This window comes from Myiozetetes cayanensis, unplaced genomic scaffold (assembly GCF_022539395.1).
Source record: "Myiozetetes cayanensis isolate MyiCay16 unplaced genomic scaffold, myiCay2020 scf16, whole genome shotgun sequence".
NCBI lineage: Eukaryota > Metazoa > Chordata > Aves > Passeriformes > Tyrannidae > Myiozetetes > Myiozetetes cayanensis.
In genome coordinates, this window is record NW_026087270.1 from 4413714 (window position 1) to 4485802 (window position 72089).

The 72089-nt window shown below is 42.6% G+C and overlaps 2 protein-coding genes across 2 annotated transcripts; one reads left to right on the forward strand and one right to left on the reverse strand.

Annotated features, from left to right (window-relative positions):
• Positions 1–23492: 23492 nt before the first annotated feature.
• On the reverse strand, positions 23493–35545 carry CCNE1 (cyclin E1). Its single transcript, XM_050311500.1, has 11 exons — positions 35406–35545; positions 35239–35329; positions 35015–35083; positions 28835–28977; positions 28622–28757; positions 27672–27818; positions 26780–26875; positions 26292–26426; positions 26099–26210; positions 25856–26013; positions 23493–24995 (listed from the first exon to the last, which is right to left on the reverse strand). The coding sequence occupies exons 1-11, from the start codon at positions 35417–35419 to the stop codon at positions 24873–24875; spliced, it is 1224 nt and encodes a 407-aa protein (XP_050167457.1). The 5' UTR covers positions 35420–35545; the 3' UTR covers positions 23493–24872.
• Positions 35546–35992: 447 nt separating this feature from the next.
• LOC126637741 (uncharacterized protein F13E9.13, mitochondrial-like) lies at positions 35993–55428 on the forward strand. The gene is made up of 7 exons (XM_050311177.1): positions 35993–36025; positions 36124–36199; positions 37359–37441; positions 43033–43213; positions 47570–47720; positions 49394–49521; positions 54568–55428. Exons 1-7 carry the CDS (start codon positions 36017–36019, stop codon positions 54756–54758), a joined length of 819 nt encoding a protein of 272 aa, XP_050167134.1. The 5' UTR covers positions 35993–36016; the 3' UTR covers positions 54759–55428.
• The last annotated feature ends 16661 nt before the right edge of the window (positions 55429–72089 follow it).

Here is a 72089-nt window from a genome sequence, read left to right on the forward strand (position 1 = left end):
TCCCAAAAGGGCAGGTGGATGGAGGTTGAAGGGAGTGGGTTCCTTCCCAGGGCTCTCTCACTCTCTTGCCCATGGCAGGGAGGCTTGGACTCAGCACCAGCTGCACAGATAGTCTGCCCTGGTGCCTTTTACGTGTCTCAGCAGTTTCAATACTCACTTTATTCATCAACCTTTAAAGGACATTCTAACACCATGAAAGCAACTAATTTTTTAAACTGTATTTTACGAAAAATTAATTGTTAGATAGAAAGACAGTTGCTGTTTACTCTCTGTGGAAAGCAGGCTGAGTTACTTTACATATCAGGAAAGTCAAGGCAAAATACCTCTGAAAATTACCCTTTTCTGATCTCTCTTAGCAGCAAAACACATTTGAAGGGCTTTGAATTTGTTACAACTACTTTACACCAACACTGTTTTTAATTATCTACTGTAGGCTGGGAGAGCCGTCTCAGCTTCCTGGACCAACTGTCCAAGTAAGGGACACTTTGGGCTGGAGTGTGGTTGGAGCCATCCATCACCTTGTTTCAACTTACCCCAACACCAATGAAATAGTGTGAAAATTTTACATTCCAGTTGTGTCTTTCCAGGAACATGCTGACTTTCACCCCAGAAGTGTGTTTCTGTCAAACCCATCCCCACTGCGCACTGAGCCGTGGGCTGCTCGGTAGTAACGGGGGGAACCACCCTTTCATCTGCAATGAAATCCATCCTCCCCGTTTTTAACATCCAAGTAATAAAATTCACACAGCTAAGTGAAAGATGTTGTTAATTATTTTATGGACTCGTTGCCAATTCATTCTCTCCCGTGTTATACTGAGGTCAGTTGAGTGCTGCAGCTAGTTCCCTGCTTTCCCAGCAGCACCACATGTGCAATGCACAGAAAAATGGGCAAGAAGGTGTATTGCTTTAAGTCAAACAAGATAAGGCGTGTTTGCCAGTTGATTACTAAACCTAGGAAAGATCAAACGGCTCCAGTGGAGGAGAACTGGGTACAGCAGCTCATAGCAAGTACTGTGGCTAATTCCAGACCAAAGGGGAAGCAGGATAAGAGGAAATTTATGAGTAAGCTCTTGAAGTAATGAAACGAAAGTAATGCTGATTGGCCTCATTTGCAGCAGTTCAAAAGCTGATCAGCATCACTGAAGTAGTGAAGGATCAACTGACAATCATTTCCGCAGTGAGGAGAGTGGAGCTGACCCGCAGAACACCGCGCGGGGGGTCCGGGCATGGGGGCCGCAGCTGCCGGATCCCATGTTCCCTCCCAGCATTGCCTGGACATCCTGCTGGCCCTGCTGGGGCAGCAGCCCAGCTTCCTTGGGAAACAGGGTACAGGGTGGTGAGTGATGACCAGAGCAGCTCACCAGCTCTTTTTTTGCCTCTGTAAAAAGGGGGCACGAAGCTGGAGGGCGGGCGAGTGCCCAGGGATACCTGCCAGGAGATGAGCACCGTGCATGGAAAGCACTGCCCGAGGGCAAAGAGGAACCTGTGGCCAGACTTGCTTCACAGGGATGGGATGTTGGCTGAGATCCCACCAAGTGCTCACCCTGTCCTTGGAGGTCGAGGGGCCACCTGCTGTGGCAGCCCAAGGGGAGCATGGCCCCTGCAGCACATGTTTGCCCAGTGTGGTCAGGGCTGTGCACAACCAATAAATCAGCATGGAAGCCAGTGAATCTTCAACTACCCTAAAGCCTATTTTTGGGATTGAGGACATTTCTCCCCAACAATTTGCAGTGTGCTCACCCAGAAATGGGGCAGGGAGGAAGAGCAGCACATTTGTTTCTAATATACCTTTGCTTCAAGACTGAGTTTGACCCATGTCCGGGTCAGAGTTGTGTGGGAATACATTATTTGTGAACATGGAGCCATCTGGAAAACATGTGATTCCACTGAATCTGGACAAAACCATCTGCCTATAGGTTGCACTGACGCACTGATGGAACATGCAGTTTATGGAAATGTTTGTCTCTTCCTGGCTGATGTACTGTGTTATGACTAATTTTTGTAGGCCACATTGCATTAAGTCAGGATGTGCAGTGAAAACAACATGCCTGATAAAATCTTATGTGAAACAATGAAATGTAATATATACATTTTGAGACCATGGAGGGGGAAAAAAAAAATGGCCTTTTCCATCTACACATTTATTTAAGTCCTTATGCAAGCAGAAAATCGCTGACTATAAACAAATAAGTCCAAAAACATTGTGTTTCCAGTAGTAGTTCACGTACCTGAGAGGAAAAGAAAAGATGAACCCCAGTTGAGCCAAATGGTTTTGAGCTTTGTATTTTGAGACTGCCCACAGTGGTTTAGTTTAGTCACTGTAATGGGGAGAATCCTAATCCACAGCTGCATCAGCTATTCTAAGGGACGCAGTGGTTGTGTTGCTTTCACGCCAAACTTCATTCACGTGGAGAACAAAATCACAGAAGAGACCAGGAGTTCCCTGGTGTCCGTGCGGAGGCCCCGGGTGAGGATCTCAGGGCCGGGCAATTTCCTGCACCAGAAACTTGTGCTTTTGGGGTGGTGGGGACGGAACGGTGAGGATGCAGGCGGGAGTGTGCGGGTACCGCGGGGAGGATGCGGGTGCCGCGGGGAGGACGCGGGGCTCGGCGGGGCCCGGCGCGGCCCACGAGGTGGCAGCAGACCCTTTGGAATGCGGCGGCGGGGCCGGCGGCGGGCGGGGGCTCTGCCGGGACAGCCCGGCCCCCGCTGCGCCGAGAGCCGCCGGGCTCCGCGGGACGAGCCTCCTCCCGGTGGGTTTCACGGTGCGGCGGGACCGGCGGGGTCCTCTGGCAGCGCTGGGCGGTGCGGGAGCAGCCCCAGGAGGCACCTGGGGCGGCAGGGAGCATCCCCAGGTGGTACTGGGAGATGCGGGAACACCCCCAGGCGGTACTTGGGGCGGTGCGGGAACAATTCCCAGGCAGTAGCGGAGCATCCCTAGGCGGTACCTGGGGCGGTGCGGAGACATCCCCAGGCTGTCCCTGGGGCTCGCTGCTCGCTGCGAGGCTGCTCAGCGCTGCCAGGGCTCAAGCCCCCTCTGCTCCTTCTCGTTGTTGAGATCTTTTAAACGTCACAACAGGAGAAAATTGTACCTGGAATACCTTTGCTTCCCGAGAACAAACCCTCGGGGTAGCGGGGACGGGGCGCAGCCTGAGAGGCTCTCGGGGTGGTGGGGCGCTGGGGCTTACATGGTCCCTCACCCACCCCATGTGCCACAGGCAGAAAGAGATTCCTCTTCTCCTCTCTTATTTGCCAGCTGGGGTAAAATTAAGGCATTTCCCACGAGGTGCGTCCAGGGACCAACCCATCACAGTTGCAGTAGGCATCCTCCTCTGGGTGCCGTGTCCTCAGGCGCCACAGACAGGGGGACATGGGGCTGTGACGGCCCGAACAGGCAGGAGGGCCCAGCCCTGGCTGGGACAAGTGGGACTGCCTTTGGCTGCAGCTATAAGGCACAATCAGCAATGCCAGAGAGGGCACCATCAAAATTCAGCGGCTGGTACCCATCAGCGGGGACCTGCGGGGTGATGGCAGATGGAGGAAGGAGTTTTTCCTTATAAACCGAGAATGCAGACGTGGAATCGCCGTCCACACTGATTTTACCTCCAAAAGCGCTCACGTGCTGATAGAGACTGGTACACATCTCCTCAATTAAGCAGTCAAGACATGCTGAATAATAAATGAGCACAGACAGGCCTGGGCTGCAGCTGGGACCGAGTCCCCGGGTAGCTGCGGCGACGGCAGCAGGCACACGCTGCGCTGGCAGAGCGCTCCCAGCCCCCGGCTTTGCCAGGGAAGTTCGTCTCTGAAGAGCCAGTGCCTTCTCCCTCATTTATCCCACCTTGCCTTCCCACCCAACCCAAAGACCCAAGCATCCCAGCATTCCCATCCCTCCCCTCTCTGCTCAGAGCAGCCACTTCCCCGGCCACCTTTGCATCTCCGACAGACATTGCCCGCTTTAAATGAGCTGGGGAGGCTACATGTACATACATGAGATAAAGTAAAGGCTAATTAAAAGATATGACCTACGTCAAGCAAGACCATCAAGTGGCTGTTACATTAAATGAGGTGGATGTCCTGCATCTTGTTCAGTTTTAGCATTTATTTTTGGGCAAAGCATGGGCACAGTGGCATTTTACCTCCCCCCCGCCCCACACCTTGGGTGGCAATATAACTTTGTTTAAAAGACTGTAAGGAGCAGAGAAGTGAAAGGAATGAATCTCAGGTTATTGCTTGAGTGGGCAGGAGAACATGAAAATTCAAAACATCCCAGCAGCCTATAGATGTAGGCAAACTCCTGGCTGTTCAGGCAAATGATTGTTCAATAAATGCAAATGGACAAAGCAAAGCATCACTGAACTTGAGAGATAAAGGTCCCCTAACAATAGAAGCTTTTTACAGCATTGAGTCCAATTTTTTTTCCTGTTTATATAAGTAAAACCCAATTTGAGCAACTGGAGCATCAGCTCTTTACAGTGAAAGATGATTTGTCTGGAGCAGCCAATAAGATCATGTAAGAACTCCTAAAGAAAGCCCAAAATATGTATCCTCATTTCATTAATAAATGGCTTGAATCCAAGCATAAAAACGATGTGACTTTAATGGTTTCTCCAACTGGTAGCCACATTCCTTGTTAGCAAGAGATCCCATGTGGGAACATTAAAGTGAGACATCCCCACACAGGCTGGGAGTGATGAAACACGACCCAGTAGCTTCAGCATGCATCAGAGGTTGGAGCTTGGTAATAAAATATTCAAATAAGCAATTCAGCCCTAAATGATTCTGTACCTGCTGGGTATCCAGATTCTGAAACTGGGATTTAAATATCTTTATATTTCTAAGTGCCAAGTTTCTGCAAGTAAATATGAAATCAAATGTCAAAAGCTGATAATTATGACCTGGCTGTACTTCATGTCAAACTGGATAATTTCAACCTGTATTTTGGCTTAGTCCAGGAAAAACATCAAAATCTAGCATCTCTTTGTGAATAAATCTTTGTGAAGTTGGCATGCCACAGGTAGGAGAAGGGTCACATGGTATGGTATGTTCTCATTTTTTGCTTCAGTAGATTCATTTTTTATTGAATAGCAGAGTAAATATTTAAGCAAAACTAGTGTAAACTGCTGGCAGGTATGCCATGCTAAGTAGCAATCATTTACTTTTAAATAATTAAAAGTCAATATACAAGCATAGCATTCTTGTTGCAGTGCGGCACACGGTACCACTGCTCTGCCTACATGTCACTTCAGAGCTTGATTTACTAACAAAGCATTTAGTTCAGCTCATTTGGGGAAAAAAAAGAGAAAAAATAAAAAAAAAGAGAGGTTTTTAAAAACCCACCCTCGGTGTTGTATATGATTGCAGGTATTTTGGCTACACAAACCCCAGCTATCTATGAGTAAGGCTGAATCTGCATCACTTGTGGGGCTGGTAAGGACAGCCCTGATTTCCTTTGCATTATGCATAGTGGAAGTGTCAGGATGGCTCTGATGGCGTTTAATTAAATATTTGGCAGTGTTTAATTAATTAAATATTTAAACATTAAATACTAAATAGGATGTGATATCTGCTTAGTGGACATTATGTCTCAATAGCCATTAGTCATTAAATAGGACTCAAATTGGCCCTAGAAGACTCCCCTTAGCTAAGCAAGGTCTTAAGTACATGCACTTTTGGATCTTCATTAATAAGTAATAGAGGCCAATTCAGACTATGTAGCAACACAGAGATCCCTATTAACAGAAATGTTAACGTCTCTGTTTGAGACCAGGCTCTCCAGTCTAGACAGCAGATGAGATGCTCAGAGAGGAGGGGTGGGATGTGGCTCCTCTGGCGATGTACGGGATTGTGGCCAGGGCGGGAAGGCAGCAACACGAGAAAGCCCCACTCTGGCTGTGGGATGCCTGCTGGCACCTTTGCAGGGAAGGACAAGGGTGTTGCCTGTGGTCTAGCAGCACCACAATGTCTATATGGGACTGTTTGGGGTTAACTTGAGGGGATTTTAAATCAATTACATGGTTTAGTGTTCGCACACACTTATGCTCGCTGCAAGAGCCCTGCTCGCCCAGGGAGCCATGTACAGCCACCTCCATGTAAATGAGAATCAGGCTCCACACAGCCACCTTCTGCCAGATTCCCACGGGCGTTCCCCGCGGGCTGATCCAGCCAAACATTACCACATGCCAGCACTCAAACCCACGCTCTTCCCAGAGCATCCAGAGCAGCTCACACGCTGGAAACCAAGCGCATGCACAAGTGCCTGGTGAAGCATGGTCTATAAAAGTGAGGGGGACTGATGTTTTAAAGATTTTTCTGTAGTATATTTGTAGCAGGGAAACAACATTTTAGAGGCCCTTGTGGTTTTGAATTTGCTGTTTCATTATTCCCTAGACAACCACCAGTGGCAAACACTTCATACTTTTCACCTCAGTGGTATTTTTGGTAAGATTTATCATTTTTACCATTAAATCCAGTATGCATTCAAGCACACATTCACAGTATCTTTCAACACTGGGCTGCTCAGCAGGGGTTTTGTAGCCCAAGCAGGTGGGGCAAAACGGGATTTTGGCTCCCTAAGGATGTCAAGCAATCCCAGCACCCACCCTGCCAGCAACCTGGGGCTTTTCAGGAAGTCATTGTAACTTAAAGCAACTCTGAGATAATTTTAAATGATGCTAAAGTCAAATTAAAACCCAGCCAGGGGATCTCTAACCAGCTCAAGGATCCTTTTCTTTGGGGATTTGTGGTAAGATGCCACGTGCCATCAGTGGGACTTGTGGAAGGGCAGTGGTGGGCAGCCAGCAGGACCACTGCCACGGCCCCTGTGTGATCCTGCCCCTGTGCTTCTCCCGGGCTTCAACATTCATAGATCTTCCGTGCCTCCCAGGCTGCATACACGCCAGTAATCAGATTGTGCTTCTGCCTAGTAGTTTTTACTTGAAATATCATTGAGTTAGCTCTTGAGGGATTTGTGTCTGGTGACATATATATTGGTACTGAAGTCAGAGGTCGCCTATTGCAAAGATCATCTTGATAGGATGATTATGAGAAAAGCCATGCTGGTTAGAAGACCCTCTAACTAGATTTGGTCTCCTTCTTTCAGCGTCACATTAGCGAGTCCTGCTTTCCCTCTCAGTTTTAGTGATCCAATCTTTCTTCTTCTGAATTTCTCCCTTGGGAGCTTTCTACACAGACATTTTAATATATCACACTATTCTCTGCAGAAATCATTTGCTCAATGAAGAGACTGGATTTTTTTTAATTGCAATATTAGCAGTGTTCAACAGCAGCCACAATGCCCACACCTATGCCTGGCACAGGCTGGGAAGGGCTGGTCCTGGATCAAAGCCATCTCAGCAGTGACTCAGTCCTTTCACCTTCAAGTTTCCACTGTGCACAGCTCCCAGGGCAGCTGGGACCAGCTTCGGAGGGCACGATGTGGCTGCTGGGAGCAGCACTCTGCAGAAGACATTCCTCCACCATTTTGCTCCATGCAAACTCCAGCTGCACCTCCTGTAGGTTTTAAGAATTTGTCAGTGATGGGATAGGCACAATAAAGCAAGCACCCTATCAAATATTAAGCAGCACAGTCAGATGCTGAAGTGCCAGCTAGCTAACTGCCAAACACAGGTCTATTTTTCAGTTTCAACTTGATGCACAGTGTCAAGTTGTCAGAAGACACCGTCTGCAGAACACAAAACAAGGATCAGTGCCACGCTTCCTAACATTTCAGACAGCCTGCTCAGCATCCTCTGCCCACACCACCTTCCCAGGTGACATGAGGTGAGCCCACAGGAGCTGCAGGTGGGCTGCACTGCTCCTCACACTCACTGCTCTCCCAGTTATTGCTTCTGGTAGCTTTGCATGCTTGTTGCGTGCTGTTAAAAGGCTTTTCATTTCCTGACAATTTATAAATATGTATTGGGCCTGAAGGATGAGGGTAAAGCAACTGCTGTTTCTTTTTTTAAAGAAAATTAAACATGACAAACTTAGTTATTCATGCAAACCATCCGCCTGTTATCTCTGATTATGCAGGATCCAAATGGTGAAGCTGAGTGAATGAGTGCATTCATCAAAGTAAACTGTCAGAGGCAGGAACACCGGGTTTAACCTACCCCTACCTGTTCTCTTTTGTACTTGTGTTTCATCATCTTCAACAGGCAGTGCAGTTGCCTGGTACCAGGAGCACCTATTTCATTACTGTCTCTCTATTTAAGGGGTTAATTAGCCTCCAGAAAACAGAAGAAACCCTGCATGTAGCGCTCTCATGCTTTAAAACATTGCTTCACCGGGATATTTTAAGCTCGTGGGCCAGACCATATGGTATTTCAGGAACAGAAGCTGGAAGCACAGTGCACATGTGTCCCTGCACACACCCAGCGCCCAAGGAGGTGCGGGCTCTCGTTAAGCCTTGGCACGCAGGCACGTGTACGTATGCGTGGGAGAAGTGGAAGTAGAAATCAACTTCACACGCTGGAAAGCGACAGATTGATTTCCACCCATCCACCAACCTGCCCCGCAGCAACACAGAAAACCTGGGATACGTAAACATGAGAAAACAAGAAAGATTGTATCACACTGTCTGAAATCTGTGGCAAGCGCCACGGTTCGCTTGTCTGTGTTAATCCAGAGACGCTGCTTCAGACATCAGTTCTTATTCTCTAGAACACCTTTTACGTATCTTATGAGGAAGATCCCCTTTACCTGGCTTGGGAGGAGGCTCCTGTGCTTGGGGACACATCCCTTCCTGAGGGGCACACTGTGCAAAATCTGCAAGTTAATTATTTACAAGTTGCCCTTTCTTCTTCGCCAAAAACATTACCATTGCATTGAATGGTATCTCCTGTTTGGATGATGCCCAGGAAACCACTGAGGCCCCACCCCATCCTGCACCTTCCTTCACTGTCAATCCACTCACTTTGGTGCAAACTAGGGACCAGAATTTTAAGCTTTTGGTGGCACTGATGGCAACCTCCAGCCCTGTGGCGCTGTGCTGTGCCAGGGGGATCAAACTGGCCAGGGATTTTCAGGGCGAGGTGGAGGGCAAGGAGGACTTCTTGCAACTTGCAATACCTTCCGTGGTACAATATAATGCTCTAGCACCAGGAAAAAGCCACAGCACTCTCCCAGCGTGATTTACACTCTCTTTGAGTCAGTGTGACAGCAGGACTACTTAACGCTACCCTCCGCCCCCACTGTTACAGAGTTATGACTTTAAACGCTGAATATGAATCAAAAATTTCCTTTCCATTCAAGTCCTCCTTCTGCCCTTCTTATCTGACTCATTTCCAGGCTGCCCACTGACCTTCATGCTAATTGATCATTACTAATAGATAAGGGTAATGCAGCTTTTGAACTGTGCTTACTTTGTGCTCTGTACTTCTTGACTGGCATGGGCTGCATTTTTTTGCCTGGTGGACTCAGATCATCTGAAATTAAATCTGAAACCAGTGGACAATACCCTGCACACTGGAATGAGCTGCCATGCTGCTACAGGCATTGCCTGAAGTGACTGGAAAAGCCCAGTTCCATCTGAGGGGGGCATTTGTAGGAGGGTGGGTGACACGGGCTCTTCTCTAACATGCCCTGGGTGTCACTGAGCCCTCTTACACCACCACATCTCCCAGGAAGGTGTCTGGATTCACTGCTTGGAGTCACTGGTTGCACTTCCCCGGAGCCTGAGGTGCTTCACAGGTGTTAGCTCAGGAAGCCGCGCAACACCCTGCGTATCCATCGAGCTGAGAGATATCCGCCTTTGGATACAGTGAACTGCAGAGGATTTAAGTGACTTGTCAGGAGTTATCGGGAGAGCCCGAGGCACAGCTCAGAACACAGTTGCTGCCCGTGGCCTCCTCTGTAGCTATCAGATAATGCCAGCCCTCTGCGATGCACTAATACTGAGGAGCACATTTCATACACAAATGGATTATTACTGGAATCCCATAGATAAAGCCATTCATCTTCTGAGGCCCTTGGGAGTCTGAGCAGTTAATACACATCACAGCAGAGTGATATATAAAGCGTGCAACACAAAGACACAGTGAGAGGCATGTGTAGGAGCGTTGAAAGGGAGAGAAGGACCGGAGCAGGGAAGCAAATCTGCGTGAGAGACACAGATGTACACCCAAGTTCACCAAACAAACCGGATCTTCAAGCACTTTCAGGTGAGGTCTTCAAAAAATACCAACATGAGATAAAAACTTCAAACTCCAACTTTTTAGCCCAATTTCCTTGGGAAGGCTGTCAACAACTCACCAGTAATCAGTCCCTGTTCTCAGACTTGCACGTGCATGGGAGCAGTTGCAGGTGGAAGCAGGTGCTGGTGACACACGTGGCCAGCCTGCCTACCCCAGGTGTTTGTACATCTGCCCCTTTATCCAAACACAGTGACAAAAGTAAGAGCAGAAATCCCAGTGCCCCATTTTCACCAGCTTACACCCTGGTGATGAGCACTCTAAGAACCCATTTCAGGCAGAATAGAAAATTAATGAGGGAATAAAAGAGGTTGAGTCACACATCTCACATCTCAAATATGCCTTGCACAAATCGGCCGTGATGAATTGTTGTATGAAGTCTGGGCAAGGCTCCTCGCTGGTCAGAATACAGATAAAGCATGTGTGGGCTTCTCACATGTTAAACAGAGCTCATTAAGGGAAAGATGCTGTTTATCCTTTTAATTCTGACCACATCATTCACTCGTCATCTTATTGAGACCCTATTTTTCCCCAGACTGGCAGGTGATATGATTGCATTGGCCTCGATACAATCACAGCTCACACTCTGCTCGACAATCCAGCAGCAGTGACCAGAGCTTTTGTGCTGGTGCAGCTGGGAGAGCCGAGTGCCTGCGCACGGACATCCCTCCCCAGCAGAACCCGCGGCCGGCATAAAAACAAAACCAGGCAACTTTCAGGCCATGAATATACATCTCGTTCAAAGCAGAAAAGGAGACTCTCCAGCAGCAATGCCAAACATGCAGATTAATGACAATGCTTTCCCTGTGAAAATGGCCTTGCTGAGTCCAAACACGTTCTCCCGAGATGCCAGATTTTGTAAGTTAGTAAAAATGTTGAGCTGTCTGTTTGCTTTAAACAATTATGTCAGCTCTGCAAGAAAAAATATGTTCCCTCGCCTGACCTCCTCATGCTGTTAGGTAGGGCAGTTTTTGGCTGGCTCTTGCTTTAACACAGACATTAGGGGACAGCTGGAGAGTTTCCTTGGGAAAAGCAGAGCAGAGCCAGTGAGGGGAGAGGTGGAAGGACCAGCAGCACCACTGGGCTCTTGCAGCAATGTGTGTTACCACCTGCTGCATCACAGCAAAGACCTAATACCCCAACAGAGGTACAAACCCTGGTCAGTGTGGGTTTACATCTTCACTACCAAGTAAAAACAGACCTGTTTTCAGAAGGCATCCCTTTAAATGGAAGATGCCTGGTGCCACACTTTATGAGAAATATAGCCCTAGATACAAGACAAAGGAGGTTATTGTTGCTGCTCCCACCTCTCTCCCCAAAAGGGGAGCTAGAGAGATTAAGGAAGAGAGAAAGTGAGATTACATGAGCACAAAGTCAACCTTCTCCACAGCAGCAGGTCAGAGGCTGGGCCAGGCAGTCTCTGCACTGGAAGAGCCTTTCAGTGCCTGGCACTGGGCTGCTGAGCAGAAAACACTGTCAATGGCCAGGGCAGAGCAGCAATATTTACATCAGAGCTAATGGAGGCAAGCACCCATCTCTGTTTTATGATTTACACCAAACACAGCATAGTGAAGCTCAGCCAGAGGAGCCCTCCCTCCACCACTTTTCCAAAGGATGCTCAGCCGTATCCAGGGGAGCTACACCAGCATCCCATACCAATGGGACCAGGCTAGAGCCAGCCTTTAGGGTGTCTTCTCATATAAGCAAACACTTGAAACGTCCCCCATTCCATAAAATGAATCACACAAACGTAGCTTACCCTAGGGCTGATACCTGATGTGAGACCACACGAGGCTCCCAGTCTGGAAGACACACAGGAACACTGCTGGGACAAACCTGGGCTAGATGGCAACAGCCTTGAGTCAGCTGCAGCGGAAATAAAGCTAGAGGGCAACCTAGTGAACAGTGCTCACACAGACATATCCCAAATATTTCATCACTGTTATCTCCAGGGCACATCTAGGCAGCCTTCTGGTGTGCAGAAGATCAGGTTTGGGAAAGCCAAAAAAAGCCAGAAAGGTACTGGGTGTTGTGCTGAAATGGTTGATTTCAGCACAAGCCAATTCTGAACAAACAGGGGGGAAAAACACCAAGAAAAATCAACTGTTTTTCAGTTTTGCACTGCATTGGAGGGACTGAGATGGCTCATCTGGGAGTCCCTGGGCCACACAGCTCCTGGACACTCTGGCATCTCAGCCTGCTCTGAAGGTCTCTGCTCACACAGAGCTCTCTGTCCTGGGCACAGAACCTCCTGCACCTTTCAACTACTAATCCATAAAAGTAGCTCCTCAGGATGCAGCTGCATGTAAAGCCAACAGCCATCCCAGCTCAAACACAGTGAAAAAGTGTGTGCATGAAATACACAGAGGTTATAAAAGGTATTTCCCAGGTTATAATCATGTGAAGAGAGAATCTGTACAACAAATCCAAAAGCCATGACACTTCTGACACTGATGTTTCCACTTCCGAGCTGGCAGCAGGTGAGGACAACATGGTTTGCTCTTTCCAATATTCAGAGACAGTTTAGCATCAAAAAAATCTTTCAGAGTGATCGTAGTCCAGGAGAATACATCTAATTCCCTCTAAAATAATTTGGAGCTTCACTGGGTAGAAAATTGCTATTTCTGCTCCAATGCCAGAGAATTCCATTTTTAATTATAGAAATTTCTGTTATGCACAATTATAATATTCTTTCCTATTCTCCCTCACTCTTAGCTCGAACACACTATTAGCTTTTTAAAGTGCTGCTATGCATTGGGCAGACACAGGTCACTCCTGCTGCAGAGGAATTCCAATGTTCCTGCACCCTGAATCAACTCAGACCAAATAACAGAGGATGAAGCATCTTTTCTGTATACTGCAGGACAAATTATTCTAACAGTCAATAACGGTTTGGATGCAACCTTCAGTCAGGTGAAATTAGATCACAAAAATGTTAAATACCTTCTCCAGAGCACAGATACATGGACTGATACCTTGTGGAGGGAATGTGAGCTAAAGAACAAACTCGGTGAGCAGGCTGAGAAAAGCCACACAAGAATACACAGCAGAAGTTGGTGAAAAATAATAACCCTTTGCTACTGCCTGTATTTGCAGCATCAGGAAAAAAAGGGATAAATTCTCACATCCCAGACCAATAAACACAAAATTGTCTTTGCACAATAATTAATCATAATATAGAATGAATCAGCTGTACCAAAAAAAAAAACCCAAAACCTGTTTCTGAGGAGCTCTTGGGGCAGCAGCTGGAGGCTTGCAGCTCAAACCTGTCCCAGTCAGATGAAATCAAAAGACTCCAAACACACAGGAGTGTGTCCAGACCCACATCCCAAGGATTAGTGTTTGAAAAGGTACAAAGATGATGAATCAGTTGCCTTAATCTGCGGCTGCATTAAACTGACTGTCTCTGTACATTTTAGTACCTGCTTTCTCAGTTTCTGCGGGAATTTAGTACCCTTGCTGATCAGAATCGATAACTTTAATTGGTAGTTTGGAGTTAGGTGCAAGGAGCATTGACACTGATGAAAATTAGTTGCTTAATTCACCAGCCACACAGGGGAGCACGCTGGGGAAGGCGGTGGGAGAGCCAGGGAAGGCGGCTGCTCTCCAAGCCCCATTCCTCAGGTGTGTAGGGATTGGACAGGACAGTGCTAATGCAGCCAGGCAGCAGGAGGGTGTGCAGGCAGCTGGCTCAGCGTGCCCAGAAGCCCAGGCAGTGGCCACATCACTGTGTGAGTGGACACAAGGGCACAGAGCAACCAGGTACAAGTGCCAAGGAGAGCAATGCCCCTCCTGCTGCCCAGGGAGCTCAGAGCACATGGCCTGTGCCTGAGGACCTGAGGGAGGTGGGCTCCCAGTGTCACCCAGCACAGCCAGGCTGCTCTGTAGCACCAAGGGTTTACATGCATCAAGCTCCTTGAGGAGGAAACTTCTCCTTGTTACTGATCAAGCACAAACCAGAGTTCCACAGGCAGAAGAGGAGGCAGTGCCTGCACACAGGGAGCCTGGAAGAGAGCTCCCAGCTGCCAGGACACCCATTCCATCATGTCAGGGATCCACCTCTGGCATCTGTTCTATCAACAGGCTCTGCTCATCAGACTGAAGAGGCATCGACCCACCCAGCATCTTCCAATTAAGCTCTTTTGGTACAGATCAAAATTAAAACACAGCTACCTTGCAGGCACATTTGAAGCCCTTACTAGCCAGCAACGAAAGGGTCCAGGCTGGCCCTGTTCCCTTTGAAGTGTGCCTGCTGGCTGTAGGTTTCTATAGTGCTTGCTCGCAATTACAGCACTTTTCAACTTCTCTCTCTTTTTTTTCTTTAATTTAAATAGATTGAGAGGAATTAAAAAACCCTCATCAATCAGATTTATCAAATAAAACTGTAGAGGTAGGGCCAGCTGCAGCTACACATGTCAAAGTCAGCTGCAGATCTGAAAGGAAAGGCTGTAATTCATAGGGTGCTCAGCTTTTTGAGGGTTTAGCAGCAAAGCTAATCCCATTGCTATATTCCTAAAGCTACAGAGATGCCTGGCTCTGAGCTAGGCAAGGATTGGTCCCTGCATACACAGGTCTGGACTCTGCCCCCTGTGAATGGGGGTGTCTGTGCTGTGCTTGCTGCCTGGGCATGCTCTTCACATTCTGCTGCAGTGTCTCGGGGCTCGGGAAGGACTCAAGAGTCTTTTGCTTTCTTTCCTTGTCCTTACATGTGTGTGGCTGAACAACCTGGATACATCCTCTGAGGCAATATACACAGTTTACTCTGGTTGTAAGAGTTTGAGTGAAAGGGAAAAGAGTAATGACAAAACTTCCCATTGATTAACAGGGTCAGTATTTCACCAGCCTTTGCGAACTTTGGCTCACCGAGGCCAAAGAAATCCAAAAGCAGGTAACATCCCCACATCCCTGCACAAGGGTCTTAAAGCATGGGTGAGAGCAGTCTTGAAGGGGCACAAGCTGAAAATGATGATGAGGACTAGATATCTTGGGAATGGAGAAAGTCAGAGGTGGAGCAGTCTTCACCCCTTCTGTGAAAAACTGCTGCTGTTACCACGTAACCTCCCAAATGCCACCATTCTGGGACACAAGTGATGCAACGATTCTTCTGCAGGCCCTGCTGACCACTGCTGTTTGCAAAGTCCCTGATCACAAGCCTCCTTTTGTCCTGTCAAAGTGTCAGGGGAGCACTCAGAAACCTCAGTGTCCTCTCCTCTCCCTCTCCTTCTCCACACTGCTGTCTGAACAGCCTGTGCAAAGAACATCCCCACAGCTGCTGACAGCAAACAACAAGCCTCTCCCTGTTAAAAATCCCAGGACATTCAGGGACAAACACGTGTGTTTGTGCATAATGAGAGAGACACTCAGGGATGCAAGAGTACAGAGGTGCTTCATGGGTTTTCTCATCATTATTTTAATAAAAAAGTAGGGAAATCTAAGAGGAGAGACAAGGGCTTTCCCAGCCCACCTGATGGCACACACAAGCCTGGCACAGGAGCTCTGCCCTGGGCTCTCCTGCCCCTGAGGGCCCATGGAGATGAGCATTCCCACATCCCCAGCAGTGATCGCCCAGGGCATCAGATGGCCTTGGCTCTGGTGCTACTGTGCAGTTTAATGCAGAGCTGCTAACACTGAAAAGTACCAGCTGGCTGGGCTGACATCAAAGCCCGTTGGGTTTTCCACCATGCAGCAGAAAGACACAGTAACAGCACAAGCCCTCTTTGACCACTCCCTGCCAGATCCTGCTACCAGGATCCCTCCTGTGGGTGCGGATCCCGTACCAACTCACCTGGGTGCCCAGCAAAGCTGCTTCCTGCAAAGGCAGGCACTTCAGCATCCACAGACTTCTTCAGCAGAGGTTTCCAGCCACATCTCACATGGTAAAGGCTCTCAGTCATCACTCGCTTACAAAATCGAGCTGGTTTCTCAGGCTGCTGCCAGACCCTCATGTCCTCCAACAGACTCCATCTGCTGGTTTTTTCAGACAAGCAACTCCTGCAAGGACAAAATATATCGAGTTAAATAATATGCACTTCATCTTCTGTTTCTCTCAGCAAAACTGTGCAATTTTGGAGATATTTTGTAAATTCAGATTTATGATGATTATTTTTCATACTATGGCTACCACAGTGACCATAGAGAATTTATTGAGGTAATAATGTATTTAAATAGCCAATTTTCAAAAAATGGAACCATTGCAACAGATTAACGTTCAAACCATTAATATCCAAGCATATTAAGTCACTTGAAGGATTTTTGTGTGTGTACGCATATTTTGGGGTATATTCTCCTCATAATACGTGGAGAGAAGATATGCTTTACTGTTGACATTTAGCACATTTTCTTTATTGCTTTTCATTTCATTGTGAGTAAAAGTGTTATTTGTCCACCCAGCCTTCCTTAGGACGAATGCCATCATTTCTGTTTGCAGAGGCAACCAAAAATTAAAGGAAATATTTTAGATGTCAACATTAAATGTCAAAAACTGATTTTAAGTAATTTCTAATACCCTGGCACATATGCATTTTATTCGGAAAACCCCTGTTAAAAATATTCATTGGGGGATATTCAAATTTATTATGTAGAACAACACAGCATTAACGTGCTGGCTTCTATTTAATGCTTTGGTTCATAGCAACAAAGATACCAATGGGAAATCATTAAACAAATATGCGATTTTTGCAGCATAATGGGTCTATGTTTGGTATCACTTGAAAAAAAACTCACCGAGCTCAAACTGACAGAAGAAACGCAATGATCAGGCAAAGTACAGCAACATTATAAATGTTAACAGATTTCAGAAAGTGATTTTATGTTAATTCAAATGTTAATGCTGTCCGAGGCTGCTGAAAGGAGCGTGGGGCTGTGGGAGGAGATAGACATTGCCGGTAGGGAGCACAAAGGGCTGCCTCTTGGAGGGTGGGGGGAGTTTATTAATTATATTTCCTTCAGAGCCCTAACAATAACATGTCAGTAATCTACACATTCTGTACTTAATTGACGTTAATGATCTGGCGGGGTCCCGGCCGTCGCCGCAGCCTCCCCACGCCGTGAGAATCCCGTCCATCTCGCGTTCCTCGGGCCCCGCAGCGCAGCCCCAATTAACTCGATGAGCGTGGGGCCACCGAGCTGCTCCCGCCACGGCCACGGCCCCTCGCACAGCCAGGTCCCACACGGGCATCTTCCAGTGCTCTCCACACCCCTGAGGGAGCGCACGGCCCCGGCACAGCCCCGCACAAAGGTGCGTTCACGCACCCCCAGAGACGGCCACCCAGCACGCACGGACACCCCGGCACGGAAGGGGTTCCTCTGGTTCCCCTCTGACACAACAGCTGGGGAGAATCTGGGGGTTTCTCTCCTGTGCTTGCCAGCAGTAAGTCCTACAGCACACACAGCCATCCCCAAAACATCATCCCACCTGCCTGCTGCCCTCAAGGTGACGACCAATCTGTGGGCACTCAAAGTCAGGCGCTCTTTTATGGTGGTGAAGTGATGCCTCTCAAAGCTACCCCAGCTGGGTTGCTCCAGTATCTCTACTCAAGGTGCCATTCAGCTGTCATGCCAGCCAGCAACATGTCCCAGACTCCTGTATTTTACCTTCCCCAGAGTCAATCCTTTCCATAAGATCAGCCCCAGGAAAGGTGGGCTCTCTTTTGGCAGGCAGCTAGGGAGCGAAGTCCACTGGGCAGCAGCAGGATCCAAACCCACCACAGCAGCCAGCAACCTCAGCCCTCTTGCCACTGGCAGGCAGCTCTCAGAAATGGCAGGAGAAACCTGGAGTCCTACCATAGTTCAGGAGCACGTGGAAGTTGCAGCAACAACAAAACCAGGCTGTTCTGGGCAGATGCACAATGGCTTCCTGGTGTGTTGAATTCAATGCATCGTCCCAACACGATGGCAGGGAAAGAAGTCAAGCAAATTTCTCCATGAGGACCAGTAACAGACCTGCTTTTGTGCATGGCATTTCCTCCCTCCTTGGAGCTACTCTTAGCCTCTACTCATCCCTCTTCAGTGCCAGATGCACATCATGACTGTCCCCATTTCTTCTTCCTCTCTTCCCACCTTTCATCCTGCCAGCACAGAGCCCCTGCTGTCACTCCTCTATGGTCTGGCCAAGGATAAAGCAGAGTGGCTGAGCCTATGCCTCTCTTTCCCATAGAAGATCAGCAGCCTGTCTGACTCCTTTTTCTTCTTACCTGTATAAACAGAAGTCAGATCTCCTTTAAGTTCCTCCTTCCAGTGGAGGAAGGCAACAGACAGGGAAGTGGGGGGAGGAACCACGAAGAAAAAACCACCCCGTGAGTCCAGCTTTGGTAGGAAATCAGGCTAAAAAAAAAAAAAAATTTCAGCATATTGTCACTGCAAGCAAATACCATTCCAGACCAGCAATCCCACAGCAGCACCTCTCCCACTCCCAGCAGAACAGGGTGGCCCAGGCAGCAAAACATTCAACAAACTGTTCCGTTGCCACTTCTCAGGGGAAAACATTTGCTTAAAAACAGTCAGATGAATTTGGAGTGATCTATAGGGCACTTTGTTATGTTAATGACTGCTACCAACTGTCTCTTCTTTATATTAAAGTGTTGACTCATTGTCAGTTGGGGCGAGACAAGACAGCTTGCTTGTGCCTTGCAGTCCTTTTGCACTCACCCAAACTACTCATGTGAAGACACTTTAATATGAAGAGACACTGTCTGTGGCTATTATTAATCTCCTGACTGAAGCCCAGAATACTAATAACACCATGCAGGATCAGCCAACCTTTCCTCACAGCATTCTTCATTCTGCAAGATTTTGGGCAAAACTAAAACATTTTTCTTTGCTCTCACAAGCCTGTGGCTGACAACCAGACTTCCCAATCCGAGATGTAAAAGGTTTTCGCTTGCCCTCCACTGTGCTCAAATAATATCATCATCATTCTGGCAGAGGTAAGAGGGGTGCCTCCCATAAGCCCAGAAACATCAGCTTTACCCCTCATCAGACAGCAGCATTTGGCAGGTCTGGCTGAGGTGAGAAAGCAACTTGTTTATTCTCAGACTGATCTTAAACCCAAGTGTAACAACCAAACCTCACTGTGAGATGTACAGTCCAAATATTACATTGGCATCTGGTAAGTAGTGGAAAATGGATATTGGGGTGAAAAGAGAAAGGTTATCTTCTAACTCTTGTCATGATCAATAACTGTTAACACACAGAAAAACTGGGCTGAGGTGCTGAGCTGCAGAGGTTGGTGTCTTGGTAGAGTACCCCCTCCAAAAAAAATAAATCCAAACACCTTACACAGAACTAGAAAATAAAGCACCATATTACTCTTCTCTGTCTGATATTGCTGTTCTGGGATTCAATCCAAGAACACTCAGCCCATTTATCCTGGTTACACGCAGAGCACACGATAGGTAAGCTCGTGTAACTGGAGTCTGAACACGATAACCTGGCAAATCACAGCTGTCCCTACTTCTTTTTTTGCCTTGCGAGGGGGGAGCCCAAACTCGTTCCTACAGTTCTATTACATTTTTACTCTCTTTGTGGTGAATGCCTAATTTCCAGCCAAGCCACTTATTTTTAGTTCTACGTGAGGCGTCTTCCATCCCAATTTAAGAAAAAGGGTAACAATCTTAAATCCAGAGCAGCGTATGCTGCCTGCTCATGCAGATCAACCACAGTCTCACCCTCTCAACTTCAGTGGATTTTGCATCCTTAGACCATCAACAGCTTCCTTCTGCAAACTCACATCTGTACACAGGTTACTTTGGGCCCTTGAACCTCATGAAAATAAAATAATCTGCCTCCAATGGAAGAAAATATGAGATACCAGCTATGCTTTTAGCACCAGGAAAATCATGCCTGTGGGGTGGCCATTAGCTGCATTTTAGGAAATGTTTAGGCTTGTTGCTTTTCTCTGTTAGGAAAATTGTTTAGCTCTTGATTAAATCCATTATCATTTCAGTTTCAAGGAATGTTATCATATACAGTTTGTAAGAAAACCAAACATTTGATCCTTTGATTTTGCCTTTGTAGTATAAATGTATATGTGGCTGAATATTTATTTTTAAACAAAGTGTAGACAAACTGCAATATTGCCAGAAAGACTTTAAGTCCATTTAGAGAACCATTTCCTCTCCACAGCCACTGTCCATAAACACAGTACCTCCTCCTCTTTCCAGTGCTCATGGGAATTTAAGAATTACTTGTCCAGCCAAGGCCAAGGCAGAAATGTAACATTTGAGACTAATAAGACAACACAGGAGCACATGCTGATAAAGGAAATCCTTCCCTCAGACAAAGACAGATCTTTGTCAGGCACCTGCTCTCCTTCGCCCCAGGAGCAGGGGCTGGGGCACATCTCACTGTACAAGCACCAGGCAGAGGAAGCCCTGCACGTAATTTTTCCTTGTATTCCAGGCAAACATATCCTAAGCCAAGTGAGTGCTGTGCTCTTAACTTCAAAGCACAGAAGTCTCACAAATTGCTGTAACAAAGAATGGATATTAAAGTCTTCTCACATTTGTACAGTTATCTCCTGCCATGACACATAAAAAAGTAAAATCAAACCTCCAAAACCTCTTAATTACTCTACCTTGACTGCCCACCTCGTGGCTGGGGTTAGGGCAGGAAGACCAGAAGAGGGAGGAAAGAGCTGTGTTGGTTCCTGCACAGGCAGCACACATTGGAGCTGCATCCCCTATTTATGTGTCAAACCTGAGCAAAGTCTCCCCAGACAGAATACAATGGGACCTTGGTCTTGCCAGCAAGGAGGAGCTGTGCTTAATCCCCAATAAATTCAAGGCTAGACAAGGTCTGAGCTAACCTGTGTTATTTCACAGTATATGCTAGAGTCTCCCTTTTTTTTGAGGGGAGAGGGTTGTGAGGGAGGAAGTTTTGGAAGATGAGGGTATGAGTCATCTGATGCTTTAAATGCATGTTGTTAAACACCTAGAGGAAGCAGTTCCAGAACAGAAGATTTATGCCAACAAGCAAGGTAAGGTGGGTCCATCCAGTGTCAACCTGTGCACTTGTCAACCCTGCTGCACTGCACATTGACCCCCCACCTCCAACTATTTCCTAAGACTTTTACCTTGCAGTGCCCTGACTGGGTGTTCCTGCCATTACAACCTGGAAGAAAGCCTGCTGTGGCCTTTGGCAACTCCCAAGCAACCGTTCAGGTGCCCTGACCCCTCACCCAGGAGGGAAGGTTGCTGTAACTTGCACAGGGTCGGATGTCGCAGCCTGGTCAAAGGGAGTGTTCCACCCAGCCTGAATTCAGGCTGCTGCTGGGAGAGGAGGCGGCTGTGCTGAACAGGAAGGCAACAGCACCCAGGAATGGAGGGAAACCTGAGTCAGGCCACGAGAACCTGTAGGACCTGCAGCTCCCATGGGCTCCACCTCGTGCAATCAGGGGTGTAACAAACCCCTTGTTTTGAAATTCCTGACAACCAAGAGGAGATGCTGACCTGAGACCTAGAAAGGGACAGACAGCCACAGAGAAACCATCCTCCTGCTTTAGAGCAGACAAGCTATGCAAAACTATTTCCATGAACTGCTGTTAGGTAGCTACAGCACTTCCAAACCGAGTATCTGGCAGGCTCACAGTGGGAACCACCATACCTCCATCCTTTCTGCCCACCAGTGCTCCTCCTCCCCAGCTGCAGCCTCAGCTCTCTCACTTGGGGCCATTCCCTTCAATACAGCCACAGCCACCACCAACTTCACATTTTATAGTAGCAGTGATACAAAAATTAGCACTGGATTCAATTCTCTTGTTCAGTTTCTCCAGTGCCCCCAGCTTTCAGACCAAGGTGAGGGTTTGATACATCGTTATGACAAACCTTTCAGGAGGAGGAAGATAATCACATGCCACCTGGGTTACTGGAAATTCAATTTACTTTGGAGCATGCTTTATGCTGGTCTGTAGCTATTAAAGAGAGAGACATTTTCCAGTTGGAGTGTGCAGCACTGCTCAGCTAAATTGCTTTCTCAGGGTTGCCCAGTGCCATCGAGCCTCCTGCATCACCCTGGGGCCGTCATCCCTGCAGCCCCCTCCCACCTCTCAGGGTAACACACTGAGTCAGAGACAGCTTGCAGGAACACATTATTCGATATTAGCTCATCTTTGTTGCACAAACTTCAGCCCAGTTATAAACACACCAAACCCTTTTCTCTTACCTAGCCAGGCAGAATTGCCCCCTTGCCTCCCCCAGCCAGCTTGGGCCAGGATTAGAGAGAATTTAGCAGAATAGGATCCATAGACAATTAGGGAGGAAACTCCTTCTTGGACTTTTTTTTCATTTTTTTTCCAATAGGGAAAACTGTCTTCCTTACAATCAGCTGCATTCTTTCTCCCTAAAATGTTTCTCAGCCTGTGGCAACTCATGCATAATTTTTTTTAAAGCTACTGTAGAAAGAGAGAACCACACTCAGACAGACACAGTTATCCACGTGTGTTGCAGGACAACCAGAAATGGAGATAAAAGTAAGAAAACAGCTCTCAAAGTAAGTCACCCCATCTGGAAAGTGCTGCATCTCTGGCATGTGACTACATTCTTACCTAGGAAGCTGCAAAGCCCCGATCTCCATGCTCGGAACAGACTGCTCCCAATTGGAATAAAAGCAAGATGACCTTTCAGACAAGAAAGAGTTATAAAATTAGCAGGATCTCTGAAGAAGAAATCAAATTTAGAGGCCTGTTATCTGAACAGTTTCATTTATATATATATATAGATACATCTATATATCTGAGATCCTGATTTCCCACACAGCCCAGAGAACACATGGAACACCTGCATTCACTCTTGCACACGTATGAACCACAGTTAATATTTACCATAAACAGGAAGCTGGAGTTCACCATATCTGTAACGTTACTGCAGAATATTTTCTTGAACAGTTAAAAATGCAATCCTTATTTTAAGATGCTACTTACAATTCCAATTTTTTTGGTGAAACAGGTGAAAGGGACCAAGAACTGAAAAGCAACAGCAAAAGGACTAGTATACTGAAGCTTGCCTGGTGATTTAGGAATTAAACCTAGAAACTACCTTTCAGGAGAGTTAGTTTCCCCCACCCATCCCCATTTTGTGTTCTAAATGTAAGGACAAAATACCAAAATGTTTCTTGAAAAGTCCTTCAGTGTTACAAACTTTTTCAATAACTGGCAAATATGACATTTCTTTGCCTAGGACATGTAATTCTGAGAAATTAAACCCTCACCAGCAAACTTGTTCAGCTCACATTTACACTTACTTTGTTAGCACAGAACTTACAACCGCTCATTGCAAGGTAAAAAAAGCCAGCAGCACCAAATAATTTGCTTACCCTTAGTTACCAGAGGCATTTTTATTACATTAAAGCTTTAACATTTATCAGAATACTGGGTCAGGGAAGAGAAAGAGGGAGAATAACCAAAAAAATAATAAAAAGCAGCCTTGTTGGGAACTAATGTTTAGAAAAAGTAACAGAGTAGGAGCTTCCTGAAGTATTAAGTGTTACAGCATTTAAGTTATCTGCAGCAAGTCATGATGAATCCTGGTAGTCTCATAACAGCTTTAAGTATTGTTGAACAGTCCTTCAAAGCAAACATCACAAGAAAAAACAGGCAACCATTTATTTCTGTATTCCCCTCTTCTCCAGAACCATGGCTTTCCAGAAAATGTCCTGCTAGGACTTCTGAGGTTCTCACACATTGCAAAGGCCGAGGACCTTCCTGTAAAAAGGCACACAGCTTTCCAGAATTTCATTTTGCACAGATTATTACGATTATTTTCACAGATACTATGCCAAAATCCCAATATTTAAATGATTATGTTTTAAGAGGTAGACTTTTCCTGCTGATCACCTCTCACTAACCATCACAAAAGGGTAACAAGCCAGACAATGAGTCAAGGATTTCCCAATATGCTGATGATTACAAGTGTGTTGTGGAAGGATTCCCCATATACTTGTCATGTTTATTATCCCCTCCCTAGCCTCCTGCATCTGGCTAGAGGAAATCCAAGTAACCCAACATGACAGTTTTACCTTAGTACCCAAAACAAATGTTTCAATTGATAAGCCAATAGTGGTAAATAAATAAAGCAATAGTTACCACACTATTCATCCCCAACTCCCACACCACTAGTGGTCACAGTCTGAAAAAACCTTAGCTGATCATAATTAAAAGAAAAATAAAAGTATACATAAAACCAGCTGTCTTAGACAGCATTTTTATTAAAAATGAATACACAGAAACATAGCAGCTTTTACAATAAAAAGTTTTTTAAAAGGCATCAAGTTGTAAGCCAGCCATTCAAAAAAGAGGCTTTGAAATGTTGTCTTCCACAGCAATTTTTGCCCATTTGTCACCAGGGGACAGATTACCCAAAGGACAAACAGGGACAGGAACTAATTTAAACTTCAAGCCCTTTTTCTGAACAGTGGATCAAGCATCACCCTCCGTAGCAGCATCTGGAGCACACTTCGGTGTTCTTTCAAGTGGCTGGTGTACTTGATCCATCTCTTTAAAAATATTTTAACATTCAATAAAACTATTTCAAATAGAGAAACTCTTCTGTCACATGAAAGCAAGGTTTCCTTTTCAGATTCCATAAAAGCTTATGAACTTCACTGGCAGCATTTCTGTAATGGAGCAGGAGCGAAAACCAGCAGAACAGGCACTTCAGCAGAACTGTCTGTCAACAGTTTCCAAAGTCATATTGATTGTAGTCCAGAAGACAGTTTCTTACTACTTTGTGGTGGTGTAAGGACACCAGTAGGGAAAGGTGAAGTCCTATTTTCCTCAGCCAATATGGCTTGTTTTGCTTGAGCTCTGTCCTGAAAGCACAGGAAAAAAAGAAATCTTTACTTTGGTATGTCTGTGCAACAGAACAATGTAATTCAGTGTTTGATAACTTGAGAGACTGCTCATCTGGAAATGCATCTCTGCATCAAACCTCCCTAACACTAACTGATAAATCTTATACAGTACAAAATAGTTACTTGTAGTTGTCTTATAACTATAGTTGTATTTTAGTTATTATTAACTTTTGGAATCTGATGATTAGCATTAGGTATTCATAAGATGCAAACATTCTGGTACCTTCAAGAAAGCAAAATCCAGAAACTTAAGAGGACAAACTTTAACTTCTACTACAATTAAAGAACCCAATGAGAAAAACAGCCCCAATAGCTAAGATTAACCACAATTTGTTGGACAAGATTTTGATCCTCTGCAAGATTCTCACACTAAAAAACCACTCTTGCTCAACTGCTTGTCAACTACCACTGTCACACAACATTCCCACAAGATCAGTCTTAAATGATCAGTCTTTATTTTTCTCTTTATCATCAAAGAAGATTGGATTGTCTGCATTTCCTATAGAGAAAGGTCTAATACATGGTATTTAAAATACCCCAAAGGTTAGAAATACACTTCTGATTTCCAGGGTAATTATCTGCCATTTGAGATTACAATCCTCTTTTTAAAATAAATACTGAACAAGTCAGTCCCAAGACAAGTCTCTGTCCCAAGAATTTTGGAACTGGAGTACAATCTTATGCCTCCTGTCATCCAAATACACTCAGCATCAATCTGATAATGCTTCACTTAAGTGTACTGTATGTTCTAACCAAAGAAGAAACAAAATTTCAGAGATTTCCCAGACAGATTCTGTCCCCATCATGCTCATCCATACCAGCAAATCAAAGCTGTTTATGTGCGTCTGTATATTGTGCAAATCTTCGGGAGCTATTCCACTAAAGTGTTTGAGTTTGGAGCTTCCTACTTCCCTTAGGGCCATCGCAAACGGGACCATCCATTTCACACATTCCTCTATCTCACAGAATTCATAACCTGGAAGACAAGGCACATGCTTATCTGCCTGAAGGAAGACATAATCACTGTCAATATATCAGACATAGTTTATAAATGCCAGTACCTGAAACCTTCTGCATCAGCTCAGATGAAGAGAAGTGATACAAAGCAGAAGCTGCAAGTATTCCGTATGTATATTCCAAGCAGCCAATATCCAGCACACAGAGATCCAAGAGCTTCGAGACAATAGATATTAATGAGCATAGCAGAAGAACACTTTTCCAGGTGAAGTAGCACTTGAAGGAAATCAGTCTTACCTCTGTTATTTGCACAAATATCTGCTGAGGATATTGTGGCAGCATTACCTCGTAAAGCTCATTTAAATATGCAACTTGCATGTAAACGTTTAGCCACGATACAACTGTCAATGGATTTAAGTTCCAATTAAGAGCCTGAAAGAACAGACATACGCAAGACTTCAGTGTCAACAAAGAGCTCCTAACCTAAACCATGCAACTTTTTATACTCCAGATCAGAAGCTCTCAGATTAAGGCATCTTTGAAACACACTAATCATATCCTCTCCTGTACCTCTTCCTGCTGACAGGGTCAGAGAACAAATCTTTCAGTTAATACACACATACTAGAGGATGCTTTGGATCACTTATTACACTGTTTTCTAATTAATAAGAGAAATTGTGCCTCTTAGCACCACATCAGATTAACTGAGGTGCTCTGCTTTTAGTCTGATCATACTATACATTTTTAAAAACTGAAGTGGAACTAATTCCACTTTTAAATAGTACCTTCATAATTATCAACTCCATACTGATGATTTCATCTTCTGTACAGGCTCCATCTGTAACATAGGCAAACTGGTGCAACTTGGGTGGATAAATTTCCTGGAAGACAGGAGACCATGTATTAAATTTGTACCATAGGTTGTAACTAGTCTCATGTTAAATTAAAAAAATATTTAAAAAAGAAACAAAAAGAACAGCCCACCGCCACTTTAACCTTTCAAAAGAGAGCAGAGAAGGGGAGAGAACCACCCCCATTTCCAAATCCTGTTGTTCTCTTATGCCTTTAATAGACACAGATTTTTTTGTTCATCATAGCCTTCAACTTTCACTTTGGGTGGATAAGTACAAACTGCATTATGTTTGACTACAGCACCACTATGACTGTATCATAACTGGCATCCAGATTTTTTCAAACATCCTAAAGAAAAGGCCTTTTATCTCTTGCTTGATAAGAGCAGATTGAAGAATAGCTTTCCTAAATGACTAACAGTAAGAACTTGAAAAGCTCTGTGTATTTTAATAGTTCAATTTGTTCCAGTAAATAAAGAATAGCTCAGACTATTGTGCAGTAGGTATTCTACTGACAACAGAACCGCAACAAGTGGTCTCTGTATACAGCAGTCAGCTAAAAATTCATTTAGCAACAGCAATTAAAACTTTAGATTTATTCTAGCACTGAATTCTCTAATGAGATAAAACTAGCTAACATCACTGTACAATTTTACCCATTCCTAAAAAAAAAAAATAGGAGTGTTGAAAGAAAAAAGGATCTTTTTCCTATCTCCCAGCTGAAAAAGTCATAGCAACAAACTCCACAAAACCTGCCAAAACGTGCCTAGTGTACAATGAGTGTGCATCCACATTTTTATGTGTGAGTAAAGCTGGAGATACTTACCTCAAGCTTTGCTGCTATGAATAAAGAAGTGACACCAATAAGCTGCAATAGTGTTTTTACAACATCCTGTTGTGTTGCCATAAACCGATCAAAGAAATCTTGTGCTAAATAAAAAGTTTCTCTGTGAAGCTTGTAGGCTTCACAAACCTGGGGAGACAGAGATCACAAAGGTCAAGAACACTGTTAAAGAGTCAAAAACAGATGCTATAGATGTATTAAAAAAAAGCAAGAGATAGACCTAAAATTCATATTGGCTTTCTGCTTCACTGCTATTGTGAAGTAACATGTTAACTAAGAGCATGAGTTACACAGTTTCCTTTGAATAAAGATGACTGCCACTACAGTAACTTCCAAGAAAAAAAAAAAAAAAGATCATAGGGAAAACCCTTTTAGGAAATGCAAGCATATGTTTCAACAATGTCAGAATATTAGTTCCTCATTTTTTTGCAAAGATGCATCATTCTAACATCTCAAAAGAGCAAATTCTCACAAGTACTTTAGAATTAAGAGATTATGCCACCAAGTCATCCAGACAGCAAAAAAGACTCACAGAGAGGAGGTGTAGCACATTCCACATGTCAAAAACGGATAAAAAGGCTTGTGAGATGGATCTGATCTCTAAGCCACCCCACCTTCCTTCTTACAGTGACTTTCATAATCATTTGTCCAGCTTTTATCTGCAGCATGACCTTAAAAAGCTTACAGTGTGTTAGGCAAAAATTGATTATTATCCACTATCAATCTAAATGAATGATAGAATATATTGTCAGTTTGCAAACCAACTCAATACATCATATACTCTTTAAGTTTGGTGCGATTTATTGACAAAATTTAAGATGAATACAAGTATCTGGAGCTAAACGCAAAGATCATTAAGTGCACTCATGACAGTTATTAGTGCACTTCAACAAAAGCACACTTGAAACACTCACAACCACAGGAAAGCTTACCTCCATTAGCCAGTCTAGAAGGATTGCCCTCATTTTAGGTTGCAGCTGAGGGTGCCTTTGCATATAAAGTTTATCTCTCACGTAGGTCTCTTCTTTGTTTATCATGTTTTTCCATACGTCGTCCCTGTTTGCCCAGCTAAGACAGATCAAGGTTTAGTCTTGAATCATCAGCCAAGAGGAAGGCAGAGTAGCAGCAGAAAGCAGCACACTTACCCTAGAGCTGGTAATGGGGTGGCTCTGGTTGGAACAACACTCAGATGTATAAAGCGAGAGTAATTAAGGCTCACTGGATCATCATCTTTATCCGGAGTAGGAATTAGCATGTGGGCATTCTCGTGAATGTTATTCCAGGACATCTAATAAATGAAATAGATTTTACACTGTGCATTTTTAGATAGTAATTCTACTTACAACTAAAATTATTATCTAAAAAAGACAATGGCATGAAAACTATGATAAACTCTATGATCTCCTCTTGACCCATCACTGAAAAGAGCCTGGCTCCGTCTTCTTTACATCCTCCCTTCAAATATTTATATACAATTGATACAACCTCCATAAGCCCTCTTTTCTCCAGGCTAAACAGCCTTAGCTCCCCCAGCCTTCCTTATAGGAAAGGTGCTCTGGTTCCTGAATCATCTTAGTGGACCTTTTCTGGACTCTTCCCAGTATGTTCCAGTCTCTCTTGTACCAGGGAGCCCAGAAGTGGATACAGCACTACAGGTGTGGCCTCTCCAGTGCTGAGTACCTGGCTGTTGCTTAGAGCAGAGAAAGTTTGCATCTAGAGCTGGAGAATATTCACCCTGTTCTCCTTTTCAAAGACCACAACTGTTTCATGGAAGACTATTCAAGTCAGTCTGCTATTGTCACACTGCATTTTGTTTTTACCAAAAACATACTTGCCCTCAGGTGAAGAACAAGCAGATGGAACTTTATGACCCAAATACGAGGTCAGGATTTCTGTTAAGGAACATGTAGATAGGATGCCTGAAGTCACGGTTACATGTAAACCATCTCAGATAGTGAACACAGGAAAACAGTAGTTTATAGAATTTCTTACTCATTCATCTAGCAGTGTTAAAATAAAAGACCAAAGCACTTATGATCCAATTGTTTTCAGAATAAAGCAAGTGCATGTTAAGCAACTGCCACTAAACTACCAAGTTGACAATTTCATAGGCAGCATTTCGCTAAGGTCTGCAAACAGACATCCAACTCTTCACCTGTCATGTCCTTTTACTTTCATTTGGACTAGAACTTAAGTTTAGATTTGCTTTTCTCCTGTCTTACTCAAACAAGTATCTTGTTGTACACGTCACACAATTCCCCAGGAAAATACTACTTGTTTTATTTGTAGTAGAATACAAAGCCAGCACCACGTCATCATGCCTAAGCAAATTAAAATCTGGCATTTCTGCTTAACAGTGAGGTCAGCCATTTTGCTGCAAACTGATCTGTTCTGCACTGCTGAAAGGAGAGAACTCCATAATAAGATTTCTAATGTGCTTAGAAAAAACTTTAAAAATATCAGAAGAATCATTAGGTGCTAACAAGCAAAACACTGCATGAAACTTTGCCTCTCACAAAGAAGCTTCCACACCTGATTTCTGCCTTGTCCTTCCTACAAATGACATCACTTCCCAGCAAAATGGGCACCTCCTGCACCAGCTTCAGAAGCAGAAACCACTGGATTTATGAAACTAAAACCACATTTCAGTTTGCTCACAGCTAAGGTTGCTTTGTACTTTGAGTTACTGACACACAGATCAGTCCTTTTTCTTCTTTCTCGTTCCACATGCAAACCTAGCACAGCTACATACCCAGCTATGCCGCAATGGTATTTGGGTGGGGAAAGGCAAGAAGAGGGAATTGTATTTTTATCTTAAAAATTACAGACTCCTTACAAACTGAAAATTTGAATGAAAGAGTCACATCAGCATTGCTTTAAGTTAATTTTTGTCCTCCCTCCCAACTAGACTTTAGTCACACTTTGTTCTCCAAATTGCACAGCAAGCCCAGCTGCCAACAGCCTTTGGAGAAGTGCTGTCTTATCAGTTAATCAGCAAACCAACAGAAAAAGCAGTATATTATATAATATCTATTTAAAGGTGCCTACTACACCAGCAGCTTCTGAAGGACCGGAGATCTGCTCCACAAAGTTCTCAGAGTTGACACCTCACATACCACATGCAGTAACAGTTACTGAAAAGACTTCACCACCCTCAATCTTCTATAACAAAATAGAAGTAAAGGTCAAGAGCCTCTTCAGTGTTACGAGAAGAGGGGAAAACAAAGTTTTTTACTACATTATGTCACTTTACAAGACAACCAGGGAAAAGATGCAAACAACACAAAGTATATAGCTTAGCTAGAGACAAAAAGGAAACTAATGTGTAGGGCCCTCAAAAGAAAGAGGCTACCAGGGAGGGTGACACGAGTCTGAATCAGTGTAGGTGAGGGAACACCATAACTCTGACACAGATTCTGGCTGAGGGAATGAGCATTATCAGACTTTTGAGCCTCTAAAGCACATTTAGCAAGACATTCAATCAAAATTGAGAAATATAATATCAAGAAACTGCATTACATCCCACTGTAACTGTAAGGAAATAGGAGCCATCACTGAGTAAAGAAACAGTTTAGGGTGGGGAGGGTGTGAGGAAACCATTAAGAACTTCCTCTGGGCTTGCACAGAGCCAGTTTAAAAGCAGGGACCTGTCAGAAAGCAAAGATGTTACCGAGAATCTGTGCAACCTAACAGAGGAGATACTACAGTCCTGGGCTTATTTCTGAGGCAAACAGGAGCTGAAGTAAGATGCAAGCAAAAAAATCAGTGGGGAAAACTGCCTCTTCAAATCTCTGTGGAGCCCAGCAGGAAAGCTTGGTGACACCCACACTAGTATTTCAGATATAGAGGTACAGATTGGAGAAATTAAACTGAGCACATGAGAAAGTTCCTTAGGAGAAGGAGCACCAAGGGCAGAAGCTAGGTGACATGAAGTCCATCAGAGTTCTAAACAATGAAAACCCATGAGTTCAGTGGTGGGTTTTTTTAAAGCTCAGACATTACCAGGCCTCAGTTTTCTGAAGCATGTCACCATTCACTGATACAAACATCCATAGAAATGCATCTTTGGAGCAACCTTCAGGATATAGGACAGACACAAAACAGAGCAGGTCATGACCAGTGGGGTCATTGCTTACAGGGCAAGCAGTGAAGAAACTTTCCTTCAGTGAAGAATCCACTCCTAAGAACACAAGCTGCTGAGACATCTGTGCATGTCAATGTGAGCCAGGAGCCACCAGAAGCAGCTTCCACAGACCTCGGGACATGGAGGGCAGCAGAAGAGGAAGAAGATGACTCAGAACTGCATTCAAACAGCTAAGTCAGAGGATTCTCAGCATGAAAATCAAAGGCAGGGGAACAGGAGGTGGACAGGCCTGTTTATCTCACCCTAAAAGCAGCACCCTGTAACAGAGACATTGGTAGCGATCAGCTAGACCACACAGCCCTAGTTTGCCCATCAGAAGTAGTAAGACCTACAACTCCAGCCATTTTTCACTCACAGGATGCATTAGTTTGAAGTATTTGGTTTTTCTCCACCATTGGAAAGGGATTCCAGAATTAATAAACAGGAGAGAGAAGAGCACCTCACATTATTAAATTGATCTAATTCTTTCTCAATGGTACAGAAGCTTCTACTACAATATTGCCCTGACTCAGATTAGGCTCAAGTCAAGCTCTCAGCCTGGATACAGTTTACAATCTTTAACTGTTTGTCTGAAGACTTGTAAGCTGTTTCTTTGTAGGATTTGTTTTGGTTTTTTATATTGGATCTTCTGAAGTCAATATACATTAATCAAACCAGTTTAGTGGAATATTTTGACAACACTGAGATCAGATTCCGAAAAATGTTTAGCGAGAAACTGATCAAAACTTTCCTGAGAGTTTACTCCACCCTTACACCTGAAAACATTAGTTAGTTTCATCTAAACAAACTAACTTCTAGATTCAATTCTCCACTTCAGATGGAGGTGGCCATGTAATTTGTATCACAAGTGCACAGATTAATTTAGTTAGATGAACTTTGTTTTACACGGAGCCTTGGAAGTGTATTCATCCACAGAAAGCAGCCAGAATTAATATGAGAATTGCTAGTAGAATTACAGCAGTGCCAGTTCTCTAGAATCAAACACAGAATTTATGCAATATTCTGCTGTCACAGACCTGATGATATAGCCACCCTTCATCACATAAAGGGTAACAGCATCCTAATTAAGAACTGAGGCCTTATGTTCCACAGAAGCAAACTAATGAATTGACTATGAAGATGTCATAAAGTGGGATGTGACCATGATATTTCGCTTTGTGGATAAACCAGTGTCAGTAAACAATTTATTTAATGTACAAGTCATGTGGTATGGGCTGCAGTGGATTTATAGCTGCTTGCATTTTAGAATTGTCGTGTCTCAACAGAATAACTATCGCCCTGGCTATCATACAAGCCTGCTATACTGCTGCTGGAACCGTAAACATATTCTCATTAGTGGTCCATGGCAATTTATATCAGAGAATAGCTTGTGTCACACCATAGACTGAAGAGCTGCTGCTGTGCAGCCAAATGTTAGCTTTTTTAACCAGATCTGTAACAATCTGGCTACTTTGTCACAACAAAAAAACCCTTCTCTATGAAGGGAAAGATACATCGATAGCGGTATTATTTATTTATGGCTTACAGAATCAAAGGGTCAAATCCCACCAGCATTCTATGCTTAACTCAAAAAATTCCCAAGTAAACATTTTTAATGCCTACCACCTAAATTATGTAAATTTTAGTTTACCTGTCACTCCTGAAGTATCATTAAATAGATAGCAAGCCAAGGACACAAACAAGAAGACAAAATTGGAAATCTTTATCTACTTTCAAAGCGGAAGGTCAGTGTATGCAAAACATACTTCAAGTTTCTTTCCACTGTCTTTCTGGAAAAAGGTAAAATTGGGTTCCTCTTGAGATTTTTTAACAATGCCTTATTATTATGCAATAAACATGCACAAGAAGGCCTTGCTCAGCTCAAACAGAATGAATCTTTTGGTGAAGGAGAAAGCTGTGGTGAAGGACAGGCAGCTCTTCCTTGTCAGAAGTGAGAAATTAGTTTAATATACTGCGCAAAAGAAAGACAGAAGGGAAGGAGAGATCCCCTCATTAAATGCTCACCATTTGAGCCCTGCTTAATATGTTGACTGATAACTAGTGTACGCAGTCGCAACAAGCAGAGGCCATTCCAAACAATGATGCCCATCTGTTATGGTACCACTTCAGTCTTAGAACTTCCAGCTGCCACTTCTGGTTAGATGTGCCACATTATGCACAGCCTCGCGTACCAAATGAGTGCAGCCTGCACAGCCCGGTCCTGACTTCTGCAACTTAAGTATCACCCTGCGTGTGCAGTGACAGGCTCAAGCCTCAGTGACAGTGACTGAGCGAGCCTGTGTGTGCATGCAGACAAAAAAAAAGGAGAGGAATTAACAAATAAACCTGTTCCAGAACACAGGCTACTCTCTTTTATTTAGAGTGGGCATCTCAGTGTACATGCTTTCAATACCACACACCAACATGGCATGCAATACAGATACCAAAAGCATCTTTGCTTTGAAGAACACACAGAGCATACAAAGGGAACTAGAGGACACCCCTAAAGGTAGTTTTCGCTTTTTAACTCAGATCATTCCAAATGTCTTACTGAAAGAACTGGCAGTGGTCATTATCAACCTCCATTGCAGGATTGATTTTCGCCAGTGACTTCACAGAAATTATCCCTTCATTCTACAGAGAAATGAAGCTTATTCTACCCTGCCATTAGCACCTAGTACACACTTCAAAGTTCTAATCAGGAACTTTGTCAGTATAATGACCCTTGTCAGTGAGGTTCTTCCCTCTTCCAGGTGACAAAGTAGAGACATGACTGCAAAGAGAACCACCTCAAGAGATGATTCTGTTTACATGCTGAAGTGTCTGCTGTTTGGTCAGCAAGCTACATGAGCACATGACTGTACTTTTGCAACTCTCTAGAGAAGTCAATGCAGAGTAGGCCTAAATGCATATTAAGACTTCTCTCAGGTGCACCCTTGCAATCCCTGGACAGTTAAACATACCTAAGTATTAGCATGTTTCAGACCAACACACCAGGCCTTGTCTCTTGCAAAGACTCCAAGGCAACGTGTATGAATCGAAGTGTTTTGCAGGCTCCATCACCAGGGCCTGCAGTCCCCCTTGCCCACTGCTGTGCACCATGTGGCAGCTGCATACGTGTTTCACCACGTCTGCAATAACAACGAGGCACTGCAAAACAATAACAGGGCTACATAAGATTACCAGAAGCCAAATCAATTACCTGGTTTGCACACTGCTTTTTTCTAGTCAGCTCCATTTTGGCAATTTCTTCATCGGGATCCTGTAAGAACTACAAAAAGCAGTATATAATTTCCGGAGCACAAAACGCGGGGCCAGCAGCTGTCGGTCCCCCAGGGGCACATCCCCGCAGCCCCAGCGCCGCGCATGGCCCCGCACCCCAACAAAAGGCGGCGAGGGCCGGGCACAGCCGTGGCCCGCACTCACCGTGGCCACATCAGCTTTCCTCTTGCGGGCTCGCATGGTCCCGTCCGCACCGCCGTCCGCCCTGGCGGGGCCCTTCTCCTCCGCGCGGTCACTGCCGAGAGAGGGGGAGCTGAGCGGCCGCGGGATCCTCCCGGGGGTGCCCGCAGGGCCCGGCCCGGCGCACTCACCTCTGCCGGCGCATGGTGCCCGCCGGGCCCAGCCGGGGCGGGACGCGGCCGAGCGGGCCCGGGACGCGGCGCCCACAAAGGGCGGCGGAGGCGCAGAACGGGCCGGCCCCGCCGGCTCCCCCCGCCCGCCCGCGCTGCGCTCACTCACCGCCGCGCCGGCCCCTTTCCCGGGCGGGGGAAGCGGGTGCGCCGGCGGGTGGTCGGCGGGTGCGGGGGGCGCAGCCGGCGGGGCCGGCCGAGGCGGGAGCGCGGGGCGGGCTGGGCCGGGCGCCTCCTGCCCCTCACGGCGCGGCCGCTCCGCTGCCTGCGCGCGCCGCGCCCGGCGGGACATTTAACCGCGCGCCGGAGCGCGGGCCGCCCCCGCGCACGTGGGCCCGCGCGCGGGGACGGGCGGGCGGGGCCGCCCGCGCGCGGGAGCGGCGCGGGGCCCGCGCGCGGGCTGGAGGGGCGGGGCCGGGGCCGAACGGGGCGGGGCCAAGGGCGAGAGGGGCGAGGCAGGGGAGAAAGGGGCGGGACTAAGGGAGATAGGGGCGGGGCCGGGGCCGGAAAGGGGCGTGTCCGTGGGCGGGGCCCCGGGCGGACCCGGAAGCGGAGAGCGCGGCACGTGGGACATGTCCGGGGTGAGCGGAGCGGGGACGAGACCGGGATCCCCATCCCGATCCCAGTTCCCTTCCCGGCCTCGCTCCGCTCACACCCTCTTTCCTTCCCCTCCCCGCAGGTCCTGCGGCGGCCCGCGCTGTTCGGGCGGCTGAAGGCGGCGGTCATTGGGATGGTGCACGTGGGAGCGCTGCCAGGTAAGCGCTGGGCGGGCGGCACGGCCGGCGGGATCCGCACCCAGACCCGAACCGGGACCAGGACGGCTTCCCACTCGCCAGTGTCACCCCTTGGCCCGACTGCCGCCCCCCCGAGTAAAGCCCACGCCGCTGGGAGCCTCTTCAGCCCCTTCAGCCGCCGCCACGGGCCGCTGTGAAGTGCCCTAAGTTTGGGCATCTCCCCGTTTCAGAGGTAAAAAAAGGCAGGAGACGGATGCCCGTAAGGAGCGAGACTGAGAAAACAAAGGTTTGGTATTGGTGAGCTCAGTGTTTTAAGAAGCAGGGGTTAGGGAGCTGCACGAATGGGCATTAGGGCAGGGTATAGGTTGGATAGAGCTCCCGCAGTGGGAAGCTCAGACAGCAGGCGGGTCTGTGCCAGCCTGGCCTCCTCGTCCCCCTTTCCAGGGGCTCAGGGGGAGCGGAGCTGATCACAGCAACCTTGGCGGGCTGGCGCCCAGAGCTCACCCTGCTCCACGTTTTCCCAGAAGCACCCCCAGGCACTGTCCAGCCTTCCCCATGCTGTGGAATCTAACAAAGCCGTCAGAGGGCTCAGCACAGACCCCATCCCACACTGTCACACTGCCTGATTTAGGAGCCTAAATATCAGAAACTACTTTGGAGTTGATCTTAATGGAAACTTACGGAATTCCAGCAAAATCCATGTGCGTTCATTTCTGCCGTGGAACACGTGCTGAAGATCAGATACGATCAGCCTTGCAGATTCAAGATAGCTTTAACTGATTTTAAACTCACTGGTGTTTAGCACAGGTATTCTGCAGACCTAGAGGTCAGTCTTGCCCATAGGTTGTATTGTCCAGAGCATCACTAACGCAGACTAAACTCTAGAAAGTGCAGGAATAGCAAGCTAAGAGCAGACCTGGTGCAATAAGGGATTACAGCAGACATTCCTCAAGTTTATGAATTAGATTTAGGAGCTGAATGGTTACAGCAGATGTGCCAAGTTCAGCTAAGGAAAGAGATGTCACTAAGGTGTTACACAAGGAGACAGAGCAGCCCTTTAGCAAGTTTACCCTATGTCTCCCTATTTCAGCATGCCAATCCCTGTAGCTGTCCCACCCAAGAGCTGTCACTGTCCATGTGTTTGGTTTGTGCCCTGGAGTATGCAGAATTATTCTTGCAGGGACCCCAAGAAGTTCTCTTCCGTTGGCCCAGATCGTTGATCAAGCTTGTCGAGAGGCAGAAGCTTACAGGGATGCTGGAATTGTAAGTTTTGGTTTCCTTCTTCCTATGGCAACCATTAAACAAAACCACTTCTGCATAGCCAGTATTTTAAAATGATCCTATACTTCACCAAAAGCATTAGGGAGATGTTCAAATACACGTCTTTTATTTCAACACAGTAAGTACACCTTCCAGATTACAAAAAAAAAAATCCCATAAATTAAGAATCACTTGCACCCAAAATAGTTAAAAAAGTTTAGATTCAGGTTGTACAATTCAAGTTAAGTTGGATGACCGTCAACCTCTAAGAGTCAAGTCAATTGAAGGGGTAAGAGGAAAAAAAAACGAAAGTGGACTGCAGCATGGGTTCTTGGTGGCATTCTAGGTCTCTGGCTCTAAAATGCTTCATCCATCCAGTCTGACATGCAAGTGTATTTTTAGCTCTGTACAGCATGCTCGTTTCATGGAGTCCTGGAGGATTGCCATGGGCACAGCTGATACACTGCATCCATACCTCAGGCACCTGTAGGGTGCAGGATCACTCCACCTTTGTGTCTGTCTCAGAATGACACAGATAATCCAGGGTCTAAAAAAATAAAGCTTAGGCCCTTCTCTGCCCTCTTTAACTCTTCGGGCCCCCAGCAGCACATATGCCTCTGTTTTGCACATCCAGAAGAGGAGGCTCAAAATGCCAGTCTCAGCTAGAGGCAAGAAGAGGCAGAATTGCTGCTGAACCTTAAGTGCTATAGTAATCTTCATAGGTCAGTAGATTTTAACAGGGTGTGTGTCCTTTTGAAAGGTCAGGTATGTTTTAAACATTTCATTACACCATGTCTAGGGCTGTTGATGTGTTTTTTCTCTGACCTGCTCACAGCATTGTGAACATTTTATGGTGGTGTATAAGGTTTGAAAATGTCTTCAGTGAACAAGTAGTCACTGGTGTTTTCAGCAAAACTTCAATAACAAGCAAGTTGAAACATTTAAATGTATAAACTAGAGCGATACTTTACAGAGGGAACAAAATTGAATGCAAGAGCTTAGTCTAAATTATAAAGGCCCAGGTCAAAATGCAAGACAAGTCACACAAAGTAGGTTATGGGCAGAGCACTAATTAGGCAAGAATGCTGAGAATAGAATTGTTTTGAAAGGACAAGCACCATTGTGGTAGAATGATGTTTACATAGGTGGGCTTCGGTGCCTGTGAACCAGATAAGCACATGCAAGATGTCCACCCAGTTAGAATAATCTCTTAACTGCAAGTTGAACAGAATAAGTTTTCTTCCTTTTCATGCCAGCTGAAGGAACAGGTGTGAAATAGCTCTGTTTGCTGTACTGTCACTTTATATTTTGTTGCTACAGTATCACCATGAGGTGATTTGATCTACATCAGAAGAGTGGCAAATACTAGTCTCTGTCTTCCTGTGTCAGAGGAAGTGGTTGCACAAATAATCTATAACTCATAAAGCCATTGCCCCACATTCCACTGCCTGTTTACCCATTTCCCTTACATAATAACTACACATTGAATCCTGTAGCAGCAGGGGGAAGACACCAAGTACACCTGAAGCTGAGGGAGGCTACAGAAGCAGTCACTTCCACTGTTGGCCTTCACAAAGCTGGAGCAGCTTTAAGACAAGCTTTAAAACAGTACTAACATAAAACTTTAATTTGTCTTTTAAACTTTATCTTTTCGATGGTTGTAATAAATTCTGCAACTCTTTGAACTTAAATATATTATTAAACCTACCTGTCGGGTAGACAGATGGGGTAAATGCAGTCATTTCTCTAAACATTTGGACAAACTCAGGGCTTAAAGTTATGCTTAGTTTATTTCCTGTAAAAGCCACTATGCATTCCACAGCAATCTTCATTCTAAAGGTCTGTACAAAATAGTGTTGCAGCAATATAACAAACAAATTCTTTATTAATGCTATAAATGTCAGAGATAATCAGGAGAGCTTCTATAAGTTCAGTATAGTTGCCTAATCCTTTCTGGAATTCAATTCTTTAGTTTTTCCTAGTACTTTAAGAGAAATGCAAGTTTTCATGATAAATATTTCAAGACCTTCCCAGCTTTTACACAGAGATCACCACTCTTCCAAACTGTCCTGCTTTTGTAATGGGAATATATTTGTGTTTTTTGCTCAGTATTCCAAATGAACTGTTAAGCTGTCTGTTTTTCTTGTGGAAGAAGAGCTACAAAAACTTAAAAAAGGGTTTTTTTCCCATGGATGTTTTTACAGACAGTGTTTCCAAATGCTGCCCACAATAGCCTTTAAGAGGATACATAACCATTTGCTGCTATTAGATGTTTGCATATTGTCTTAAGTTGCTTGAATTGCTGTTAATGTGGAAAGATGAAGTATATGGTCTTGCTCACTCCACATGCATTGCACTTGGAAGTAAATCCTGGTATATTCAGAGGAAGGTGACTTGTCTGACACATTAGCAGCTTAACATAATAAATATGAAAAATTTGAGATATTAGAGCACAGTAATGAAAACAAGTGAGTGTTCAGTTAGGAAGCCATCTGTGCTCAAAATGTATACGCTTTGTACTTGTGTGTTGCTAAACAATGAAATTCCCTAGACAAGATTTTGTAAGCAGCAGAGTTTAAGAAAGACACAAAATATATATTCAAGCTAACTTTTATTAATTCCATTCAGCCTGGCTGGCACTTACTTTCTAGCCAGAAAATAGAGCATAACTTGCCTCTGATTGCACTCATAAAGATTATTTGACTACAGGTTGCTGTTTCCTAACTGTAGCTATTTCAGTAGCTGATATTAAAAACAGTTGCTAGTATATGTTTTGCATTGTTTTGTTTTTAATGAAGATTTTTAAGCCTGTTACTCTTACAACTACAGTGATAATTGGAATTCAGAATGCTAAGAATTTAATAACAGTCGAGATAGAATAAACTAGTATTCCTGTATGGAACAATATAGGTAATTTTCACTTGGATTACAGAGGAGAACATTTTGAATTACAGTAAAATAAACCAGCAGACAAACCTTCCTATGGTATCTGCAGGGGAAGATAAGATAATTACCTCTCTTAAGGCAGTGATCGGCTCTGGAGGTGAGTTTTTAAAGGCATTGTTGGGAAGCTGTGCTTAGATACAGCAATTAAATGCTCTGCAAAGGCACCTGATTTCCTTTACAAGGGGCAGGTGTCTGGGGTGGGGGAAAAGCTCTAATAGTCTCAGTACACACCTGAGCCTGTAGAATAAAGGTATGGTGTAAACTCCCCTTTCCTTCCTGCAGGACTGAGCAGGGCTGTTGAGCTTGCAGAGGTGTGTGTTGGTGTGTACAGGTCTGCAGGTAAAACCTTTCTGTTGGAGGAAGCACTGGGGTTAAAGTTGCTCTGGGGAAAAGTTACATCAGGTCTATGTTGAGTTAAAACTTGTGCAACTGTTACACCTGTTGTGGTTTATAGTGTTGTGGCTATTTTTGAGGCTTGTCTTCTGTGGTACCTGTGGGGCTGAAGTGTGTTAAGAGGTTGTTTCTGTAAGTGGAATAAAGCTAAGGAAATTTTTTCTCTATATAATCAGAGAGCTATTTAAATGACTTATTTTTTCAGTAGCTAACTGTGATACAAAGGGTACTTTGCACATATGTAGCACTTCAGAAGTAATTCAAGCTAAAAAGGAAATATATTGTTTGAGAATTACTAATAATAAGGCTATTACATATAAGCAACACTTAAGTTATCTTAATGTTGGATGGAAAAGGAACACAAAAGGTATTTGCTAGAGTGTTGTCTCATACTATCTAAATAAATTCTGCTTTAGAGGATATAATGCAGTAGCTGTTTCCATAGACTTCTAAACCATAAGTTAAGTTCCAAGAACTTTAATTTAGCATAACTGTTTTTTCCCCATTTTAATTAGCTGTCTGATAGTACAGAAGTCTGTCTTATATACATATCAATTCAGTAAACACAGAAATCTGTGGTGTTATATTTTTATATAAAATGTAAAAGAAAGCTTTGACTTAATGCCTCTGTAATTCAGCTTTCTGTATTGCAGAACATATGTTGTTCTTTTTTTAATTAAACAAAACAGACTATGCAAAAGAACATAGTCTATCGGATGGTACCAAAAGAATAACACATTATTAAAGTACTACCAAAAATATTCAGTGTAATTGTGGATCTTCAGGCCATAGGAAGAGACAGTTGCTGAAAAGTGAAGATAGGAAGTTTGAGGCAGAAGAGAGAAATTTTGGAATCCTCCCATATGCCTGCATTATGAGCTGGAACTCAATCAGATACTTGTTATGCATAATACTATGGCTAGGCTTTTTAATAATTTATTAAATTAATTCATTAATGTATCTATTGGAATAATTGGCTTTATGCAAATCCTGAGCTATGAAAGCAGTAGCAACTCACAGAAAGCTCACTTTCACTGTGGAATTTCTGTGGAATTCTGCCAGCCCATCCTCTTGCTTTTTTGACTGCTGTGTGGCTCTTTGGGAGCTGAATGTTGGAAGTCCCATTCCCAGTCACCTTTCTTCACATGTGTCCTGTTGAGGTTGATTCTTGTCTGCCTGAAAGCCTGATTCTTCTGTTTTGCAGATCCTAGCTCCCCAAAATGTTGTTTTCTCTTCTGGTTCAGTTACAATATCTTTGAAACATAAAGCTCTCATTTTAAAGGATTAAGATGTGTAATAAGATTCCAAAGAGCAGAATTTATTTTCTATGTGTGCAGTTAGTTTGTCTGTTAAACTTTTTGAATTTTTGGAATTAAGCTCATGAGAAGTGTCTAGTTGCTTTTAATATTCTTACTGTGAATGCAAAATATCAGGCCTGGAATATGTTTCAAGGCTATACTTTTACTTTTGTTATTAGTCCTGGACAAAATTATGTATGATTTGTTGTTGAAAACTTTCTGATATACAATGATTGTAAAAGTGCATGGTACCAAGTAATATACAGAGGTTTTCAATAAATTGCATAAATTGTATTAGCAGAGTATTTTATCATCACTCCACTGTTTGCTAAGAGTATGTCTATGTGGAAGGAAAGGTCTAATAGATAATAAATAGCAATATCTTCCTTCCAGTAATTCTGAATATGGAATGGGACAAATATCAATAGTTAGTACTATGGTACTAGGCACACTACAAATATGAACAACAAACAAAAAATTCCTTTATTTATCCAAAATAACAGTTATTTTCTGACATTAATTGAATTGAAAATTGCCATGATTATCTCCAAATCCTCTGTTATCCAAATATACTCAATATCCTGTATTCCCCTTGGATAACTGAAATTTGACTTTACACTATTTTTAATGAAGTATAAGATTTAACTCATTTGCCCATAGTTCGCATTTTAGGATGGATCAAAGGAAACCAAATTGATGAATGCATAATTAAACCTACATTTATTTCTCCTCGTGATTTCCCTGCGAATACCACGCTGTTGATGAAAGCACTTTTCTAAGTGGTTGTGCGCATCAAATGCATCAACACAATTTACTGCAGATAATCCTGCCTTTGAAGGAAAACCTTTAAACCTGTGTGTCTCTTCATACAAAACAGGGTGAGGGTAAACTAGCCACGTGTTTTAAGTTCCTCTTCTTGCACGGTGTAATCATATTTTTATATAACGATCTCCACAGGATGGCTTGATTGTGGAAAACATGCACGACCTCCCGTACACGGTGTGCCCTGGGCCAGAAGTCACTGCAGCAATGACAGTGGTTGGTGCTGCAGTGAGGCAGAGCTGTCCCCACCTCCCAGTGGGTGTCCAGGTCCTGAGTGCTGCAAACCACCAGGCAATAGCAGTGGCTCTGGCTGCAGGTAAATAGAAATGACTCATCAGTTATTACTGTTGTTTGCCATGGCATTTACTCTCCGCAAATTGAGCATTGTGCTAACATAGATACCATGAAAAATGAGACATGAAAAGCTCACTGTACCCTGAAAAAACAGAAATTAGATTTTTGAGAAAGATGCCTGCTTGATTGTAATAGATGATACTTGTGTGTTGCTTCAGTTGGAGGCAGCTGAAAATCCCAAGGCCGCTGCAGCAGCTTTCTAGGTGAAACTTGTCTAAATGTAATGATTAGTATAAACCTACTGATGTCTAAAAGCCACCTTTGGTGTAACTCTATTTACTTCAGTTTAATTGTATTTGAGGATCGAGTTAACCCACTGTGGTTAAGCATCCTGTTTCAGCATCTAATTATGTGTTGTTGCTACTACTGTTATCCATTAAAACTGAGTTCTCATTGTCTCTTTTTAATGAACGGATGGAACGAGGCTTTTTATATAATAACAAAAAATGAGTGTTCAGATAGCCAAACTACTTAAATTGCATTTAGGGGAATTAAATATAAATTACTCTATCTTTATTGCATGAATCCTAGACTTGCTAACCTTTCTGCTCCTACTGCTTACCAAAGTAATTTTACATCATGGAACGTTACATATGAAAAACTAAACATGGGAGTTGGCTTAATGTGGAAAGCTTGTACTTCCTAAATTCATAAATTGAGGGTTAATGCACAGTTTTTGCCCAAATTGCATATGTGATTGCAGTAAGGTTGCACATTTTTGAGTCTAAAAATTTTATAGAGCCAGGCAGAAGATGCTGGTATTAACTGAAAACCACACTTCAGGTAAAATAATAACCTCTCTGCAGTAGCAGTTTTAGTTATGCCAAATATATTCTGAAAGGTTTAAATTCTTGTTAGTAGAAGTGTTTTGGTCTCAGATTTGTTTTGTGTGCTTTAAAATTGGAAGTTGCCACTTTCAAAGCTACTTGACAAACTGATAAAACCTGGTTTTTATTGCTGCAGCAGAACCTATATGAAAATTTAAAATAAAAATGCTAACAGAATCCAGTTTGTTTTTAGAGATTGCATTCGTGTGGGATACTTGAGGGACAGAGGTGTTTGCAAAAATATTACACACCTTATTTTTGAAAGCAGTGGTCAGATTGTTAATGAGTTATGCATCCTTTGAGGAGCAAAAATCATCACTAAATAAGGGATATAGTGTGGGAACAATATATTTCTCTTCTCAGCAATTATTAATGAGGGAGAGAATTCCTGGAGGGCTTGGGTTTTGCTCAGCTCTACTACTGTTCTGCACTATTTGCTCTGTAACTGGAGAACACCAGCCAGGAAGGGCCTGTGTTTAATGCATTTCATTGCACTACTCTAAAAATGATTGCCTCAAGTTCACTGAACAGGAAAGCAAAAAAAAAAAAAAAAAATTCCCTTTAAGCAAAATCATAGTAAAGTGAGTGCTACTTTGTAGGCAGAAAATCTCTGAGTAGTTTTACTGTAGCAACTTAGTAGTGACTTTAATGTCAATACAATTTTAATAGGTAGATATTAATAAAGCAAGTCCTGGGTGCTTTCACTACAGAAATAACTTGCTAAAGGTATTTTAGCTAAAAAGCATGTGTAGCATCTTCTACTATGACTCCTATCCACTCATTTCATTTTCCCTGTGGAAATTCCTATATTTGGTAGAAATAACCACCCTGAAGAGAATCACACAGGGAATTTATAAATGGTCTCTAGGAGAAGGTAATGATTTATTTTGTAAAGGGCAGGGGAAAATCAGCAGGTTTACAGTGTGACTAGGAGCTCAACTTCAGCAACATGTGGTTATGCTAATAAATGTGTTGTGGGTAGCCAAATAGTAACAGATGAAATTACTGAATTTTCCCAGCAGCTTGGCAAGGTATTGGATAGATCTGAAAACAACAGTAATAAATCAGGGGATGAGGCATCTGAGGAGGTCAAGATTTTCTTTTTTCATTTAATTTGGTTGTTTAGGGAACATTTATTTAGTCAATTAGGCATTCAAGGGTGGAATGCCAGAAAAATTGTTTTTGTGCTGGGTGCTTCAGCAAAGGTATGGGGCAATGGTAGGAAAAGAGTGGGGGACTCACTTTTGAGAAAAAGTTCGAGTTCCTTGAGCAGGCCTTGCTGTGGCTGGTTACTTGATTCCATGTTCTTAATATAATGTTAAAGTTCTGCTTATTAGGTTTCATCGGAGACTTCTTGTTCTTGTTATCTAGTGAGACTACAAAATGTTTTGTTCCCATATAAGTCAGAAATGGGACTGCCTAGTAACTATTCAGCAGCTATTACTTTTCAACTTGCCAAATGTGAAAGTAAGCAGTAGTATCATTCTCACAACTTTATGAGCGTAAAAATGAATTCATTAGTGGAATCTGATTATGGCTTCATAAAACAGAAGGATAATGATATGGTGCTTGCACCTATTACACGTGGTTAAAATTGGTATTTTCGTGGCCTCCAAAAACCCGGATCGGGAGTGCAGCCTTGTTAAACTGAGTGCTATACTAATGTTCAGCAAAAAGTCTTAAATTACTACATTAAGGAAACACAAACCAAGTGTCAACAAACATGTAAGCGGTGACCTTAATTAATGAGATTACTCAATGAATAGCTCCTGTCCTGAGTTAAACACTGATTGCTGTGAAAGTGTAACATGTCTCTAGACCCATCAATAGTCTTATGGTTAGAGAAATAATTTTTCTTATTTAACTCTGAATTGTTCTGTAAGCTTGGGTGTTGTAATAGAACCTCGAGGTTTTGTTCCCAGATGCAGAAGTCTCAATCAGGATGTTTGCAGTGTGTTTATTTACCTGATGTCAACAAACACCTGTAGCTGTACTTGTGGCATGCTCCTGTCTTTGGTTCCTGAGAATATTCCATGCTTTTCAACCGCTAATCTCGAGGCACAGGACAGCTTGCATTTCATTTGGCATCCATCTGTGATGTTTCTTGTTAGCTGGAGTCTGTGTTGCTAAGCAATACAGGCTCTTCTCCATCAGGCATAAGCTTCTGTTTCTGCAACTTCAGGGCTTTGGGAATGAAACTGAAATTTTAAAATAAACAGGCACCTTGTCATTTGGTAAATAAATTTTCGAGATCATTTCTGTTTGTATCTGAAATGTGTTAAGGTGATGCCTCTGTTGCCTAAGCAGTTCTCTGGTGGGTGGGACTGCATTCCCGATGCCTGCTTCCACATGCATTGCTTTCCTTGGTATGATGTCAGCTCTAATTAAATGTGCAGCTGATTCCAAAGCTGGAGCAGCAGTAGAGCTTCAGAAGAGCCCTCTAAAGCAATGGAATACCAGCAAAACTGCACAAGATGAGTGCAGAACTTCTGTGCAGATGTTAAGTGATGGGTGAAATAAACTTCAGGGCTCTGAAAGACTTGGGAGAAGAGGGGAGTACAATGAGGGAGTCAGGATTCATCTTGTGCCTCACAACTTTGGCTTATTACATTATGGTCCAAGGCTCCAGCATTATAACAGATATTTCAAGGCTGTATAGGGGTCCCTGATAATCAATGAATGGCCTGTGTGAAGTAATTCCTATTCATAATCCTCCTCTTAAATATGTATCCCACAAAACCTTCCTAGTGTAAAACATTATTGAATATGATGGAACCTGTGTTGCAGAGATGGTAGAATTGATGGTCAGAGTAAGTTTGGAGTACAGTGGAAAATGTTTCACTCTTCCCAAACCTTATCTTTTTGCGCCTTTGGCACAGCTCTACAAGTAATTTATTGATGTGGTGCTGTGTAGAAAACATACTACCCTCAGATGGAGTCATCTGGGTTGTATTTCAGGCTGTGTTTTCATGCCTAATTTCCTAAAGAAAGATGACAATGCTATTCCTCTGTGTCTGTGTCCTTGATGGGTTTTGACCTGATGGCCAACTTGAGGCACATTTAACAGGGGAAGAGATGTTGGGAAAGAATTTCTGGAAAAAGGGAAGAGATGCAAGCTAATGACCCTTTTTGGAGAGAGAAAACAGGTTATTAGGACAAAGGAGCTGTGTTTTGACCTACCTGCTCCTCTGTCAGCATGTGCAGCTGCCTCTTCTGAGCCACACAAGAACAAACTGAGGGGTGAAAAAGAAGGGAACCACAGGGATAGGGAGAAAACTGGTGTGCTCTGTGGGAGAGATCAGACCTGTTAGATGGAAAAGAGGTCAGAATATGCGTGAAAAGAAAGCATGTAAAACTTAAATCTGTGGAAAAGCGATGTTAGTTAGTCCTAGAACATATGAAAGAACTTGTGTTGGGATTAAGGTAGATTTTGTTTGGGTTTAGTATTTCTGTTTCCCAGTCTTTAAAATACTGCTTTTTATTGTTTGCAGGTCTTGATTTTATCCGGGCTGAAGGGTTTGTGTTTTCTCATGTGGCTGATGAAGGGATTATAAATGCCTGTGCAGGTGACCTGCTACGATACAGAAAACAAGTTGGAGCAGAGAACATTCAGATTTTTGCTGATATTAAAAAGAAACATAGGTAAATATAAGCAATATCTTTTTGTAAATATGAATATAATCATGATTTTATATTTTTCCCCAGTTTCTGATTAGTGCAGATTTAGTGTTGGGACCATTAATGATATAGGGAGTTTATTATGTAAGCAAGGTCTTGCAGTGCTGTTGAGGAATAGATTTAGAGATAAATTTGCACGTCTAAGTTGCTGGTTGCTCTATCTGTGAAGTTTGTAGATTTTTAACAATTAGCATTTAAAAATGCAGATTGTAAAAGTCTTGCATCTTGTATTAGGTGAGATTTGTGTATATGCCTATTATATGTAAAGAAATTTTGTTTCTGGAGGTTATGTATCTAAGGTTATTTTTTAGTCATGTAAGCAGTTGCCATATAAAAGCATCCAAATCATAACATTTTAGCATTTTGAAAATCTTTCTTCTCTTTCCTGCCAATAATACTGATTTCTTCTACTTAAATCAGTGCTGTCTACATACAGGTTATGTTCTATGATTATCAAACAGAAGAAACTTAGGACAAACAAATCCAGTTTCTTTTCTGCTGCTACTTTATCTTACCTGTCACATGGTACGTTCAGCAATTTAGATGTCACTCTTTGGTTTTTTTTTTTCCCCAGAAGAACTGCTCAAGTGCTATGTATTATACATGCTAAATAACCTAATTAAAATGTTTGTATGTAGTATGTGAATAATCATGAGAATAGCCAAGTCTGGAAGATCTTAAATATATAATAAGCAAGTAATAAATTTCAAAATAGAAAGTAAACAATGCAGTGTGGTCAAATTAAGCTTTTCAGGTACTTTCAGAGTGTTTTCTTTCTAATAATTTTTGATATATATAAATAAAATACATTTCACTAGTCTTTTCTGGAAAATAAATTGATTGCATCATATCACTTTTTAACCCTCTAATAACCCTCTCCCAAGTGTTGTCCATGCAGACTGATCCATGAGGGGGTTGGAGCCTTCACCACTCAGCAGTGCAACCTGTTGGCCATAGCTTTTGTTTTCTATTTAGATGGAAATACAGAATCAACAGTCAGATGTTGAACCAGCAATGGTTGGAATTCCTTCCAAGTTTAGGACTGTTTAAATTAATAGCTGCTATTGCTATAGGTTTCAAAGTGTGTCACCCATGCATCAAAGCCTGCTGTTGAACAGCTGGGTTGCAGGTAATTGATGCTTGTAATTGCTGTGTAAGATGATTCCTGTGATTATATCACAGGTAATAACTATACTTTCAGTTAGTTGGACTTGTGCAATGACGTGGAGGCTGTTGATTCTGTTCTAGGCAGCAGGATCTGATTTATGAATGAACATCCACAGCTCCCACTTGAAGTCAGAGAGCTCTGTGTGCTCAACATTTCTGAAACACAGGTGCTCGACGTGTAAGCAGCCGTCTCAATTGACACTTGGTGGCTCACACTCAGCAATCACTCTTTAGAGACAGGAGACCTGGAGCAACAGGTCCATCAGTTCTGCTTCCCTGATGGAAGTGGTTGTTGAGATTGATCTTTAACTCCTGCTTGGATTGCGATGTTACTTCCCGATTCAAACCAGAACACTCGCCGTCCCTCGCAAAGCCTGCCTTGGGTTGTTCTGGCAGAGGAAACACAGTCTAGATTGCAGGATGTGGGTAACAAATGTGTGCTGACAGTAACCAGGGTCCTGCTGTTGCAGTGCCCACGCCCTGACGGCCGATGTCGGCGTGGCCCAGACGGCCCAGGCTGCCCAGCTCTTCCTGGCCGATGGGGTGGTGCTGACCGGCACAGCCACGGCACTGCCTGCGGACCCCTGCGAGCTGCAAGGTGAGGGATGTCACACAAGGCTTGCCCAGCAGGCACTGAACTCTGCATTCATGTAGAAATCCATATATTCACTTTACGGGGACATCTGTACATTCCTTAAAGTGGGGGCAGGTGGGGAAGAGGAAAGAAAAGAAACTCTTCACTGTGGGGTTTGGTTTTACACAGTTTGAGGTGCTGTTCAATTCAGGTTGGCTATGGTATGTTTCTAAACAGCGGTTTGGCAGGACAAAAACGACAGTTATTTCAAGCTTTTGTATGATGCTGAAGCTTAAATGACCAAAAAAAAAAATTCTCTGTTTAATTCCTAAAGAGTCCTAATATAAGAAAAACTGCTTTAGTAGGAATCTAACTAACTATGAATCTTTCCATTGAAGAGTTCAGCATTCTTACCTTTCACAGTGAAAATGAAAGTCCTGCAAGGAAAGAGGCATTTTGATGAGGCAGCATTCCAAGCAGTAATACCAGAGAAAGTATGGCTTGGAAGATTTTCAGAAAGAACACAAGTTCATTGGTAGATAGGAAGATATTAACATCAAAATAATTTTTAAGTGGTGTGGACTTCTTATCAGGAGAGGCTCATTTGACCTCTGAGTTCTGACCTTTGCAGGAGTGCTATGATTCTTCATATTTTTATATTGGCATAAGTTTGGGCTGTCTTCATGAAACTGTATTGCTCCCATGCTAGAATTAAAGTTCCATCATGGGGACATTTAATTTTCATCACTAATTTTAATTTAGGTTAATGGCTTGAATTTGAATGTCTCACTACGTAAAGTAGAATGTGTATTTTTAAGGTTTTACTCTTTCTGACATGCTTTAACATAGGGAGTTTTCGAATTCCAGTGCAGTGTATTGTATTCAACTTTTGTTAACAGATCAGTGTGAAAAATGTACTTTACTTGCTGCAGATAACCTGGACCTCAAGCATCTTTTTAAATAACATGAAATCATTCAGTGTTTTCAGGGTTTAATATCTGTTATACATGCTTAAAAGCATTTAAAATGAATGTTGATACATTGAACAGGTGTCGATGAAAGCTAAGCATCCTTTAGAGACTGCAAAATTTCCTTAATCTAGAGCTCCAGACCTGTCTGCAGTTAATGTATTAATGCAGATTAAACCATTTAAAAAAAAAAATATTTGATAAGTCTTTGGGCAAAATCCTAGGTTAAATTCTGCTCTCACATATGCATGTGCAACCTCCACTGATTTTCTGCATCAGAGCAAAACCTGATCTGCAGGCCCAGAGATTTTTTTGTCACAGGACTTTCAACCAGACAGTACCATGGCTTCTGCTTTTCTTTCATGTGAACAAACATGTCAGTCTCTGTCTTGTTCTCCTTCTGGGTCCAAAGAACAAAATGAATCAGAGTTGGCAGCTGTAATGAAGTACACATTAATTTTGTGTTTGGATTTGTGTTATGAAAGCAGGAGTCTGCAGATCATGGGTTTATTTTACTTAGATCACAGCATTTTGGATGTTAGCAGGCCCTCTCATGAGAAGGATGTTGTCTTAAAACTGTTAAGAGAATAACTTAAAAATCAATATTCCACAGTATAAGGAAATGACAAATTAGGCATATCTATGTCAGGAGATTCTTAAAAGGGATCAGATCTACATGCTACAAAGTTGGTGTTGATGTGAGTGAAATTTTGCGTTTCACGAATTTATGCAGCCCTGGAAGTGCTGTATTACAGTGATACACACAATTGGGCACCTTTCATCACACTGCAAAGCATCTCTTGAAAGCAGAACCGAGAGACAGATGAGATTTTTGTCATGTCTTTTTTTCAGCTTTGTTGTGCAGTAATACAGAAGTGGTTTTGCCTTTGTGTCTTTGTGTGGAATTGACTGATTTGTGATGGGCTGTGGGAAGTGAGTGTTTCCCTGTCAAGACAGAGAACTGTGCTTGTACTTTGTGTTGCTCCCTTCTCATAGGCAGCTTCCAGCACCTCTCCTTGCAGAGGCTGGCAAGCTTTGCTTCAGGGCTGCTTGGGCACACCAGGGCACCCGTGGTCGATGGAGTACGAGGTCTGAAAACCAGACTTCAGGTTGTTAAGGAGCAAGAATTATAGCTGAGCATTTTAAATTGCAATTCATTAACAAACCATCTTTTCATTTAAGAGCTTGTAGAAGTTTGTTCCAGTTTTTTGCCTTGTGGAATGTTCTTTGGTTGGAGTGTGTGAATCTACCAGATTTTTTCCCTTGGATGTAACTGCTGCAATACCTGCTTTGCATTCAGTCTGTATTTTAAGTGACCAAAGCTTTGTGTAATGACTGCTCAGTTAATCTCTTTGCACAAAGCAAAGTGCCTCAGCTGAGTAACCAGTGGAAAACAGGTACATAATGAAATCCAACAGCTGGCTGTGACTGTCACCTCCTTAATTATTGTTCATAAAAGGGGCATCAAGACTGATTCACCCTCTCATCTTTTGATGGTCAAAATAGAGGCTGCTGCCTTTGTGGTACCCTCAGAGATAAACAGGAGACGTGAGTGATCAGTACTTTTTCTGAGCCCTAGATTTAATGGCAGAGAACAAGTCCTTTGAATTAAAAACCAAAAATGTGTTACAGTGGAGCATTACCATAAACATAGTGTTGTGTATGGTACAGTGATCACTGCAATGAAAAAGCTGTTAAAGAAGAGTAGTCGAGCAAGTTATTGGCACTGTGGTGCTTATTTTTACGCCGCTCTTCGTCATTGTTTTCAAGCTATGAGCATTTGGCCTTTATTTCACGAAACTTGTGCATACCATAGTTCAAATGCTTTCATTGTGCTTTGCAACCAAGCACTATTTCATTGGATTTTATTAAAGACCTGTCTGCAGCTGTGCTGCCACAAGAAAGAGCACAGTGCCCTCTAGTTACAGCCCATCGAAACAGAGAACCATGAGAGTTGTGTAAACTTCAGTCTTGTTACTGTAACATCACAGAATTGTCTCCTTTTTCTCGCTGTGTCAAACAAAGAAAAAAAATGAGAAAAAGAACAGCCAAGAAAGCTGAGAGATTTAAAGCAAAGCTCTGTGTTTAGAGACATTTTGACAGTGACTGAACATTGCCATATGAAAGCACATCTCACTGCTGTTGCTTTATTTTCTTTTACAGGTTAGAATTTGTATTAACACAGCCAATAGACAAAGCACCTTCTACTAATCAACTTTAGGCTTGATGTGCTTGGAAAGGACTTAAAAGTAGCATCTGTAGCATTCCTAATGAGGTAACACAGTCTCACTGCACACTGAGCACTCCCTTTGCCGTTCTTCACGTTGTCAGTCCGAATAAATCTCCAGCACAGGAGATGTGTGTGGACTCCATGTGTCATGTGTGGATCACAGCAGCAGTTGGATACCTTGCTACTTCAGAAAGCTTTGGGGTGTTTTAGAGTTTCAGATCAGTCTCAGGGTTTTTCTCTTTGCCTGGTAGGGCTGAGCTATTGCCTCAGACCCGTGTGAATATGCTCTATTTAATTATTTGGCTCCTCATTTTTCCTGCTGATGTGAAATAATTATGAATCCACTACCTGCTAATGTGCCTTATGCACTTGTCATAAAAACAAATATTGACTTGAAGCCCAATTCCTCTGGGGATACACTGGAGTACTGCTGCACAAATCTCTGGTCAGTTGTAGCACCTTAATTTTGCATTGGTATCAGTATAAATCAGATAAGATATTTCTAAGAGCGTACAGATATTATACCAAAAAAAAAACAACTGATTTTTCCAGAAGAGGATATCAGTAATCATGCTATAAATAACTAAAAATGAACTGTTGCTGTAAGCAGAATGACTAAGAGTATCAAATATGCATAGAAATAACTAAAGTTTCAATCATATAAGCATGATCCATGTGATCTGGTTTACATTTTCAGGAAGGGCTTTGTGGAATGGTTTCATTTTTATGTAAAAATGTTTTTAAGAAGGGGTTTTTGTTCCTAGATGGAAAAATGGTAGTGCATGTGACCTAAAAAGAGATTCAAGAGCATTTTAATTGATCCCCTTTCTTCAGTGAAGTAGGAAGGTGGTAAATAATTACTCTTCCCTGAAGCATAATTAATAAGTTAGGCTTCTGATGAAACTTCATTTAAGCAGTGTTTTGAAGCAGACTTTTATTTGTTGCATATGTGCTTTCCCCTAGTTACCTCAAGCTATAACCACCTTACATCAGATAATCACCAATTAAGCCAATTTATATGTTTTTTAAAGGTCAGAAATAATGCCTCACAACGTTTCTCTAAGGCATGGAGCATCCAGCCCTATGAGTGACTCTCTTAAGATGGTCAGTTTGAAATGGGAGGATGAGAGGGATGCTTGAACTGGCCTTCCCTCCCCTCAGGCTAGTACTGACCCAAGTTCTGCAGCAAAGACTGTAATAACATTTCAGTTATCTATGGGGAGCCTTTCCATGCTCAAAACAACCATCCCTTTTTGGTTTTATTCCCAAAGATGTGAACTCTGGTAACTGAGCCATGGAGCAGTCTCTGCACAGTCAGGTCTGTGAGAACACACACATTTCACAGTGAACGTGCTCACCAGGGCCATGGGCTGAGATCCACCCCTGTGCTGACAGATGAAGTGGATCTATAATATTTTGAGCCTCTTTTCTTGCTATTTCTCCTATTGGGGCTAGGTAAAAGGTCAGATGATTAAATAACACTGCATATAGGAAAAATAAGTGGCTTTTTTGTTCTATGACATTTCTAGTAGTGATAAAGACCACTTCTCTTACTAGCTTTTGATTTCTGGAACACAGTTTGGAGCTATCACTAATGTCTGTATGATCACAACTGTTTTTCATACAAGCAAATATATAAAGTGTTTCATAGAACATAATGTAAAAAGTGAGATTTTTTTTTTTTCTTAACAGCTGTTTACAGCTAAAGGTGTTTTTTCTAGACAACTTGTTTCATTCTGTAGTAAAGTAATAAATACTGTGATCATGAATTTCTTGATAGCTTTTTTGTTGAAAAACTAGGCAAATTAAAGTCTTTATCAATTGAGTTTCAAAGACAGGGTTTAACCCTAATTTTGGTTTTCTTCTCTTCAGAGGTTAAGCAAGCTGTGAAGATTCCTGTGCTGATTGGGTCTGGAGTGACTCTGGAGAATGTAGGGGATTACTTGGATGCAAATGCTCTAATAATTGGTTCGTATTTCAAGAAAGAAGGTTATTGGGCAAATGCTGTTGATCCTGACCGAGTAAAGAAATTTATGGAGCACATAAGTCCACTGAGGGAATGAGCTTGTCAGTAAACAGTATTTGCTTGTGTGTGTGTGCAGTATGGTACATTGTACAGAGTTAAAGCACAAATGTGTGGCTGGATGGAGAATGACATCAAATAAAAATGCACATCTCCATAACTAGCTGGGAAACACAGTGACACTTGGCAGTGAACTGGTGCTCTGATGTTTGTTCCTAGGCAGCACATTTCTGGGGTGCTCAAAGCCATCATCCATTCAAACCCAATCCTGAAGGCTTGTGTGATATATCCTCTCCTATAACTGAAATTCTTATGGAGTTTTAGAATTTATAGTAAATATTCATCACAGGCAAGCTAAGTTCTGTTTTGCCTTTAAGTACAATAGGATGCCCTAAGTTTACTGCTAAAAGTATTGTAAATTGGACAAGTTAATTAGCCTTTCAGTTTCCCTTATGTAAAATGATAATAGTACCTACATCACACAGGAGCTGTAAGACATAGCAAATGAATGGATGTACAGCACTTTCATCTCTTCAAATGAAGGGCTCTTTTAAAGTTCAAGATCATTATTTTTTCATTAGAATTGTGCATTTATTACAAAAATGAAGTGATTGTATGACACACAAAAGTTTAAGATAATTGGGATATTGATTTACTTACAATGCTTATTAGAGAATAAATGTAAATATTTAATTACACTTGAAGTGGAGTTGGAATTTAGTCAAAATGTTTTTGCAAAAATTGGAAATTTTAATAAAGCTTTAATATTTTTCAGCAAGTGCCTCCAGCTTTGTACCTCTCCAGACTAGTATTAGTGATATTAAAAACTGCCAGGTTCCTTCCAATACATGAGATATAAATATGATAGAAACCTTTCTGCCAAAGCTGATGGTTAAACACAGATTTTCATTTTTCCTGTAAAATATAGAGGAAAAATATTAGTCTCACTCTCATAGGGAGAGATGTTGTAAGAGATTCCTCTTGAATTTGATCTTTTATCTCCAAGGAAGAGTCAAAGAACCCAAGGAATACCTGTTATGTCATGGCTGTATAAAATGTGGGCAAATGTTTTCATTCCTTGGGACTGGGAGTGAAGTTTGTCCTCTGGGATCTCTCTCTCTTTCTTTTTTGTCTGTGCATGAAGCTTCTGCTGATGTTAATGGAAGTTATATTGCAAGTAACAAAGCAAGTGTACAAACAGGTTTTTGTGTCAGCAGAGTGCCCATGCTGCTCTGAACAAAAGATACGTCCCCTCCTTCCAAAGGCAAGAAGATTTTCAAGAATTCTAGTTTTGTTTACGTCATGGTGATTCTAGAACACCACAGTTTGAGACTGCCTTCCCAGGTTTCTGTTTTCTGGGCTAGTCAGTCTCCCCCACAACTCCCAGCAAAAGCAATGAAATGTCTTTCATGTCTTGACCTGCTGGAACAGAGATTCTTTCGAGCCTGTGACAACCATGGCTTTTCTCCCTTTTCCTCCTAAATACACTGACAGTTTCAATGCATAGAAATCCTTTCAGGTGCCTGGTTATTGTGGCTGACACTGTTTTGTTGAAGTCCACATTTACACAGCCATTTTAATCTGGTCCCAAGCACTTGTCCTCACCATTCCTCTGGTGCCAGCAGGAGCACTCCTGTGGCCTTGTGGGGCTCAGGAATCTCATTCTAGCTGAAACCTTTCCCAGTCTTGTTCCAGCCACGCTTGTGGGAGTGGTGGGTGGAGAATTTAGGTCATCTTCCCCGTTCCTTGCATCTGCAACTCTTAACTCCAGGCTACTGGTGCAAAATTATTTAAGGATCACGAAGATGCCTTCTGAATCTGTCTTACACACATTCATTCAGCCACAGCTTATTTACCAAGTAATGCATTGATCCAGTTTAGTCTTTAAAGCCTTAGCCTAAGTAATAAGTGCCATCTTATGCCCTCTATTATGAAAAACACGACATTAAAAAAAAAAATAGATACCAGTAATATCACTGTGCTTAAATAAGTAAATGTGTTTGATCTTTGTGCATTTAGGACTGTTTTCAGGCCTTTCACAAGCTGTATAGTTTTCCATACATCATTGCACAGAAGATTTAATGAAGGTTGTCCCAGCAGGTACGTACTCATACAATTGTTGCCAATTTTGAAAGTTACTTTCAGTAAACCTGTAAGCTGGAAAGGCTGACATGCAAGCAATGAGCACTTGCCAGCCATAAGAGAGTAAAAATCTTTAAGTAGTCAGCTGAAAACAACTGATACACTGCTTGTTCAGTGATGATAGTTGTTTTCAGAGAAACTGGTGACTTGTCAAAAGTCACATTCATCACTGTGAGTGGGAAAAATGTGTTACCTGCATGGTTTTTGAACTGGTTTCCACTTATTCCTAAAAACTCAGAAGTGCTTGAAACTCAAATGGATTTTCACCTGAATAAATCCACTGAGGGTAAGTGAGAACTTCTTCAGTGCTGTATGCAGGGGGTAAAGGCAGTAATGTCATGTGCAGCAGTTGTTTAAGGCAGAGGCCCTAATGAGTTCGTGTAATACTCATAACATGCAATCAGTGCTGTAGACAGCACTTTCACTGTGTAATACTTGTGGAAGGAGGCCATAATTTGGGTCTGTATTGGTACATATGAATGGCAAGTGCAGAATTTAGGGAACAGAAGTAAAGGAAAGCTGATTTTAAAGCCTGAAAATGTGACTGATCGCCAGCTCTACATCATTTTTTGTGCCAAAAGTGTTTGTCTAGCAGCATAAAGCATCTGCTTGCCTGTTTCACACAGATGCTGTAAGTAGAATTTGACCTTTTGTTCAGAAAGTGTTTGAATATTTAACGTGAAAATATTAAGTTATCAGAAAGCCTGTCTCTTTTGGGAAGACTGCTCAATTTTTATACAGCCCAAGTTGTTAAAGTACTTTGGAGCATGAACAACTTCAGAGCAGAACAAAGCAGGCAGTGCTAATGTGTAGAAACTCCAGAAGTAAATAACAGCTGTTCAAGAAGACTTCTATTAAATATGTATTAATTAACTTGAAGTGCATCACTTAAATATGTGAAGAGATTATCTTGTGTTAATTTACATTAAAACACACAGCACTTGTTAGCCTCATTACACTATCCTAAGTATAGCCTAAGCTATCACCTCATCTTACATTGAGCGTTCTGTTGGGTGTTGATTACTTTCAATTTGCCCTTTTAAAATGTCAGATAGTAGCCTCCATTTCTTGTTGGATCTCTTCTTTCTCTCAGATTTTGCTCTTGCATGGTTACCATTCTTACTTCTGTCTGTTCTGTGCTGAGCAGAAAGAAAAACAACAATAGATTGTGAAAATACAACAGTAATTGCCCACCCAAACGTCACATGTGGTTCCTGCTGTTATCTTATGATCCCAACAGAGAGAACATAAGTGTCCATTTGTGTAGCAAAATGACTTTGCATGAAGATTTGGTATCACCTTTAGAACAGCAAAGATACCTAGTACAGTGGGGTCTCCTTAGTGAAATTACAGGTAAATAAAACTCACTGGTAATAATAGACTTTGTAGTCTAAATCAATGTATAAATCTTCATAAACTCTAATTCCATCCATAACACTTGGAATATTTTTATCTGTACTTAATATGACAAATGGGTTTTTACCTGTTCTGGTGCTGAAAATATATAAACTTGTAAGATTTATGGGTAATTTTCAGAGATTTTCTTAAGTGCCATTTTGGCAACTTACCCAGCTTCTAGGGTGTTCTTTCATCCCACTGTTTTGACTCTGCAGATTCCCTAATTACAACTTAGAGTCCAGTTCTTGTTTGCTGCACCTATTCCAATGCACTGCTCACTGTGGGGAGACTGGGGAATGTAAAGGACTTGAGGGCAAGTCCTGGCAGAGCAGGAAGGGCAAAGGAAACCAAAATATTTGGCTTTAGCAGTCTTGAAGTCCATAACAGGTTACCCCATTTCATGGCTCTCCTGAGAGAAGTGAATGGGGATGTTTGCTGTAGTTTCAGGTTGTTTGCAGCCTCTTCAGCTAAGACTTTCCAAGATCATCCCTGCTGTTGTGTGCTTAGGGAGATCCTTTTTTCTAAGCGAAAGCTGTGATGTTTTGCAGGATAATTATGGCAGTATGGGAGGTGATACCTGTAGAAAAATCTAGACTTGGAATTCTCAGCTCTGTGGATCAAGAGCAGATTTAGATGTATATATCTTTAAAAAGACACCTTTAAAGATCACTTACTACCTGTGCCTTTGCCCTAATGGTGTTTGCTGTGCTGAGGAACAGAACTGGCCTTGGCTTTTTTGTTGCACATTAACAGTGCTTGTCTCTGTGACTTTAAGGACATATTTTTCAGAAAGGGTGGAGAACTGGGCTGAGATATTCTTGTTCTGGGCTGCAATGCCATGGTGTGTAGTAGAATTTGACCACCCTTTTGGTAAAGATGTTTTTTGTAATATCCAACCTGAACCTCCCCTGGTGCAGCCGAACTAAAAGTAAGGCCAGATGGTTTCTAGTGAAATCTCAAGAGTAGTAGATGCTTTTTCACCCTAATTTTTAAATGCACAGATAATTTTCAGGAGAAAAAAGTCTTTCTTTCGATGCAAACAGGAAAGCCTTTCACATGAGGCAGAAGGGTTGCAATTCACAACATAATCTGTTTCTTTGCTTACAGTTTCGATCTTTAGAAGTAGTAGAGCTAAGGAGAGCCTAAGATGTTCCTTGTTAAACACTTAAGGATAGGAAAAGATGTGTGAAGGTAATTATCTTGATTAAAAAATTTGTTCATCTTATAGCAGGTATTTTTCAAGGTGTCAAGAAGGGATTTGCTGATTTGGGCTGAAACTGCTACTCCCTATCTATATTTAACTCCTGTCCTTCCCGTCACTGTCAGATTTTCATTGTTTCACAAAGTAAATTCAGTGTCAGCAAATGTTAGTGTTTCACAGTTTCTTTTTTCAAAGGACTTCACTCTTTTTTAAATGAATGGGACAGAGATGCTGCTAGGTGCATGGATTACTGGGTTATTGAATGTTTTGTTTATTAAAATGCAATTTTTGCTTCTGTTCTACCTATGCAAAGGGAAATGGAAAATCCATTATAGGGAGTAAGAGCTGATGAATTGGTGGGCACTTAGGACCTTTTTATTACTTAGTGAACGACATGAAGTGTAAAAGTGTAAGTTAAGTGTACAAGAAACTTTGCATATCTAAATGTGCCAAATCTGATATGAAAACAACTGTTCAGGGTAGTAGTTTAAACTCAGAATGGTTTGACTTGTGCCACAGTCACCCTATTAGATGTGCCATGTCATGCTGCTGTCAGAAAGAGGTCACAGAACGGAGGACACTGAAATCCAATTTCATACAAATGTAGGAGGAATCCCAAATTCAGCAGTAAACAAGGATGAAAAGGAAGGCAGCGCAGTAAAGGCAAGAAAAGATGCTTAAGTTTCCTGCAGTTCCTGCCTCATTGTTTATTCCAGCTTCCTGCTTATTCAGTCTGCTTCTCAAGCCTTTCTTGTGCATATACATAGATTATAATATGCAGAAGACTAAGAATAAGCTGAAGGCAGAAACTGACTTAATGAAGACATTCTTGTGAGAGAGAAAAGATTTTGTTGTCCACAGATGCGCAAAGAAAAATAGAAAAGCAGCTGCCCTTAGAAATGGAGTAAAAGTAGAGCCGAGTGCCACGTCATGATGCTTTAGTCAAAATCTGATGTATTGAAAGTCTTTGAGAGCTTCTGTGCTGTTGTACAGGGATACAACCAAGAGGTGAAACAATAAGCTTCTCTAAGTCTCGTGTCTTAGATACTGCCCGGAGTAGCGTTGACTTTTCGTCAACTTTCAGATGGCAAATAAGGATAAAAGGAAATAGCTTTCAACTCTTCTGTCATGGATGACAATGTTAATAATCAGTTCTGTGTCAAAAACTTCTGTTTCCTTAAGACCAAGCTAGAGGTGTAGTCACGTGCTGCCATCTTTCAGAGGAGGCTTATGAAGGGCAGAGGTCCTCATCTCATTAGTTTCCATCTCTTCTCTGTGGGGAGTTACTTTGTCTTTTCTGAAAGCATTTGTGGGCAGAGACAGCCTAAAGGTGGTGGAAGAAATCTGTGAGGCAAGTGGGTGGGTAAGTGAGGTGAAGTGGAGCTGAGATACACCAATCAAGTGAAGGCTTCTGGGTCACTTGGCCTGCAGAGTTAAGAAACTAAGGATGTAGTTGGTCAGCAACAAGTTACTAAATTACTGGAATATCTGCCCTACATCCGTGAGACAGCACTGGAGTTTGGGGTAACTGGGATGGCTGATTCTACTCCTTGCTTATTCTTACTCCTGTTTATCAGCTGAGGCATTCATGAGAGCAAATGCAGCTGGTGGCATTTGAGCTGTGGAAATTAGAGTTTGTAATACTCTTCTAACAGCAATTTGAGAATTTAAGGAATTATATAACTAATATTTCAGGCGTGCATCAAGGAAACCTTCAAGTTTCAGGAAATAGGTTTGTTTTTTATACTGCCTTGATCAAACAGCCAAAAATATTACAGGATTCCTCTGACTAACCACGGCTGCAGCAACATACCTGGTGAAATAGATCAGTGGTCCAATCTGCCTTGACAACTCCTGTGTAACTAAAACTAGGAGAAATAGAAGAGAAAATTTGTAGGGCTGGTAGTGGCTTGTATTTTTCAATAATTTATCAAGATTCGAGAGCACAGATTTCCTTTGGGAAATATTAGTTCTAAGGTTTACAAAGTGCCTCAGTTGTAAATACCCATAAAAATGACAATTTGGTAGGTCGTATTTATTCTTAAGCGGGTCAAAGGACATTAGCGTATTCCTACTATATAAATCTGTCGAGTACAGAATTTCTTTATGCTCCCAAATCACAAAAGCACCTCTTACAGTCAAGGAGAAAGCGTCACATTATTGCCAATCAAGGACAACAAGCAAGAATATTGATCTCTACCCAATAACTTTTGCCCTGCTCACTAAGTTTTTATCACTGAAGCTGGACACATCAAGGGATTGGATTTAATATATACATATAGTGCTGATTTATTGCAAGAGGAGAAATACGGTCTGGCCTTACTTCTAGCTCAGTATTTTAATGCTTATTTTGTTCCTTGCATGGAAGCTTGCAATGGCTTTTTCTACAGACAGAGTGCACAACTTTCTGGTATCCCTGGCTGTGCACAAATCTGCAGCTCACAGAGGTACATTGACATGTAGCTGTACATGTATCCTGCATTTGGTGGTCTTACAGTCATGAGTCTTCATTTGAAGAGTTTTATGTATGTGGAAGTCTGTGGTGGAGTTGTTATTTCAGGCAGACATAACTAAAAATAAGCTTGGGGAGAGAAGAGGGAAGACTGAAGGGCATGTAGGTGTGAAAGGGTCTGGGGGCTGCTTGCCGAGCCTGGTATGAAGATGTGTTGGCTTCCAGCTCCTCTGTGGAGCTGTGTATGTAAGGTCACAGACACTGGATTGCATCAGAGGGCCAGCAAACATCCCTCTTGGTCTCTTGTTGGTAAAACTACTTTTTTCTTTTTTTTTAGTAATTTTAGGTTTATCACTGCAGAGGATTTGGCCTGCTCCACAAACACAGCATCTTTGAACTCTGTATAGAGTGATAACCATGGCTTAGGGTAGGTATTATGATCAATCAGCTACTTCTTGGAAGGAAGGGCATCTACAAAACTGAAGGGAAAGTTCTTCACCACAGAATTACAGAACAGTGGAGGTTGTAAAGACCATCATCTAGTCTGACCCACCAGCTCAAAGCACAGTCAGTGAGAACAGGTTTCTCAGGATCTTGTCCAGACAGGTTATAAATATCTGCAAGGATGGTGTTTCCACCACCTCTCTGGGTAACCTGTTCCAGTATTTTAGTGATAGAGGGTAAGCTACTGAGTTAAAAAAATAGGCCATGTAAGTCACCAAGGACCAGAAGTCTGCTTATTTCGTTATGATACTTGTATGAAATGAGCATCCTGGAAAGCAGCTCCCTGTTATTGTGTAATTACAAGTCCTGCTGGCTTTTTACCTGTCTAGGCAAGATATGTGAGTTTTGATTGGTCTTTGGCCTTTTTAAGAGCTGGGGGACCCTTCTGTAGAATTTATTCACCCACAGAATAAATGAATGCAAAAGTAGCTGATTGATTTACTGTTCATGTTCCAAATACTGTGGAGAGAGCTGGAGAGGCCACACCCTACTCTCCATTATTTCCTGATGGAGCAGGCAGAGGGACATATGTTTAATTTCTCCAGATGTGTCCTTCCCACACCAGACATTTTGTCAAGAGGGTTATGTTCAAGGATTATGTATGTTTGTCAAGATTTCCAGATGTTTAGTAATCCCAGCCTTTTCCTGGCACATGAGCAAATCCTTTCTACTGTGCACGAACAGCAAATCTGACACTAACTGGGAATGGCCCCTGCACGTGGTGTGCACACTCACAGTGCAGCCCATGTGGCTGGGGCTCCTGTGCATGTGCCCTCCTGTGGATTTTCACAAGCACAACAAATTGGATGTGTCCCAAACATTTTGGATTAACTCTGCATGTTTCAGACCATCTGTGCAACACATGTACCACCGGGCTGGTGATGCTCTAAGGGCTGGACACAGTGCATACGCTACACAGCTCCTGGAGATGCATTCTGGTATAGGAGGAGTTCAGAACAGGATCATGTCACAATCAGACATCATGCTTTTCACTGGGAACCTCTTGGAAGAATTCTGGCACAGGATGAAACTGTTATTTTGATCTCTTGACTTGTCACAGGTAATTGTGCTTAAGCCTTACCCCACCTTCAGTGTGCTTTCCTATGGCTCAGACTTCAGCAGGATCTGAGAAGGAAGTGGGTTTCAGTTTTGGGGGTGTGTGTCTTAAGTGCAACACATTTTCTTCACCTATGTAAACTCAAACAGTAGAGGAGAGAAAAAGAAAGTGAACAATTAGAACTTGAGAGGAAAATATGATCCAGGATACTCACTGTCTGTTTCCAGTATCAGGTGGAAATGCTGAGCTCTGCCAGTGCCTTCAAATCACCTCTAAAATCAAGCCCATAATGAGACAGTGACAACGATTTCCATGTCACCTTTTCAAGTAAATACAGAAAGCTGTAGTTGCCAGACCAGTGATGAATCATTACTTCCTTCCATCCAAAGAGCCTTGGGCTTTTTCCTCATCCAAACATTTAACTTACTTGCAGGGCTGACAGAAAGGCAGTAGATTTTTTTTTTTTTCCAAATATCCATTTGCCTTTCCATTTATCTACTTTGATCTAAAATATAGAACCTGATGGATGCCCTAGGTAAATCAAACATTTTCCGTCTGCCACAACGGTTTTGCAAATGCTTATTTCATGCCATTACCATTTTTCTGTTTCTAGCAGTAAATCAAAAAGTATCAGCCATTCATCCACTTTAAAAGTAATGCCTTTCCTTTGCATAATTACACATACCCAGTGGAGATCTGTATGCACAGTAAATCTATTCCTTTAAAAGGTTTCGCCTTAAGTACCACAGTGACATAAATTGGTGAAGCGCAAATTTATTTATTTAAAAGGTTTATTCTTTTAACTGATTGGGTAACTGTTACGCTTCCATTGTTTAGTTTGGGTGGGGAGAGCTTTATTAATGTATCAGATTTAATTCTGCAGCAGATGTTGATGTAGAAAGGTCTCACTCCTTACAGGACTTGTAGCAATTGATATGCATGTGTAATTTATTCTCATTACTGGTTTATTCTTAACTGGTGTTCAGGGGGTCTTCACTGTATCTCCAGTAGATCCTTGAGAATTAAATAGTTTAACGAATGTAATGAGCAAACCTGAAAGAAGTACATGTAAAGCAGCAGATGTATTTGGATATTACCTCTCCAAATCTGCAAATAACAGAAGTACTGTATTAAAGGGGAGTGAGAAATTGCCAAAAATAAAGGTCTTCAAGTAATAAGTGCCCTGGACAGTATTTTGGCAAAGCAAAGATTTAAAAAATTGGATCTTTTCATCATTCTCATGTAAACTTACTCATCTTTGTAACTCATGCTTGTAGCTCTCAGGGGTGTCAAACCTAAAGCAGACAAGCCCAGCTGGTGGAAGCCTGGGAGTGAAATGATGAATTTTTTAGCAGATCCAAGTTTATTTTTAGGCTTTATAGAATTATGTTTCATTTCCCTGAGAGTGAAATTGTAGGAAGTATATTAGAAAAAAACCACCCAAAACAAATTAAGAAACTTTACCAGAACAGCAAAAAAATAGCAAAACACTGGACCCCAACTACAGTTGAGCACACAAATGTATCCTGATTGCAACTGAAATTGTGGCTACAGTTTAATCCTGCAAATATTTACATACATGTTTGTTTTAAACCATGTGAGAATTCTTGAAACAAGCAGCAAGTCTGAAGAGAGAGCAGACTGCAAGTTAGGTTATGACATGGAGAACTGAACAAAATTTCTAGTGTGAAGGCATTTTCTGTGGATATATTTTCCCTGGTGCAGAATGTGGCAGTAAATTTCCAGGTGTCTGTATTTTGTTAGGTTACAAAGAAGTGCAGGAACATTTTGGAGGAGAGGAGGGTTCCTAGGAAGGTTTGGGGTCTGAAATCTCAGTTTGGTTAGTGAAGGTAATTTCAGTAACACAATCAACATATTCAATATCCCATATTCTTGGGATGAGATGCATATGATAGCTACAGACCTAGCAAGGGCTGTTTGTTGGAGGGAGGAAGTTTATTACGTGCAGCTCCACATCCCATGTCCATTAAGGTCACTCTTTTGAGATTTTCTCTTAAGTGGATCTGGCTTTCTGGGGTCTTTTCTAATACACTGAGTAGATCAGAGGCTGCCAACGGTCCTTTTTGATCAGAATTGATGGTGGTGGTTGCCACGTACTTGCCTGTGGTAGAAACTGGCTTAGTAAGTGACAAAGATGCCTCTTTGAATCCTGTGTCCTAGAATGTGCTCCTGGGAGCCCTGGAGGCTGCAGTCTTCCCCAGTGAAACAGCCTCCCCTCTGTTCTGCAGTTGGGAACCAGAGGAGCCACCTTAAAGGGTGAGAGAGTACCTCAGCTTCCAAACTGGCTCAATCTTTGTCTTCCCATGCTGTTTGCATCGATGCTAATCAATGTTAATTATGGTAGTGGGGCTTGTGATGTACTCATTATAAAAGCCATCCTATTTTTGTGTGCTTGTACAGTCTGTCACACAATAGAGCCCTGATTGGGGTTCCCTAGATGCTACAAATAGAAATACAAATTGTTATAATAATGAATATGTGGTTCATGGTGCAAGACTACCAAACTTCGTTCATAGAGATTGCCGAAGCATCACTTGATAATCCTGTTTGCTGTTACCACTAACTGTGGCATTCTGAATATGTCTTGACAGTTGGGGCCCCAGTTAAGCTTTTGTTTATGTTTCAATAGGTGCTTCTTTTTAAATTTGCATTTGAGTCTGCGGTTGTTAGTGTAAATATATGCCTTAAGTGAGCTGTGCTTAAAAACCTTAATGTGCTGGGTTCGTGATTCCACCATCACTCCATGACCATCCTGGGAGCTGATGGGCACTGAAGGATGGGGTGCCAGGGTCTGTGTTTCTTTCCTAGGCTGAAGGTTACAGGTGCAAGAGGAGGAAGGTGCTCTCTCACAGGTGCTGAGCAGCTGGTTGGGTGTAGGTTGTATCAAGTGTTCCCAGCTCCTGCAGGGACTGGAAGCCCAGAGATGGGAGCTGCCACTTTCCTTCCTCCCCAGGCTGCTGGCTGGGCACCGCTGTATTAAGAGCTGATACCTGAGAGGTGCCAGTCTCCTGTGATGAATTTGGCCCAGTCCCGCTGTTCTCCTCACTGGAAATTTCATCAACATTGCTTATAAAAATTAATTTGTGTAGGTAATTACAGTTCATCACCTCACTCTGCACCCCCAGGCCTTACCTCTGTGTGTTTCAGTGGCTTATATAGTCTCATAGTTTTGGGTTTTTTTCAAAGAAAGTTTTCCACAAGTGATCCCTTATTATCTTGTTATCTGGTTTGTTATGGTTATTGGTTCTAGACCCAATTTTTCAACTCCCACCAGATTCTGTGCCTGAATTTTACTTATCTACGTGCAGTTTAGGTGTGTGATTATCTGCCTGCCTCTAGTTAGTTTTCTGTTGTGTATCACCCTGTGCTGACCAAGCCTGTGTACAAAAATGTTTTAAAATTTAAAGACGTTATATTATGTCTCCTGTGTATGTTGTTTTAAAAGGAATTTGAGTCAGTGTTGAGTTGTTTCTGTGTTTGTAATTAATTTAAAGTATTCAGTATAGCAGCTAGATTTTCCCCTGTTAACTGTGCTTTACTGAAATTTCATCAGTTTTACTTCCTTTGTGCTGAAGCACATCTTAGGATTCCAGTAAGCAAAGCCAGGAAAGTAAATGCCTAAATGCCTTCATATCCAAGATGGGAAGTGAGTTTACAAAACAAAAAACTGCCTTAGAAATTGAGACTACAGGCAACCCCTCTGTGAAAAGAACATCTGTATAATGAGTTCACCTGGCTTGCAATCTACAATGTTTGACATATTTAACAACAGATCATGGGGAAAAGCAGCCCAGGGTTATGTGAGAAGAGAGGAGAATATTTGTTGGGTTCCCATTTGAACTGGAGAAAGCAAGATGTAAATACAAGCATTGTGGAGGAAACATGCAGATGGTCTTCAAAGGTCAGAAACTGAAATGATCATTTACTGTCTTGTACCCAGAACACTAAAATTTATGTTATCTATTAAATTCCTCTTTTTGTGGAATGTTAGGTCACTTGGTTTTTCAGGTGATGGTTCCTGTATTTGGTTTTCAGTAGCCAACAGGCTCTATATAATCCTGCAGAGAAATGTGCACCTTCCTAACATTTAAGGCTACCGTGCCTTCATTTTTTCCTGGATTTGTGTATTTCAGTCATTTGATTTCTTTTGAATTGTCTGAACACAGAGAATGTCAAGGGTTCTGAATTGGCTGCTGTTGACCCCATGATGGGGTGAGAGGAGAAAGCAGTTTTGAGAAGGACTCTGAGAGAGTGTAATTACACAGTCAAGAAGCAAGGCAAATATTTATCAGAGGTGAAATCAAACTGGTGACGTGTGGATAACACTGAAAGAAAGTGAAAGCAATATGAACATCAGAGAATAGTACAGAATAATGGAACTGTAAGTTGTGGTGGCTGAAGGTAACCTCATGTGAGTTCTCAAAGAGAAGCAGAGGATTCATCAGAGAAACACAAGTTAACAGTGTCCTGACCTCCCAGCGTGTGACAGCCGTACTGAGCATCCTCTGTGGACTCTGCCGAGCGCTCGGGCAGCTCGTGGCAGTTCTGTATGGCTGGAGAGGAAATGTTGTTTTCTGTGTGTGCTTAATCTGCAAAGAACTAAGGTATCCCAGACAAAGCAGGTCTGCCCAGCAGGACAGGCAGTGCTGAGGCTGTTATGTTCAGGAAGGGCCATGAAACCCAGACAGGTACAAGGCAGCCGATACCAGTACCCTCGACCAGCTTGGATCAACTGGGGATCTGATCCCATATCTCTGTTTTATGTACAGAGCATTCCTTGTCTGTGTAAGGCAAAGCTGAAGACGGGGTCCTGCTTTCTGGCTCTCTCATGCTTGAGAAACCTCTGATACTTTGGGGAGAGACAAGTTTCCTCTCAGACCTCTGCATTTCACTCTTGTCAGGTAATCCGAACAATAATGGAAATGAGCACTTTGTTTTGTGTAAATAAAAACAAAAAGTTTGCAATAATTTATGGTATTTATTTAAATGACATGCAAATTACTTTGTGAAACTTAGGGGGGAAAGCAGCACAACTGAAACAGCACAATTGTTTCCAAGAACATTCATTTCAAATCCACATACAATATTTCATTCATGCTTAATTATTTCCCCAATGCTAGTCTAAGCGTTACTAGTTTCCTTTGTCTTTTTGCTTTTGCATGCAGCATGATTAGCAAAACTGCTTGTGCTCTACCAACTCCTGCACATATGGGGTTTAGCCTCATTGTTCAAGGGGTGGAGCAACAAGCAATATGAACACTCATGCTGCCAAATTTGGCACACGTGAGCCCTCCAAAGTATACAGATATCACCCGTTTCATTTAAATCCCTGTCTATATTTTGCATTGCTACCATAATGGCAACTCCATTGTCTGGGTGTATTATTTGAAGCAGCTTTTCTCCCATTGTTTGTGCACTGTAATCCTTGAGGTTTCTGTAGTCATCATGAGCAGCTTACGTGAAAGAAATCACTTAGCTCGCTCAGATCACTCTCTCTGAACCTGCTGGCAAAGGAGCAGGCCACAGCTAAAGCATGAGACCTGTGATCTTCCTGAAGAAAATCTCTTCAGTAGATTTTATAATTTCTTGCTTTTACTGAGTTCTGTTCTGGGGTGTGGACTCAGGGTTCTCTTTCAACCACTGTGGGTTTTTCTATGATGCATGGTGGGAATATAGGCTGGGAAAAAAGAGTAATAGTGCTTGCTATGGAGGTGTAACATAACAGCATGTTACACACATTTCAAATATTAGCAGAGACACAGCTGCTGTTTGACAGGAATTAAGGACAGTTGTTTATTCTGACAGCAGCAAAATCTTGGCCTTTTATCCTTCCATGCTATAGCTGGATTGGCACATCCTGCTGTGATTCTTTCCAACAGACTTTTGAGAAATTAATGCTTGTCAGCTTAGGGCAGAATGAAGAATCCCCTGGAACTTATCATAGAAAAAGGGCTGCCCAGTTCTTTCCCTTTCTAGCATTCAGTCATCTGCTTGGGCAGTGCCCTCCACTCCAGTAGAGGCACTACTTTTGTGATTATGTATCTGCACACTGTTGTAGGCAAAGTCATTTGCCATTAGCTGTTCTGTGTAAATTATGCCCATTACTGGGTTTGAATGCACATCACTTTACTCCTGACACAGTCATTTGTAACATTTTTTAAGGCCATGGTTCCAAAAATGAGGGCTGCAGAAAGCCAGCAAAGGCCCCCTTCATAGTTTGCAAAGAGTTTCCAGTTCTTTTTGTTTCCAAATTCTACATCATGTTATAGAAAAACTATAAATATGGTATAAACATTGCTCTTCATTTGGCTTAGCTCTTCAGAGATCCCTGTTGCAGCCACATAGGCATTAGGTGATCCAGATGGTGACACCTTTGTGGATGCTGAGAGGTGACCCAGGCGACAATATTAAAATATTAACTATGTAAGTCTGAAAATCTCATTGTAGCACATTTGAATATTTGCAGTGACTTACGGAAGCTTCGAATCTGGCCCATCACGGTAGATGGGATCACCTTTTTCATCTTTTTGCCTCCAACTTAGCATATGATAAAAAATCAAGCACTGCAATCTGTACAAGCTTGCCTCTTCCACCCCGCTCCCTGTCTGACTGTGAGCTCCCCTCCTGCCTGCCACATTGTCAGAACTCAGACCCAGAAATGCTGGAGAGAATTGTTCTGTATGTTGGGGGCCAGAATTACATGTAGCTGAACATTTACTATTTTCAGACAAGCACCAGTACACATTATGGTACACGTTTCTCACACCACTGAATAGTACCAAGCATGGAAATGTATCACTGATGTTGTTCCAGACACCTTCAAATGTCATCCATCCTTGATACTATAATGCTTTGTTCCTTAACTGAATTTACAACAGACATTTTAAATCTGATTTTGACATTTGTCTACTTTATGTATGCCCTTTAATTAGAGGTTTGAAGAAACCTCAGATGCACTTTTCTTAGATACATTCTGCAAAAGAGTGGAAAGCTTGCAGGTATTTTGTGTAGCTATTTTTTTAGCCAGGATTTTATTTCCACTTCAGTGTTCATATATGCTGTAACATATAAACATGTAAGCTAATTTTCAGGACACAGAATGGCTGTAGCTTTTTTTTCTGAAAAGGTCACAAAATGACTACTCTGTACCAGTAAACACAATTAGTGAATTAGGCTGCTGAGGAAGTAAAAAACCAGAATAAATGACTGCTGTAAAAGAGCCTAAAGAAGAAGGAGATAGGTTATACCATTTGCAGGTAAGGTTATGCCTTAAGTACCTTTAACAGCTTACTTGGATAGCTCTAGCTAGCAATGTGTGCTCTATTCCAAAGCACCAGCCTATATTTCTGGATCATCTTTCAAGACTGAGATGATATAAGGCAATTAATAGTGTTTTGTGACCTTCTGCACCAGTAGTCCATCTTTTTGGCATTGAAACTGATTTTGCCCAACTTGGCATTTTATCACCTAGGACTGCACGGGGAGATCAGAGAGGCACCTTTTACAGCAGCAGTGGAATGATTTAGTTCAGTCAAACTGTTCTTCAAATTCACGGTTTCCTACAAGCTGATGAGGCAAACCTCTTCTTTGCTTAATGTCACATAAGGTACATTGAAAGGCTGTGAAGAGGCAGATGTTCTATAGCTTCACTTCATATGCAAAAACCTGTTATATTCTTTATTTGCATTCAATTAGAAGTCAGACCCTGATGAATATCTAATGTAGGAAATGGGGAAAAGATTTGCCATCAAGCATATGCTTTGCTTGTAGTGGGTCTCAGTAACCTGCTATTGTGTCTTCCTGAAGTGATTGGGTCATTTCTGCTGCATTATTTACACCTTCAAGCTCAGAGGTGAAGAGTGTTAATAGGTGACAATTAGAGTTATGTTCCTGCTTTTAGATATGTTGCCTTTTCTCATTTCTTTTAAACAGCCATTCTACAGTTGCAAAATTTCCCTTACTAAGTGGCTCTGTTTTAAGGATTTAAATGCTGCAGCCTTACTTTCGTATTCATTTTCTTTTTTGATACAGTTGTGCCTTGTTTGATCTTGTGAAGGCTCCCCATTTTCCTGGCAATCCAGGGTATAATATAAGGAAACTCAGAAGTTACAAAACTGTTGTGTTGTCAGGAAGGAAAACGTTCAAATTATCACTATAATATGAAGCAGACACTTCCAGAACAGCTGCTGTTATGACACTTGTGAGAGCTGTGACACTGTAAGAGCACACATACCAGGGCATTACAGCACCAAGGGAGAGATGGAGCTTGTCTGGAGCCCTGGACATCAGAAAGATATAAGCAAAACAGCTTTTCATCACTGCAGCAGAGGGTTTCCCAGATTTCTGGGGGAAATGAGAGAAATCTCATACCCTTCTGAACTCAGATGTGATCAGAAACCTGCTTTGTTACAGCTTCCATTCCTTTCTTCCCTGTGGACCACTCTCACGGCATGTTCTGGAGAACATATGACATTTCTTCCTTTTCCCGCTTTTCTCCTTGCTTTGATCTAAGACTGTAAATTAAACCATCCTCGCCCATATCCAAGCAATGCATCGATACAAAGAGAAACCTCAGGGGTATTTCTAGGTGCTTTGC

Bases quoted from the DNA above. Each gene is read 5' to 3' on its own strand.
- CCNE1 (XM_050311500.1), bottom strand. The intron at 35,084-35,238 runs GTGAGTGCGGGC...TGCTTTTTGTAG, and splicing joins GGAAAGCTGATGTGGCCACG to TTCTTACAGGATCCCGATGA. The intron at 26,211-26,291 runs GTAAGACTGATT...ATTGTCTCGAAG, and splicing joins TATTTGTGCAAATAACAGAG to CTCTTGGATCTCTGTGTGCT.
- LOC126637741 (XM_050311177.1), top strand. The intron at 37,442-43,032 runs GTAAGTTTTGGT...CGATCTCCACAG, and splicing joins CTTACAGGGATGCTGGAATT to GATGGCTTGATTGTGGAAAA. The intron at 49,522-54,567 runs GTGAGGGATGTC...TCTTCTCTTCAG, and splicing joins GGACCCCTGCGAGCTGCAAG to AGGTTAAGCAAGCTGTGAAG.